The following is a 72,089-nucleotide window of genomic DNA, read 5'->3' as shown; positions in this document are numbered from 1 at the left end:
ATTAGACCAAATGATTGTTAGCCGAAATGAGTTTAGACCAAGTGATAGTAGACCAAATGCAGTTAGACCAAATGGAACATGGACGAAATGAAAGTAGACCAAGTGGTTATTAGACCATTTGCCTTTAGACCATTTGGCTATTAGACCAAATGGGAATAGACGTAATGATAGTGGACAAAGTGGCTATTGGACCAATTGGCAAAAAAATACCATTAGACCAAATGGCTATTAGACCAAATGATAATAGACGAAATGGCTATTAGACGAAATGTTGATTGGACGAAATGGTAATTGGGCCATGTGGATAGTGGACCAACTGATGGTAGACGAAATGATATTAGACCATGTGGGTAGAGGACAAAATGGCAGTGGACGAAATGGCAATAAACCCTGCCGAGTACGGCATGTTCTGCGGATAACTTCGACTTTGGATCGCGCGCCCAGCTGATAATGTAAACAAACGTAGACGTAGACTCTTCACTAGTCGCTTTTTGGCTACTTTTCCGGAAAATGCCTTCGCCAGGGTGTAAAACGGAAACGCGCATGCCGGTAATGTGTGAGACGATCCTGGGAAGAGGTCAGGTAATTCACATTTTTACGTTTCCTAATTTAGGTAAATTCTGATTACGTGTAACTTCAAAATTGAAGGCATGCTGATAACCAAACTATGTTACAGTACGGTACATTTTCGTATATTATTCCTAGCCTTGCCCGGGGCCTTGCCCTGGATAATTGAATTCTGACTTTCAGTCCGACCTGTCTCACTCTCAGTCCCACTGCTTCAAAATGGTGTTTTTATGTATTGATAAGGTGTCCAAACTTTTCAAAACATTTCAAAAACTATTCATCAGGCTTAAATCCGTTCACGAACTATTCACATTTTGGGGCTTACCTTTAGAATCCAATGTCATGAATCGATTACAAAAATCTCTAGATTTTAAAACGAGAAAAACAATGGATACGACGTACTTTTTCAGAACTTTATACTTAATAAGTCTTTGAGACAGAAGTGGATACATGGATACTAAGATACGTACGTGGATACACATGGATACGTGGATACTACTGGGATACGTAGGATACATGGATACGTGGATACGAGGATACATGGATACGCGGATACGGCCGGGCATCTGGGATGTTTGTGGAAAAAAGGGGGAAAGGAAGGGAGAGTCCAGGGTGACCAGATTTCACAAAATGAAATACGGGACAATTGACAAACGAAGATCAACAAAGATGCAGAAAAAAAGGGGAAAATCGGGAATTGGAATAAAAATTTGTTACATTAATTGGCATACCATCCATAGTCCTACCTGTAGTGTAGATTCTCCACAGGCAGGATGGTAACAGACTAGCAATGAAGTGGGTAGGTGGAGCGTAGTGTAGCGATAGAGAAGTGGAGTGCAGTGGAGCCTGCACGAACTTCGCCCGATGGCCCGGGAGGTAGGGTAACCCAGGGAGCTCCGGCCCGCTTCGCGGGGCGGAGCTCCCTGGGTTAGGTCTACTAGCATGACTAGGGTTCAATTTGGCCACTGCCACTGGCCATGCTGGCATGGCACCGATCGGTGTAGCCTTTGATTTTTGGCTTGCATCCGGGCTTGCATTTAAACGTAGACAGAGAATTATATTACACAATCTTATTAAAAAGCACAAGAACTACGACGTGATGCTTTATTATCAAAGCAGGTAATTTTAATTCAAAGTAATTCTTACCAAAGATCGCATGCATGCACGCGCACAAGCACTAGCCACAGAGCTAAGTTCGAGAGATCGAGAGATCGAGAAGTCGGAGATCGAGACGGAGAGAGGTGGGGCCGATTGCACGAGAGGGTCTTTCCAAGGACCGTCTTTCGTGTCGCCCATCTTCTATGATGCGCTGTATGCGGGATTTCCGGGGATTTTCTGAAATGTATGATAAACAAATAAAATTTGTTAGCTAGCATTCAAATCAATACATACAATTTCATGATAAATCACATCATTTTGTAAGCAAGTTTACTTTAACAGATGAATAAAATATGTTTGCAGGTAATCTATTTAAAATGTGTTTCACATTGCGCATCATAATAATTGGGCGACATGAAAGACGGTTCTTCCAAAGACCCTTTCGTGTAATCGGCCCCATAATAAAACTCGATCAATCGACAGCAAAAAAAATATTGCGTAATTGAACGCCCTCTGCGACTGATTCATTTCTCATCCATTTTCAATGCAAAATTTAAATTTACCCCCCCCCCCCAAAAAAAAAAAGAATAGCGAGCAAAAAAAAACATAATGAAAACATCAATATATTATGATATTTGCCAATGGTTATGAAAACATGTTTGAATGACAAAAGGGATGGTTACAGTTATGATGGCATTTGAGATCCCGGTTTGAGATGCGCTGTTCGAATTCAAACGATTCCCCCCCTGTCAGGCTGTTGTTTTATTTGTTTGAATTTGCTTGGAAAGTTATTACAATAGGGCCTATAACTGGATTGGGCTCAATTACTTTCTTCAATTACAGTTATGTAATTGAGGAAATGTTCAATCACAATTAGGCCCTCCTTTTTTTAGTTACAACTACCAATTACTTTTACAATTACAATTACTTTCTAGAAATTTCATATTATGAAACCAATTTTTGTTCTGTACATAATTATGTACCACCTATTTCAACATAATTCTAAGTTACGGAGAAACTGACAAGATGAAGGTTTCGGCTAAATAGGGATTCAGTCTTTTAATTTCTTTTATACTGAAGAAGTTGACATGAAAAAGGCATGAATAGTGTTTTTTTTTCAATTACAAATATACTTACCCTTTCAAAAGTTCAATTACAATTACTAAAAAATGCAATTAATTACGTAATGATATCGATCAATTACCTTGTAATTAAGCCCAACCCTGCAATACAGTATAATACCCCCCCCCTGAAAAAAAATAGACGAATGTAGAAAGAAAGAGTCATTTGAGGGTGGTGAGGGCGGCCTCGGGGACGGCTGACTCGACAAGTCCTCTCCAAACGAAATTTCTCTGCCCTCTCACACAGTGGGGCCGCCGCGGCGCCCCCCCCCCCCATAGTCTGCAGGCCGGGGCACAGATCATATCGATTGAAATCTTGATAAACGGTTTTCAGACCAGGACAAATACAACTTACTGCAGGGGCGGATCCAGCCTTCGCCAATAGGGGGGCCCGGAATTTTTTTTTTCAGCCATATTTTTCCCACTCGAATATGATATTTGCCGGGATTTTGGTTTCTAATAGTCACTTCTTAGCTTTATTCTTATGAATAAACATATATAGTACCATAATCCTTATTTATATAATGCGAGCGCGAAGCGCGAGCCATTTTTTTTTTTTTTGGGGGGGAATCTTATGTACTTTTCCTAAAGTTTTGAACATTCTGGGCAATGTTTGTTATCCTGAAAAAGATGTGTATGCAAGTGAATAATTATTACGAACGTGAAGCGCGAGCAGAAATGAACTGATGGAAAAGGTACTGTTAAGGACTTGCTTGCAGTTAGCCATGATGAAGACGCTACATATTTTTAAAAAATCAAATATTGCGAGCGCGAAGCGCGAGCTGAAATTTTTTGACATGATTGGTGCAAGCGCGAAGCGTGAGCAAAAAATTTCGAGATTTAGACCTACTGAACGAGACACTCTATTCAAGTTTTGTAAATCATGAAAAGGATGAGAAAGTGGGGATCTTCCTTACATTATTAATGCAAGCGCAGAGCGCGAGCGGAAAATTTTTATATATGTTTTGAGCTGATCGAAAACGTACCTGTTATGGACTGCTTGAACTTAGCCATGAAAGACGTTACATATTTCAACATTCAAATATTGCGAGCGCGAAGCGCGCGAGCTGAAAATTTTTGACATTTCTACCTGAATAATGGAAATTTTTTAGCACTTTTTGTAATCGTGGAAAGGATAAGACAAAAACTTAACATTACTGATGCAAGAGCGAAGCGCGAGCGAAAAAAATTCTGGACACTCTATTCATGTTTTGTAAATCATTTGTCTGCTCGCGCTTTTTGCTCGCATTATTAATGGTCCATTAATAATGCGAGCAAAAAGCGCGAGCAGACAATTTTTTTATATTGTGATCTAAAACTGGATAATTATTTAAATGGAGAACAAGCTGCGTATCTGAATAAACGTGTACTTCAGATTTCGAACTAGACTTTGGGTATTCTAAATACCTTTTTTATCATGAAAATCAATAAGCGAGCGCAAAGCGCGAGCTAAAAATATATGATATTCCGATCTGAAAAGGGGTCACTTTAAGCTCTGTATTTCAAGCACTTTGTGGAAAAATTGTGAGGTGAAAAAAGATCACAGTTAAAACAGAGCTGATATTTTTCATTATTGTTACTTTGAGTTTATGACATAGGACCGGGATATTCTATAAGGACATTATGTCATCATAAGAAAATGATGAATATCTTCCTATTTCTCTTCCTAAGCAAGAAATCTATCAGTATTATGGCCTGAAAACTGGACATTTAAAGCACTTTTGTAATATGCATAAGATGCATGAGTTTAATATCTATCAATGTGAGCGCAAATCGCGAGCAGAAATTTATGATTAATTGTCATCAAATGGTGATTTTAAGTAGTATGTTTTAGAATTAATATTGAGATATACATAACTCACTAATCAAAATGCGAGCGTGCAGCGCTAGCTGATACGTTTTGAAAATCTGACCTAAATAGGGATATTTTGAGAACTTTATGAAATACAGGAAAATAATAGGTACCTGACAAATCAAATTTTGCGAGCGCACAGCGCAAGCAGAAATTGTTAATATTTAGACCATAAAACATAATTTTTTACACTTTTAAAAAATCAATTTGTAAATAAAACAGAATAATGAAAGTTCAATTTCCCAGCTGAAATATGTTTTGTATATTGACTTCAAAATTTGATAGTTTGAGGTCCATATTGCGCAAGATATCACCTAAAAGGCAATGCGAGCGCGAAGCGCGAGCGAAAAATTTATATCCCAACATGAAAGATTTTGTTAAAGATTATTTTCAAAGTCTTCCCCTCATCGTATTTTATTCACTCATCTTCCTCCTCTTATGCTTGTCTTCCTTCTTTTCTCCTCTCTTTTCCCTTCTTTTTCTTTTTTCCTTTCTTTTCCCCTTTTTTTCTTTTTTTTGCTCCGCCAATAGGGGGGGGGCCGGGCCCCTCGGGCCCCCCTGGATCCGCCTATGCTACTGTGAATTCCAATTAATAGGGGTTGACACACGACAAGCGTGTGCTTTTTAGTGGATCCCTCCATTTTCTCAGGTATTGTTTATAATACTTTGTTTTATTTATTGAAAAAAATGTAATACCTACCTCAATTCATATTGTTTGTATAATCATTTTCAATTGTCAATGTAATACAACTATTTTACTTTGTCTTGTTGAAAAAGAAATAAAACAATTTGTAAGTCAATATTGCAGGGCCTATAGTCGAGTGGTATGCACACTGGGCAGAATATTTAGAGCCCCCCCCCCCCCATCACATGATCATGGTCCTTGTTAATGTAAACTTTTTTGCATGAATATCGTTGTATTAATAATATAAGAGGATTTTTATTCTTCTTTTCTCTATTTTTTTTAAAAACATGTGCTTATAATTGCTACATGGAGAAAAATGAAGCTGCCTTTGTTGTACAGTAATTTTTTTTTTCAATTACAAAATTACACTCCGTTTCAAAACTTCAAGTACAATTACTTTCCCTTTCAAAACTTCAATTAGGCCTACAATTAATCAAAAAATATAATTCAATTAATTCATTACTGCCTTCATTAAGGCAGCTTCGTTTTAATTACATTTTTCAATAATTGTAATTGTAATTGAAGTTTTGAAAGGAAAAGTGATTGTAATTGATAAAAAATTACTGTACAATAAACATAATCTATGATTTAATTTCAGGGCCTCTTTTATGTCAAGTGATTCAGTATTAAATATAGTAAAAGGCAGAATCCATGCTCTTTAATTTCCTGCTCTTGGAAATGTAAATCTCTCGAAACACTGGCATTCTAAATAAACTAAAGCATTTTTTTTCCTGATTACATTTTGCAAAATTTATTTCACACTTAATTGTTGCATCACAATACTGGCCGGGGGAAACTGCAATAAAACTTTAATCTACAAAATATTCACAATACAAAAACGAGCAATTATAGGGTGGTCAATCAATTAGGTATTATTCCCATACAATTTTTTTTAATATAAAGTACTTAAAATGTCTGAATTTATTCACTTCATGTTCATGTTGGAATATTCAGCTCTATATGTTTCAAAGGAATAATCCAGTCCACACGTATCAACGTGACTCTTGTCACCTTCCATGTCCCGTACTCGCACTCTCCTCGCTCAGAGAACAATAGCTTTTGAAGGACCCAGGTTTTGGAACAGTCTTATCCCAATGAAGTGGTGTATATCCCCATGGACTTTTTGTGCAGGCGCGTAGTCAGTGGGGGGGGGGCGGTCGCCTCCCCAAACATCCCCAAAAAGAAAAAAAAAGAAGGGGAAAAAGAAAGAAGGAAAGGAAAAGGGAAGGGAGGAAAAGGAACAAAGGTAGCTTTGTGTTTTTTTTCTTTTTATTATTATTTTTTTCTCAAAAGAGAAACTCCTTAACTCTTGTTCTAAATTTATATATATGAATTTTGCTTCCGCGCTGCGCGCGGTTAAATGACAATATTGAAGTTCTCCGTTATTTTCCCCACCCTTTCTCTTACCCTGTTTTTCCACCTCAGCTACATGTGTTTCTTGCCAGTTAAAGTTTAAATGTATACATTATAAGGTTAGGCCGAAGTATATAAAGTTATCTTTTTTTAATTGATCGCGCAACTACTTCTGGTCGGGTACGTCGGCCCCGAGCGGGTAAAATCTTTATATCAATTTCTGCCGTCACCTCCATAAAGTCAACTTCTCCCGCTTTTCAGCATTACTTAAACAACCATAATTCTGGGGCAAACAGGTTCCTAATTTAAAAAGAGGAAGGTATATTAAAATTCGTGTCGTATTAAATAAAAAAAGTACAATATTTTTTTTATCAAATTCTATAAAACTTCATGTCATTTCCCTGCACATTCATCTCCTGTCCTGTTTTGCGCCCTCAGTTTGAAAATTTGAATGACACTTAAGTTTCTTTATAATTCATAGTGAAGCGCTTCAGGATAAGTAAACGAAATTAGGCATCCTTTTTTTAATATATAATTTCAATAAATCACAGTAGTTTCAACTTTTTGCGCACTATTTTCCTTGTAATGAAGTTCAATAATCTTAGAAAATCAATTGAATTAGAGCCGATGGAGGTATCAGAGATCGATGGGGGTATTAGAGATATCTGAATTTGATGAAACGTCCGCCCTTTGAAATTTCACAGTTTCATTGCTCTGCGCGGGAAGAATGTCTTCCTCCCGGCACATACTCTCCTCTGTTTTGCGAGATATGCACTGTTGCTAAATTGTTTGTAATCAAATCTGATCTTTCCAAGGGAAGTATTCAATAAATCTGGGAGAAGACCCTTTTCTCGGGACCCTTTTCATGGCAAAAATTGATAAAACACTTTAGCTTCCGCGCTTCACGCGGGGTTATTATTATTTTAATTTCCTCCATTGTATTCCTTTTTTGTGCTTTCACAATCACTTTTAAAAACAAAGTTCATGAAAACAAGATTCAAAATCACAATGTATAGTCAACTGAATTGGAGCTGATAGAGACAAGAGAGACGGCTCCTTTTCATTTCGCGCGGGAGGGGGAAAACCCCCTCCCTGCACCCACCCCTTAATGGGCGACTGTCAGGGCCTATGTCTTTATTGTTCCTGGTGCTCGCATTGTCTGTGTAACTAGATATAATAGATCAAATATTTATTTTTTTTCGGAACACTATAGTTTTCAAATATATTTGAGAGACCTGACGTTGTCAAATCAAGTCAAGATACACCAAATATATTTCCTCGCACGTCGACTTTTTATTGTTTTATCTAGTGACATATGCTTCTTTTTCATGACTACTTAGTGATAGCCCCATTTTAAGGTCTTAACGGGGGTCTTAATATAAAACATTTCTTGTCCGTTCTTACGTTCGCATAAGTGGATTGGTGAGATATGTCTGCTCTTCATGAATTCCTAAAATCAGTCCTTAAAATGTCCCTTTTTCTGATCTGAATATCAAAAATTTTCAGCTCGCGCTTTGCACTCGCATCATTTGGTTAGTGAAATACGTATGGTCTTAGTGAATCCCTAAAGCCTTAAGCTGCCCCTCTTCAGGTCTGAATTTCCTAGATTGTCAGCTCGCGCTTCGCGCTCGCTATATTTGATTAGTGAGATCCATATGTTATAATCATGATTATAATGAATACAAGTGCTTCATGTGTTTAGATGCAATTCTAACAAAATCAGCAAGCACTTGGCACTCGCATTAGATGACTAATGTGAGACATATATACTCTTAATTAATTCCTAAAATATAGTCCTTAAAATGTCCCAGTTTGGGGTAAATGTAAACAAAAAATCGGCCGGCGCTTCGGGCTCGTATTGTTTGTTTAGCGAGACAGGTACGTATCATGATAACAAAAATTTGCTCATATAATGTCCCTTTTTAGGTCTAAATATCAACAAGTTTTCAGCTCGCGTTTCGCGCTCACATTATTTGATAAGTGAGATACATATCCGTTTAATAACACTGTCCTTAAAATATTTTTATTAGGTCAGTATACCTGGCAACTGAGCGCGCTTCGCGTGCTCCCTAAGTGACTCAAAATTTTTATTTTATTTGGATTTTTTTTTTATTTGAACATCTATCTTGTTCGTGAAGACGAATAGTAAATATCAAGTTTTCTAGACGGAAAATATTTTTTTTCAGCTCGCGCTTCGCGCTCGACTCAATTACTTAGTTAGATACATATTCTGTTCATGGTTACAAATTAGTGCTAAAAGTTTCCAGTTCAAAAGACGAAAAAACAAAAATGTTCAGCTTGCGCTTCGCGTTCGCATCAATTGTTCAGTAAGGCACAGTGGCGGATCCAGGGGGAGGGGACATCCGGCCGGTACCACCCCAACTTTGAGAGCCATAATAAAAAAAATAATGTAAATATGCCGTTTTTACCTAAGTGTGACCCCCCCTTTAAAAGTGAGGACTTTTTTTTCCGGGGGGGGGGGCTTGTCAAATTATCATCGAGGTAATGTGCCCACCCCCCCCCCCCTTGGAAATCCCGAATCCGCCCATGGTTATATAAATATCATCTTCATGATTACGAAAAGTAAACTTTTTTATTTATTTACTTATTTATTTCTTCTCGAATATTTATACAGAGTGGCCTGATCAGCATTACGAAAAACATAGTAACAAGACATTATTTATATAAGATACAGAACAAAGGAACAAGTACAAAGTAAAAATACGAAAATGTGTTAAGAGTTACAGATATGGCAAGATACATGATATGAATATGCAAAATATTAACATTAAAGCTGGTCTACCTCAGGGCTCTGTGATTATATATAAAAAGCATTTAAAAAGATAATGGATCGTTAAAACATAAGGCAAACATAAGGCAATTATTACACAGTGCTAATAAATTTAATTTTGGAATTAAAAAAACAAGCACAAGACATATCGCATCATTTGGTAATTGTGTCACTAATATACATCAAGATAAAAAGAGAAAAACAAAACAAAAACGAAACAAACAAACAAAACACAACACAACACGTTTTAATGTCTAAATGATAAGTGGGAATAAAAGAAAGACAAGAAATGAGCAGCAATCGATATCTAATTTACTATAGGAACGGCACGGACAATAGAATAGTGGATGATAAGTGTATTGTATATGATTAAAATGAACGATATGATTTGTATATATGTGTTTAAGTTGGTATTTAAAGGTGAACAGATCTTGAAAATCTTATATGGTCAGTCAGTTGGTTCCAAGTGAAAGAGCCTAGAAACAGGAAAGATTTTTGGTAAAAGGTCGTAAGACATTTTGGCAATCTCAAGAGCAATTTGTCAGAACTACGTGTGGTTCTAGTAGAGACATCATCAACAAATGAAAGTCTATCGTATGAAATGGCGGGCGATAATTTGTTGGCACACGTATACATAAGAACACATGAGGCTCTATGGAGAACTTTGTTTAGAGAGGGCCAATTTAGGTCTTTAAACACGATTTTAGAACGTATCATCCATGTGTGATTTGCTATAAGATACGCTGCCCTTTTATGTAACCTGTTAAGCGTGTCATAATTTCCTTCTGATCTCCCAAACCAAACATTAGAACAATAAAGGATATGGGGAATGACATATACCCAATAAAGTTTGGAAAGTCGAGAATGATTAAAACAATGTTTTTTTCCTGCGAATAATTCCAAGCTTACGTTTGATAAGGTTTGAAATTGAATTGGTATGTTGCTTAAAGTTAAGGCAATTATCGATTGTTACGTCCAAACACTTCACTTCATTTTTACATTCTAGAGTACAGCCATGTATATTTATTGATATTTGTTGATTGTGAGTAGTACTTAGTTTTTGTTTTGACCCTAATAGCATTACTTTTGTTTTATTATAGTTTAAGATCAGTTCGTTATTTCTTATCCATAAAAAAAGTCTCGTATAGTGCCTGGGTTAGATTGGTTTCAACCTCTGCTTTAGTCTTACCAGATACTGAAATAGTAGTGTCATCTGCGTACATATACACTGAGGCACTAGTAACATGATTCGGTAATAATGATAATATAATAATATAGGGTATTTATATTGCGCACATATCCACTTTGTTATAGGTGCTCAAGGCGCTGCTATATTACCCGGCTAAGCCAGGCGTTCATAGCGCACACAGCTTTTAAGGAATTACTTCCTACCGGTACCCATTTACCTCACCTGGGTTAAATGCAGCTTATTGTGGATCAGTTTCTTGCTGAATGAAATTACGCCATGGCTGGGATTCGAACCCACGATCCTCTGTTTCAAAGTCCGAAGACTAATCCACTGGGCCACAACGCTCCGTAAGTCGTTGATAATTAGTGAAAACAGAACCGGGGCAAGAATTGAGCCCTGAGGGACACCTACATTAATTTCTTTTGTAGAAGACTTTTGATTAGCAATAGAAACGAATTGTCTGCGATTTTTTAAGTACGACTCAAACCATTTTAAACACGATCGAGAGCAGCCACATGATTTAAGTTTATTGAGGAGAAGCGAATGGTCTACAGTGTCGAAAGCACGACGTAAGTCAATGAATGCAGCACCCTTCAGTCTCCCACCATCTACCTGCTTCGACCAATCATCAACCATACAAAGTAGTGCTTTCTCGCATGAATGATTAGGCCTGAAGCCAAACTGATTTGGAGACAGTATTTCTTGTTGAAGAAGATGTTTAAGAAGGCTTGAACTTACAGCTCTTTCAATGATCTTGGAGAGCACAGGTAAAATATAGCTATCGGTCTATAATTCTGAACAAATGCTTTATCACCTGATTTGGGAATTGGTTGGATTCTAGCAGTTTTCCATTCGGTTGGAAACAGTCCTTCATTTAATGATAGGTTCAAGATATAAACAAGCGTAGACAGAATGATAGGGACTGTAATTAAAAGTTTTAAGTTTTACAGACAAGTTATCATATGTCCAGTAGCTTTCTTGCACGAGATATTATCTATAGTTTTTACCAAAGTCGTGAGTAATCAATGGTGCATTGTATTCTATACCGGGTGGGGGGGGGGCACTTACATTGACGAGTGGAGACCATGCATGCGCGACCAAAAAAAAAACACGTAAAAAGGATGTCTTTTTCACGATAGGGCACGTTACGTACGTTTATAAGGGTGTCAAAAACAAAAAAATAATGAAAAAAGGGTATCTATTTCACTAGGAAAATTACGTGTTTAAGGTCGAATTTGCGGGGATGATAAACAAAATTAAAATGTTTTATAAAGGATGTCCTTTTTGCCCCAACACTTCGTGTTTAGAGTCCGATTTGCGCGAGGTGTAGAAGGTGGGGTCGTACTAAACCAAATAAGGTAAAGCCGACGACCGAAGGACCCGTAACAATAAAACATTCCTGTACTTGTTTAGGGGTTCATTTCAGGGAATATTTGCCAAGAGTATCGTTTTGTTTCCAATACTTGTTAAGGGTAGTGTTTCACACGCCAATACTTGTTAAGGGGTGCATTTTCAGAATATGGAAATTACGTGTTTAGGGTGCTTTTCGAGACCCCATGGTCGCGCATGGTATCCACCCGTGAATGGAAGTGCCCCCCCCCCCCCGGGATTCTACGTTTTCGTCTACAGAGTTACAAACATCAGTGCGAACATCATATTAAGATGTCGAAGGAAATGGAGAGATTTCATTTGCACTATTAATTTCACCCACAAGTTCTACGATGGAGTTGGTAAAATAATCAAATAGCAATCCGCCACCTCCTTATAGGCTCGGAGATATCATTTCCGTTCTCTGCTACCAAGGCAAAGTGTTTTTCACTTTGTCTTGGTCCCTTAGTGATGGTTTTCATAACATTCCAGAGAGCATTCGGGGCCGAGTGATTATCATTGATAATCCATGTAGTTGGTTTTTGCTCTTTTGAGTTCATATCTAACTTGTTTTTTCAAAGATTTATACTCATTCCAGTGAACCGGTGAGAAAGTTTTTCTAGCCTGTACAGTGATCGCGCTTATTCATTAACACTATGATGTCCCCGGTTACCCAGGGGCATGGGTTTTTTCTTAGACGCTTTCTTCTGTACGGTATATGTTTATTCACACATGACATTACTTATGTATACCAAAATTTCCATGCTTCATTAGTGTTATCGAAGTTAAATATTTTATCAAGATTTTGTTCCGTTAGGTCACTATGAAATTCTTCGGTATTCAGATGCTTGAAATCTCTCCATTCGATAATACTTTCTAGTTTTCTAGTAGGAAAATAGAAATATTTAGCTTGCGCTTCGCACTCGCATCAATATTTGATTTTATTTGACTCTATTTCGCATAATTATGAACACAATACGAAAACAATATCACAACAGAAGAATTATCAAGACTGGCATCATTCCATCATATTGTTTAGTTAGATACCAATTCTGTTCATGATTACAAAAAATGCCATAGGCGGATCTAGGGGGCTTAGGGCCCCCCCCCCCCCTATTGGCGGAGCAAAAAAAGAAGAAAAAAGGGGAAAGTATAAGGAGAAAAAAAAGAGAAGGGAAAAGAGAGGAGAAAAAGAAAAGGAAAATAGGAGGAGGAAAACGAGTGAAAAAACAAGACGTGGGAGAATTTTTTTTCATTTACTATATGAAATTTTCGTTCGCGCTTCGCGCTTGTCTTGAAGTCAATCATTGTACGATTGCTATGACGTCACTACGACTAGATATTAAATTCGCTTTTATTCTGAGAAGGAAGATAGCATAGTCACAGATTAGAACATAGGTATTTGTGCGGTGACCTATAGAACATTACACAGTAAGATATTCCATGTTTCAATATTAGCATCAAATTCTACTACGTTGCCTGACGGGGAGGAGTGGAGCGCCATTTTTTTTTCGAAAAGTACCAGGGGCGACAAAATCACCCCCCCCCCCCGTGCAATAACCTGAATACGCGTTTGCATGTGGGCTGCATTTATTACTTGAAAATGCAATGCGTGCCAAGCCAGGGTAATTATCGCTTCGAGCGCGATATAAATTGTAGTATGATTATTACAATCACTGGGCATCATTATTTGTTTCTTTATTTGGCTTCCCTGTGATTGTTAGACAATATCTTGCCGGTTTCGAGACAGAATGTAATTATAGATTTTCTCGTTATTATGATTACAGATTAGCTTTTGTGGGTGTAGCCCATACAGGGATTAAGAGTATAAAAGAAGCAGTCGCATATTGAGCCAACACTTTTGAGGGGGTAGATCGAACATTGCAAGTATTGTAACATTTCTGCAAGGTCAGAGGTTAATGAAATTTCATTAGGTATTAAAATTTGACAAAATATTCGGAAAATAATTACACATTCCCCCTTGTGAGTTTTTTTGTTAAATATTTTCTCATAATTTTCATTTGTTTTGTTGGGTTGTGGAACATAATTAGGGGTATACCTACCCCCACCCCTCCCCACGCCATTTATACGTAAATGCGTAGAAGAAATAAATAGTTACATCATACAAAAAAACAAGATCTGAATTAAAATTCTTGTGAGAGGGAGCGAGAGAGGGATCGTTTCCACTGGTTACAGGAGATAATCGCGATAATTAAAAAAGGTGCAACGCGATTTAAACCCGGATTTTAAATCATTCGATGTAAAGGTATAAAAGGAGAGAAAACGGATTATGAAGCACACACAACAAATTCCTATTGGAGCTTGTCATAACCCGAGCATTCTACATTATGGGAGTGTGGTATCTCCTAAGGTTTGAGGGCCTGTGCCCGATATTCGTCGGATTTTTTCTTGTAACTTCTGCATATCCAATGCACTCGGTTAATGATTCCATATGTCTGCAGACATGTAACTGTGTGAAAAAGAGAGTGGACACAGTCTTCTGTGATGCTCTGTATCTTTCGGCTATACCCGCAGTCGATCGTTTTCCACCGATGGTAAAGACTCTCTTTCTCTCTCAAAACTTGCTCACCATCATCGAAAATGACGCCTTTTATCTGCTGACGCTTCTTACTTCTCTGCGACTAGGTGACAATTTCATTTCAACCATAGAGCCTCGAGCATTTTCTGGACTTGTTAATCTTTTATTGCTCCAGTTAACCGAAAATTCATTAGTTGATCTTTTTGCGTTACCATCCGTTCCGTCTCTCAGAATTGACTTTAATTTCATTCAACATGCCAATGGTTATTATCAACCTATTTCGGCCGAGTTCAACAGCCCAAGTGATTTTCGAATCATCTCATTGTCAAATAATTTTTTGTTCGGTCTATCAAACTTGACTCTGCCAGTAAGCAGAATTGTAGCATGTGAATCCAATCTCCAAATTTTCGATATTCATGAAATCAAGTTTCCTCATCGCGTCAATTCTATCGATGTTCGCAGAAACAATATCAGATTGCTTCCTGATCTTACTAACCTATCTCGCCTCAAGATTATTTGCTTACTAGAAAACCCAATCCACGTGATACAGTCTTTGCAGTGGCCCAAGAGCATAAGGACACTACAAATACATTCAGATCGGGCAAACTGGACAATTCCCTTCGATAATACTTCCAGTCAAATAACCCAACTGACTCTCAGTGGTGCAGGAATTAGTTCTGTAAATGATGTACTTTGCTGGGACGTGAATTTCTTCGAGATTTTAGATATTACAAAGTCATCGGTTGGCGATGTTATCGATTTCCCCCAAATTCCAAACCTAGATGAACTCCGCATAACACATTCAAAACTAAGAGACATCACTATACTTAACCCTTGTTTATTTCCAACGCTAAAGGTTGTAGACTTTCGGTTCAATCAGATCACCAAATTCACCATCCTCAACGGGATAAATGATCGGTGTGTGATTGCTAGCGCATCTATAAGGAAGCTGAATCTTGAAAACAATCAGATAAATGATACAGACTTTTTGAAAAACCTTACAACTCTCTTTGAATTGTACCTATCCTATAATAACATTTGGACCGTCGATTGGACATCTTTGACTACAAATACGGAACTGTATATATTTCGAATATCTGATAACTATATCTACAGTATTCAGAACTTAATCAATTTGGATAAACTTACTACTCTAGACCTTTCTCAAAATAGAATAATGTTTATCGAGCCGGGTACATTTGATGGTTGCTCTGATTTGAATACACTCAAACTGAGTCACAATAAACTCACCGAGTTTCCCGAATTAACCAAATTTTCGAAACCCTCATTCACTCTAGATTTGCGATATAATGATATTGAAAGGGTTACGCTGGTGGGCGTAGATTTGGATGCGACCTTGTCTATTGATCTAGGCTGGAATAAAATTAGATATTTCGAGGGATCAGCTCATGAAGACCGGGCCCGTGGAATTTTTTTACGGAACAATCTGTTAGAGTCTCTTCAGGAGGTGAATGTGAGCTTGATTGAAACTATATATATTCTGGACCTTGGTCACAATCTGCTAACAAACCTGAATCACCCAGACTTTATCGCAAAGAAGTTTATTAGGTATTCTGTGGATCACAATCGATTGTATCACATACCACTACCCGCGAGAACAAAAATATTCAACTGTTCACATAACAGCATCAATCATCTGCATGAAGACAGGAACTGCGCAACTGGTGACGTAGATTGCAAGACGGTGTGTGAGTTGACGGTACTGGACGCTGGGTGGAACAAGATAACCGCCCTCCAAGAAAATGCCTTTCGAAATTGCAGTAGATTAAACGAGGTTTTTCTACAAGGAAACCCCTTACAGTCGGTCTCCTCAGATTTTCTAAGAAGTCTCCATTCATTTTCACTGTCACATTCGTTGTTAAGAAGTGCCGATATTGAAATTGAAAGGTATGACCTTGTAACCGGGACTATCGAAATGAACAATGTGACGCTGTTCCGGCAGCAGCCCAATGTGTCCTTTAACTTTTCGTTACCATTTCTAACAAAATCCTTACTTCTTTGTTGCAATGAAATGTCCATGCTACCTTCAATCAATGCCCCTTTGATCGAACACCTTGACTTAAGTCGTAACGAAATTCACTCGATTTCTAGAAACACTTTTGAAAAATTGTCTCGAGTTAGCTCAATCGATCTTCAAGACAATTTAATTGAGAGCATCCCAGAGCATGCGTTTACATCATGTTCAAGACTAAGTGAAATAAATCTTGAGCATAATCGGATTGAGTTCATATCAAGATCAGCATTTCCCAATAGTGGTAAAAGCTTGGCAATTCGTCTAGGTTGGAATCGCTTGATGACCATTCAACCATCTAGCTTTCCCCTACTCTCCAGTACGATCTACCTTGACGCAAACCCTTGGCACTGCGACTGCAAACTAAAGAACCTCCAGAGATGGCTCCATCAATCTGGTGTCCATGCAGTGAACTGTGCGACTCCTCGCTACAGAAACCAAAATCTGTTGCATCTTCAATTGGACTCTTGTCCAAACCCTACTCCCGGCGTGGTAGCTCTCGAACCTTCTCCTTCTTTTGCGAGTCGTGGATTCTTGATAAAAGAAACAGAATATTTCGCTTTCGTTTCTTTTCATTTTATTGTATTGTACTCATGGAATCTTTAGGTAAACTTATTGGAATTCTTTACCGAACTCATATGATGTACTCAGAGGCGTCGATCCTGGGGGGGCAGGGGGGCGATCGCCCCACCAATGAAAATATTGGGGGGGCAAACATCATTTTGCCCCCCAATAATTCCGGATATGCATTAAAAAAAACAAGATTGTAATGTTCAGCAAGCGAGATGGTGATACACAACTCGTTCTTTATTTAAAATCGTGCTCAAAATGTCCGCTTTTCAGATTGAAATATACAAATTTTCAGCTCGCGCTTCGCGCTCGCATCATTTCTGTAGCAAAAACCCATACTTTTCATGATTAAATAGGTGAATGTAAATGTCCCACTTTCAGTTCTAAGCCTCAAAAGACCTCCTGCTTCGATTTGCAATCATCTTTTCTTGGATATATATCTTGTTGTTCATCAAAAACGTCCACTAAACTGTTATTTTTTCAGATCGAAATATCAAAATTTTTCAGCTCGCGCTTCGCGCTCGCATCTATTGTTCTTTTAAATACAAATCTTATCATTGGTACCAAAAATGCTTAGAATATCAAGTTTTCAGATCAGAATATAAGGAAATTTCAGCTCACTCTCGGCACTCGTACTATCTGTGTAGTGAGATATGTATCCTCCTCATGAGTTACTACAAACAGTCCTAAACAGGCACGCTTTTCCTGTCAGTATACTAAAAAAAAAATCAGCTCGCGCTTCGCGCTCGCATTAATTTCTTTGTGAGATACGTGTATGGGTCTCATGAGTCATATATATATATATATTTATATACAGTATATATATATGTATATATATATATATATATATATATATATATATATATATATATATATATATATATATATATGCGTGTGTGGTGTGGGTGGGTGTTTTGTACGATCGAGCGCCTTTGGAACATTAATGATTTTGCCCCCCCAATCTGAAAAATGGATCGACGCCCCTGGATGTACTCGTTCTTTCATCGTTGATGTCCATTCTTTCAATAATTAGAAATTTGTAAATCAAACATATTTGTTAGTGGTGTACTGGAGAGGGGGCTTGGGGTTTGCTAGCCCCCACCACTATGAATTTCAACTATGGTGGATTTGTAATTTAATATTGATGATACCACTTGGTTTTTATTTTAGGCCCTATTTGAAAATGTATTATGTAAATTTAGACACAGTTTTTTAAGTTTGTCGTCTGTCTGAAATAGTGTTTAATTTACATATAGTTGCAAACCATCAATAATGCAAAGCTCAAGGGCGCCGGAAGCGGGGGGGGGGGGCAAAAAAAAGGGGGGCAAAACGATATTCCCCCCCCCCCACAATGTGCCCCCCTAAAAGTAGAAAAATGATAAATTATTTAAGGACAAAAGTAAACGATGAAGGCACTTTTCTGCCTAAAAACTGTCATTTTCATTGTCAATAATGAACAAATTTCGCCCCTGACGGGGCAATTACATATCATAGTAAGCCTTGCGTCTTTTGACGAACATGTCCCCCTCTGAAACATACCTTTGATAAGCCCCTTTTCCATCTTATTACAGTGTGATAACTTTAACCTTTTAATGAATACATTTCAGACTAAAACCGAATGGCAAATTGTAAGTTGTTCACCAATGCATGCTGGCTGTGTCGGCTAACAAACGCGCGGTCGGACAGAAACGCTCAGACCGGACCCGGTGGGTGTTTCATGAAAGTTTTCAGTACTGACTAAATTGTCAGTGCTGACAACTTCAGTGAAATTCTTGGTTTTGATTGGCTGAAAGGCACTGGCCTCTGACTGTTACTATGGTAACTGTCGGAGAAAGACAGCTTGTCAGTGCTGACAACTTTCATGAAACGATCCCCCGATATCAATAACGCGCGTGAACGCTAGTTACTCGAGCAACATAACTAGATGATGTTTGAGGGCTTGCATGGTGGTGTGTAGCGGATGTGGTTTACGGTATACACCAAGTGGAGTCTAAATGGATAGAGGAAGAAGTAAAATTGATAGGCGAGAAATTGGAAGATTGAGAGTAGGTACTAGAGTAATATTTCTTGAAAATGTGTGTAGTTCTGAAAATGACTGTAAAACAGAAAAGGTTAAAGGGTTAAAGAGGCTTGAGTAGTTGGATTATTGGATAAATGAGAAGATGCTAGCTTGATTCGGCGAATGGAGTGCAGAGCAGGAGTACTCATCTATCAACTACTCAAGCCTCTTCAACCTTTTCTGGTTTACTGTCTTTTTCAGGACTACGCTCATTTAAACAAAAAAAATTACTCGACTATCAACTGTCCACTTCCTCACCTATCAATTTCACTTCTTCCTCTATCCACTTTTTCGGAAACTCTACATGGTGTACCGTCAACCCCATCCGCTATTGGAATGTAATTGTTTTCTTCTAAATAATGTTACATTATGAACTGCAGTAGTTTGTTAATCAGTTCATGATTATTTACAAATGAATATTCCTGGAATTTGATATTCATGATTTCCTAGTTATGGTCACATTTCCCCCAGAAAATATGCAAATAAAAAAGAAGATTTTGAAGGAGTCATCCAAAAGTGCTTCCCAGCCATACGAAACAAGCAAAAGGAAACACATAAATCGAGTAATGTTTTAAACTTTAATGATTTTCAGAAAAGTTTTAAATTGTTAGACAATTAAGCTTGTCATATATCTTTTTCCTCCAGTATCTCCAATGCTGATGTCAGAAATGATTTGTATAGATTAGGGATTTAAGTGCTTATCGACGTCTGCCATGCACGTCAGAACAGTATGACATTTTGAATTTGAAAAGCATTCATTAGAATTTCTTTTGTTTCTGTTGTTACGCTTCTTCTGCTTAATACACTCCTTGTTCTGACAGGAATTACTTGAAACGTATGATGATTGTGCTCTCTCGCATCGTCCGTGTATGTAAATGTACATAAATAAATGTTTCTGAAAGGATATTGCATGAAAAATGTAATTTCTGGTATTTTGAGTCAATATAAGCGTAATACGTAATTTAATTGATCAGACATGAAAACCACTTTCCCAAGCGATCGTTTTGCATATAAATGAGTATAGTCTTTCGTAGTGAATTCTATGTTTAATTCTCAAGAAATTTATTTTTGAATGCTCTTACACTCTAAAAAATGAAGTGCTAATTCAGCTCTTAAAGAGCGTGTATAGTGACTGCACTTCGGAGTGCTGATTTGTCTAGTTCAAATTTGAACTAGACAAATCAGCACTCCGAAGTGCAGTCACTATACACGCTCTTTAAGAGCTGAATTAGCACTTCATTTTTTAGAGTGTAGAAACGCAACTTTTATTCTCCATTTTTCCACAAAGTCCTTACCGTGGGGGTCCCACATCCTCTCCCGCTCGATCGCTTCGGTATCTCACGCTGTCAAAAATATTGTGCCCCCTTCGGGATTTTGCCCCCTTGAAAATGAAAGTGTTCCGGCGGGGCTGTGGCAAAGCTCCTTAAATTTTGGAGTCTGAAGACGAATCCAGGGATGGCCGAAGCCAATTTGAAAAAAATTGGAAAAGAAGAGAAAATAAAGGAAAATTAGGGAAAAACAAGTAGATGGAAAAAACGGAGGAGGAACATCAAAAGGTCGGACGTGTTTTAAAAGTGCTCTGATATTTTGTGCAATTTTACCTTGTTTCCTGACATTTTGTGAAAACGATTTATATGGTTGTATCAGAAACTGGATAGTGAATATCAACGATATACTCATTTTTCAATTGGATAATTTATATGGATCTTTTCGAACGTTTTTCGCTTGCAATTTCGATCATTTTTTGGAGAGGAAATTGTCCAGGGGCGTCGATTCATTTTTTAGATGGGAGAGCAAAATCATGAGTCATAAATCACAAAACAAACAAACTCACAAATATAATATATATATATATAGATATATATATATATATATATATATATATATATATATATATATATATATATATATATATATATATATATATGTATATATACACATATATAAAGCTTAGAAGTGACTATTAGGACCACCCTTCAAAGAAAAAAAAATAACCTCGAGCGGCCGATCGGGAAAAATGTGGCTGAAAAAAAATCCGGCTCCCCCCCCCTATTGGCGAAGCACGGGGGGCCACTTATATTGACGAATGGATGCCATGCGCGACCAAAAACACATGTAAAAAGGATGTCTTTTTTCCAGATAGGTCACGTTACGTACGTGACGTGATAAGGGTGTCAAAAACACAAAAATATTGAAAAAAGGGCATCGCTCGGAAAAATATACGTGTTTAGGGTCAAATATGCGGGGATGATGAAACAAAATCAAAATGTTTTTATAAAGGATGTCCCTTTTACCCCAACACTACGTGTTTAGAGTCCGATTTGCGCGAGATGTGGAAGGTGTGGCCGTACTAAACCAAAATAATGGTGTCTAATGGCCACCGCACACCTTACGACTGTTCGCGATCCGATTTTGGAACAAATCGCATTTTGCTCATTTTCTGAAAATGTGAATGGAACATATCATTTTATATGAGGTTGAAATTCATTGAAAGAATGCTAACATAACCATTTTGAATGATTGCAATTAAGCCTTTATTTTGGAGTAAAAAAAGGCCAAATTGTTTCAAATCGTACGACTATACTATGACGTCATGTATTACATGTGCTTTTAAGAAGGATGATAGCATAGTCACAGATTTGGCCATCGGTATTCGTACGATGATTTCGAACAATACACAAGTCCCGGTCCAATTAAGTCTAAATATTAGCATCAAATATTCCACGGCATTTTATTCCAAAATTGAGTCGCAGACAGTGCGGTACGTCGCCTTTAAGGTAAAACAGACGACCGACGGACGCGTGGCATAACAATAAAATATGTCTGTATTTGTTAAGGGTTCATTTCAGGGAATACTAGCTTGCTAAGAAAACTCTTACGACGTAAGAGTATCGTTTTGTTTCCAATACTTGTTAAGGGGTGCATTTTCAGAATATGGAAAATACATCGCTGTACTTGTTAGGGGCTCAGTTCTGGGAATACTTGCCAATATAGTATTTGTTTCCAATACTTGTTAAGGACAGGGTTTCACACGCCAGTACTCAAAGGCGTGCATTTTCAGAATATGGAAAATACGTGTTTAGGGTGCTTTTCAAGACCCCTTGGTCGCGCATGGTATCCACTCGTCAATATATGGAATTCCCCCCCCCCCCCCCCCGGGTGGCGAAGGCTGGATCCGTCCCTGTATATCTTCTTTTTTCTCTTCCTAAGCGCGAGATGAAAATTGTCGATATTCCATTCTGAAAACTAAAGGGAAAATTTGATTTTTAAATCTAATCATAAACCTAATGTGAGAGCGCAAAATCTGTTAATATTATGACCTGAAAACTGGACATTTAAAGCACTTTTCTATCTATGATGAGTTGATATATTTTCAACAATTAATGCGAGCGCAAGTCGCGAGCCGATAATTTAATATTCAGACCATTTAAAAAAGAAAGTTTTACAGAGCACTTTTCAAAAATCAATTTGTAAATCAAACAAAATAATGAAAATGCGATTTCCGAGCTGAAAGATGTTTTCTGTGTTGACTTAATATTTTGATATTTCAAGCTCTATATATTGATCGTATACCACCCTCCCTTTTCTTTTTTCTTCTTTCTTTACCTTTTTTTTGCTCCACCAATAGGGGGGCCCGGGCCCCTCCCCCTGGATCCGCCTAAGTTGTAGCATAAATTCAGCTAAAAAAAGCATCTCATAGTAGAACATTCGTGGTGTTATACACAGCTCACTCAAGTCTCAAGCTAGATTAAAGCACGGTTATTATTTTTCAGATTTTAAAGTATTTTTTTATCTAATGATCATTTTTATGCCATAAAATTATTTTCAGGATCTCATACACACCTTTTTTTTTTACAAAGTACTAGTATGTTCAGTCGATTCTATGCCCAAAATAACCTTAGTCAACATAAAAACTATATAAACACGGAATATAAATTTTGGCGCACTTCAAAGTTTCAACTTATTCTTTCTGATCGATCAGGGGCCGATTGCACGAAAGGGTCTTTGCAAGGACCGTCTTTCGTGTCGCCCATCTTTTATGATGCGCCATGTGAAACGCATTTTAAATAAATCATCTGCAAACGTATTTCATTCTTCCATTAAAATAAACAAAATATTTGTTTTCAAAATGATGTGATATATCATGAAATTGTATAAAATTTGATTTAAAAGCAAGCTAACGAATCTTATTCTTTATCATAAATTTCAGAAACACGCCGCTTATAGCGTATCATATATATACCGTAGGTGCATGCCGGTAATGTGTGAGACGATCCTGGGGAGAGGTCAGGTAATTCACATTTTTACGTTTCCTAATTTAGGTAAATTCTGATTACGTGTAACTTCAAAATTGAAGGCATGCTGATAACCAAACTATGTTACATTTTCGTATATTATTCCTAGCCTTGCTCGGGGCCTTGCCCTGGATAATTGAATTCTGACTTTCAGTCCGCGTCCGACCTGTCTCAGTCCCACTGCTTCAAAATGGTGTTTTTATGTATTGATAAGGTGTCCAAACTTTTCAAAACATTTCAAAAACTATTCATCAGGCTTAAATCCGTTCACAAACTAATCACATTTTAAATGATTTTATACAAAACCAATCTACCGAACCAGGTCTTTATAAAAAATAAATAAAGAAGGCTACAGTACACCTAGACCAAAAGCTTCGGTCTCTGTTTTGTTGGTTGTTCACACTCCTAGTACCAATGAGGTCCAAACATTACCACTCCTAGTACCAATGAGGTCCAAACATTACATGTATGGACCTCATAGGCGACATCAGTGGAATTGCGGGGTTAGAAATCTTTGAGTACAGGATATTTCGATATTATTTCACAAGTACGCGCTCTATTTCTTTTTTTGGCCAATATTATAATTAAGGATCTTAAATACATTGCTAGCAACAAAAATAAAATGAAAGATATTAAGGGAAACTTACATTTTGACGACTTTTTCCTAATTTTCTTGGCAGTTGCTCTTCACTTCTGACTCGCGATCGAAGCTGTTATGCAGATCACGTGATACGCTTTCTCGTCAGGTGATCGGTTGGTTATTCTTTTCGCCATACGTTGATAATGATATATTTCATAACGCTAGCATTCATCGCAAATTCAGGTGAAAGCGATTGGAGTTAACAGCGCAAGCTTTAAATTTTTCAAAAAATAAAGTTTAATTTATTGCATAAGTTTCGCGCCGGACATGAAGGATCATTTGGTCCCATATTGGCATAATGCATAACAACGGGGGGGGGGGGGGGGGCGGGGGGGGGGGGGGGGGGGGGTGTCCCTACCACTTCAACGACTATAGCCAGAAATTATGATTTTTTTTCTCTCCTAGCTTAATATTGGCATAATGCATAACAACGGGGGGGCGGGGGGGGGGGGTGTCCCTACCACTTCAACGACTATAGCCAGAAATTATGATTTTTTTTTCTCTCCTAGCTTAATTTTTTAACCAAAATCCCCCCCCCAGGTGAAAGCGATTTGAGTTAACAGCGCAAGCTTTAAATTTTTCAAAAAATAAAGTTTAATTTATTGCATAAGTTTCGCGCCGGACATGAAGGATCATTTGGTCCCATATTGGCATAATGCATAACAACGGGGGGGTGTGTCCCTACCACTTCAACGACTATAGCCAGAAATTATGATTTTTTTTCTCTCCTAGCTTAATATTGGCATAATGCATAACAACGGGGGGGGGGGTGTCCCTACCACTTCAACGACTATAGCCAGAAATTATGATTTTTTTTCTCTCCTAGCTTAATTTTTTAACCAAAATCCCCCCCCCCAAAAAAAAGGGAACTAGTGTTAAAGAGAAAGAGAATTATGATAGAGGAACACAAAATACTTTATTTTTTCAGCTTTTATTCGACTTATAATCCCATAATCAAATATTAAATGGGGCTTCCACAGTTTTTTAAGCCCGGGGGCCACTTACATGAGTGGATACCATATGCGCGACCAAAAAAAAAAATCTTTTTCACTATAGGGCATGTTACGTACGTAACGTGATAAGGGTGTCAAAAACACAAAAATAATGAAAAAGGGGTATATCTATTTCGCTAGGAAAATTACGTGTTTAGGGTCGAATTTGAGGGGATGATAAAACAAGATTAAAATGTTTTATAAAGGATGTCCTTGTTTTCCCCAACACTTCGTGTTTAGAGTCCAATTTGCGCAAGGTGTAGAAGCTAGGTGGGGTCGTACTAAGCCAATTAAAGGTAAAAAAAGCCGAAGACCGAAGGACCCGTAACAATAAACATTCCTGTACTTGTGCATTTCAGGGAATATTTAAAGAGTATCGTTTTGTTTCCAATTCTTGTCAAGGGTACGGTACACGTCAATACTTGTTAAGGGGTGCATTTTCAGAATCAGGAAATTACGTGTTTAGGGTGCTTTTTGAGACCCCATGATCGCGCATGGTATCCACTCGTGAATGGAAGTGGCCCCCGGCTTTTAAAGTCAATTCATAAAAATATTCCTCCTCGGGATTTGAGCTTTCTTTCATGAAATATCAATCTTTTTCGTGATTACCAAAAATACTTAAAATGTCATTTTTTTATCTTTGTATAAAGCTTTAGCTCATGCGTTGCGCCTGCAATATTTTAATGTTGAGATACAACTTTATGCTTTTAATGAATTCCTAAAAACACTAAATTCTCAGATCATTTGTCGCAATCGAACGATTGGAAATGAATGATTAATAAGTTTCATGAATAATGTTTAAAATGCGTCTCTCTATCAGTTTTGAATATTTAAAAAAAAATGTCAGCTCGTGCTTTTTGCTCGCAATATTTTGATTAGTAAGAAGTTCTTGTATATGCGAGTTTGATAGATAAATAAATAGAGAGAGAGGGGGAGGGTCCCTCAGCTACTTGTCCTCGCTTATTCCATTTTTTTTTTATTATGCTCGTACGTGTTGTGAGGTTTTCAAAGTCTTCTTTTTCTCACCCTTTTTATTGTGTCGGAGCTTCCCTCTATTTCTTTGCTACGATGTATAGCCCTTCTTACTTGTTTCAATTCTTTTATGTTCTCATTTCACTGAAAACATAATTATTAAACTGACGTAGAAGACTTTACAACAAAATTTTGATATTGTTTTTTCTTGTTTGTTTGGCTTTCTTTTTTCTTCTCCTCATTTCTTGTTTTTCTTCTTAGTTTCCCTTTCCTTATTTTCTCTTATTTCATTTCATGAGGCATCCGCCAACTTATACAACAACAAACATATTAGAGGCCGATATCCAGTGAGGGGGCGTGGTGGTATGCCCCTCTAAAAAAGGAGGAAAATAGGAAGGAAAAAAAGAAGGGAAGGGGAAAAAATAAGAAAAAAAGAAAGACGATGATGGCAATGATGATGATGATGAAAATTATCTTGGTGAAGATGATAGTGGTGGTGATGGTGGTGGTGATGATGATGATGATGATAATGATGGTGGTAGTGGTGATGAAGATGAGAATGAAGTTGGTGACGATGCTATGATGATGATGACGAGATGTAATTTTGTTATTTTGTCTTTAAAAAAATAATAGTGCACAGGCGAAATCATTTAAAGTTTATTATGAAAATAGCAGAAAAAAATAATTTGAAAAATTGTACCATTGCATATCCAGTGGAAAATCCATCCCCCACCAAAAAAGAAAAAAAAGTGAGATTTTGTTTTGTTATTTGTGACGGCGTAGGTCTATGCGAGCAGCTATGGGATGGGAAAAAAAGTAAATGAAATGTCAAGAAATACATAATGACTTTTATTGTACATTTAGTATATCAGTAGATAACTTCATACTCTTTCCAAAAAAGAAAAAAGTGGGTATATTATGGACCATTAAAAATGGGCAGTTGCTCTGTATATTATATTACATAGAATATATAGAGCAACTGCTCGTCTGTAGCGGTAAGTTATTCACTGATCTACATAATTCATGCGGCGCACGGCGCGTGCGCAATGTTTAATAATTATTGCTGTGAACACAATGAATGTCATCAAAAACATAATCTCACAGATCAAATAATGCCAGCTCGACGCACAAAATCAGAAAAAAAAAAATATTTTCTGCCCTGATAATTTGGTAACCCTAACCTAACCCAATTTCTAAGTATTTTAAACATAAACAGGATAACTACAGACAATGATTTAAATTAACTTTATATTCTTTTGCGAAAATGAATATGAAGGACAGCTTTTTGATAAAGAACACAGTTTTAGAGTGTTAGAGCGCGATTTATACCTACAACCGCTAAATCCTGTCACTGTCGGTATGAAGCAGTGATTCCATCAGCTTACGGTAATAATTTTTGCAACACGGGCGCCAGTCCGAGAAACAGACAGGCATTTGCCCAAACGGACAACATCTCAACCTCTGCTCATTTCTTTTTGCACGGGCACATAAATCTCGACGTAACCCATCACATTTCTCCCTATTTTCTCCTCCCTTTTATTTTCCATTAATTTTTCTTTCTTTCACTTTTTTCTGTCCTCTTTTCCCTTCTATTTTTGTTCCCGTCTCACCGCTTTTCCTCATCCCCCAGCCTCCGACGTCCGTGCAGATTCGCAAACAATATCAAGAGTATGTCTACTTGCAAGGGCGGAAATCTCTCCCCAAAGGTAGGGGGACCAGGGGCTGGAAAATTTGACAAACAAACAAACAAAAAAAAGAAGGTTTATCACCCCCTAAAGAAGGTCATCTTAACCAAAAGAAATTTGACAAGCAAACAAGCAAAAAAAGGGGGGCATCCCAAAAGTAAGATCGTCTCTTCCAAATGTTTTATTTCGATTTTGAATGAAATGACCAAACTAGTAGGGGGATATTTCATAATGTGCCCCCTACTATTTTGGGTGAGGGGTACATGTCCCCCGGCCCTGGGATTTGCGCCCATGTGGGTGGGGGTGTTGCGCCTCCCTATCGGGATCATATCACAGCGAGTATACACTCTTCCATATGGAAGAGTGTTTACTTGCTGTGATTTCGATCTCACACATATGAAAAAAATGGAACAGCTAAGCCTTGATCACAGGCCAAAATGCCTAACGATTTCTCCGCGGCATTAACAACTCTCGTAAGGGGCGCTCCATTTATAAATAAAGTTGCATGAACAGCTGTCTATGGCGACAGAATCGTAGGCAGAATTGTTGCCAGAAGCGTGGGAATTCGGCAGAAAATTCAAAAAAAGAACCTGTGAGTACCGATTTAAGAGTAATTATATATTCATTAACATTTATTGAATCATAAGAATAAAGATTTTTAATACGGAAAGAAAGCTTAGTTCTAAGCTAGGGCTGCCCAAATGCGCGTGAGTGGAGTCCCAGTTTCTTAACACGGGTAAGTATTGCGGTGTCGCCTAGAGTGAACATTACATGTATGCACTCATTCAATGAACAAGGTTATAATATAACCTTGTTCTCAGTTATATCTCCATGTGTGACAAAATAAGGGTGGCAATGTTTGGCTTATTTTCTCTTTTTCTTTGGGGCAAATGCTTGATTTTTTTACACTGACTGCTTCCATTAGACCTGTTAATTCATACTGCTTGGCTCTTATTTAAATTTGATTCTTTATATCATTTATTCTTTATTAAAAATAGAGATAAAAAAATGAAAATTTTCTTGCCATATTACTTTCCACCAATAGAGGGCATACGCAAAAATGGGCCCAAAATTCAAGTTTTTGAGCGCTCTGGTGAATACAAAAATTATTCCCACATTACTAATGATAACTAAATAGCAACTATATGGAAATTAGTAATTTTGGTCACAAAAGTGATATTTTAATGATTTTTCATTCATATTCTTGTCTCTTCTTTCTCTTTTTAGCCTTTTTTTGCTTGTTAAAACCTTTTTTTTGGGGGGGGGGGCTCGCCAAATTTTGCGTGGGTCAAAATTATCTTCATTTTTTTAGTGACAATCTTTTTTTTCATTTGTCCAGTTCTACGCGAGACAAAATAACCTTCGATCATTATAGTTAAAAACTTTTTTTAATTTTTTATTTATTTATTTTTTTTTTTTTGGGGGGGGGGTTGCCAAATATCACGTGGACAAAAAGACTTTCCCTTTTCTAGTTATTTTTTTGGGGGGGAGGGGGCTTGCCGAATATCACGCGAACGTTTTTCAGCTTTTACTGTTTTATTCGACTTATAATCAAATATTAAATGGGGCTTACCACAGTTTTTTTAAAGTCAATTCATAAAAATATTCCTCCTCGGGATTTGAGCTTTCTTTCATAAAATATCAATCTTTTTCATGATTACCAAAAATACTTAAAATGTCCAATTTTTTATCGGTGTAGGCCTATAAAGCTTTAGCTCATGCGTTGCGCCTGCCATATTTTAATGTTCATCAACTTTATGCTTTTAATGAATTCCTAAAAACACTAAATTCTCAGATCATCAATTTTGTCGCAATCGAATAATTCGATTGCATCTCTCTATCAGTTTTGAATATTTATAAAAAATATCAGCTCGTGCTTTTTGCTCGTAATATTTTGATTAGTAAATTCTTCTCTTATATAATCGAGTCGGATAGATAGATAGATAACTAGAGAGAGAGAGTTGGGGGGCCGGGGGTCCCTCAGCTACTTGTCCTCGCTTATTCCCAATTTGTTATTATGCTCATGTTGTGAGAGCTTTGTGTTTTCATATTTTTTCTTTTTCAACCTTTTTATTGTCTCGGAGCTTCCCTCTATTTCTTTACACTATGATGTAGTCCTTTTTACCTCATTGTTTCAATCATTGGCGGCGGAAGCCCCAAATTTTAGAAGGGGACAACCCAAAAAATTTTGACAAGCAAAAAAAAAAAAATGTCATCAACAACAAATTTAGGGGGGGACCGTCCCCCCCTCCTCAAATTTAGGGGGGGATCCCGTCCCCCCCCCCCGCTTCCGCCGCCTATGGTTTCAATTCTTTTTTTGTTCTCATTTCAATGAAAACATCATTATTAAACTGACGTAGAAGACTTTATTACGAAATTTTGACATTGTTTTGTCTCATTGTTTGGCTTTCTTTTTTTCTTCTTACTTTTTCCCTTTCCTTATTTTCTCTTTTATTTCATTTTATGAGGTATCCGCCAATTTATACAACACCAAGCATATAGAGGCGGATAATCAGTGAGGGAGCGTGACGGTGTGCCGCTCTAAAAAAAAGGAGGAATATTGGAAGAAAAAAAAGAAGAAGGGATGGGGAAAAAATAAAGGAAAAAAAAGAAAGATGATGATGGCAATGATGATGATGAAAATTATCTTGGTGATGATGATGGTTGTGGTGACGGTTGTGGTGATGATGGTGATGATAATGATAGTGGTGATGATGACGAGATGTAATTTTGTTATTTTGTCTTTGAAAAAATTAAGTAGTGCAAAGTTGAATTCATTTAAAGTTTATTATGAAAATAGCAGAAAAAAAATAAAAAATTGGTATGCGTTCGAGGAAAATCCATCCCCCACCAATTTTTTTTAAAGGTAAGATTTTTTTTTGTAACGGCGTAGGCCTTTGCAAGCAGCTATTATTATGGTAAAAAAGTAAATGAAATGTCAAGAAATACATGATAATGATTTTTATGGTACATTTAGTATATCAATAGATAACTTCATACTTGTTATCAAAAAGAAAAAAAGTGGGTCGTTACGGACCATTAAAAATGGGAAATTTGGGCATTTTATATTTAGGATAGAGCAACTGCTCGTTATAGACGTCACAATAAATCAAGCATTCTAAATTCTATCAACTCCATTTTTTGTCAAATAACACCTTCATCGATATTTTGAAATGATTTTTCTCATATTTTCATCATCTTTTTATCAGGGTGAAATTCCCCTTTAATTTACAAAACAGATTCGCAAACAATATCAAGAGTAGTGGGAGGCAAGGGCGGAAATCTAAGGTAGGGGACCAGGGGCTGGAAAACAGGCAAAAAAACAAAAACAAACTAAAAAAAAAAAAAGAAGGTTTATCACCCCCAAAAGAAGGTCGTCTCGTCCAAAATACATGTTTTACTTCGATTTAAATGATGTAGGCCTATTTCTTTCCATCATATATAAAAGAACAAAAATAGTAGGGGGACATTTGATAATGTGCCCCCTACTATTTTGGGTTAGGGGGAAGTGTCCCCCTGGGATTTGCGCCCATGTGGGTGGGGGTGTTGCACCTCCTTTCGGAATCATTATGGAACAGTGTGAATAGTCGCTGTGATTTCGATCTCATACCTATAAAAAAAAAAATAGAACAGAAGAACGCCTTGACCACAGGCCAAAATGCCTAACAATTTTTCCGCGGCATTAGCGACTCTCGTAAGGGGCGCTCCATTTATAAATAAAGTTGCATGTGTAGCTGTCTATGGCGACAGAATTTATCGCAGAATTGCAGCCAGAAGCGTGGGAAATTTCCAGAAAATTCAAGAAAAGATCCGGTGAGTACCGATTTAACAGTACTAATGTACTAATTAGTAACATTTATTGAATTATAAGAATATTCAATTTTTCGTGAAACAAAGCTTAGTTCTAAGCTAGGGCGGCCCAAATGCGCGTGAGTGGAGTCCCAGTTTCTTAACACGGGTAAGTATTGCGGTGTCGCCTAGAGTGATTGTTCAGCTGAACTTCGTTGGCTTCACTCACCAAATACAGAGACCGAAGTTCTAGCGCGATCTGTACAGGGGACTCAATGGCCATATGTTTATGTACTTAAGATTGGATAAAACGGGGAAGTGAATTTGCGCGACAGCCGAGGTAAGTCACTGTTTTTGTTCCTTTTAACTTCATTTTTCTCCGTTTTTTGGCAATTGATGCCAAGAGGGAATATAAATTTGCACTCTGGTCACTATAATTTTCGAAATTTTTATTCATTAAAGACAAAAATTGAAAAGCCCCGACGGGGGGATTTTGCATTGCAAGTCCCCTAATGGTGGCTGCACGATAGCGAGCCGTCTGTGTACGAGGAGAAATAAAAAAAAAATGTTAAAAAACTCCTCGAAACAGACGGCTGCCAGCTGTCTACAGTACACCATGTTAGACATGTTATTGTTAGACTTAAAATTTTAAAATTAAAAGATATGGAAGGAAGGGCGTTTTAACGCACTCATTCAGTGAACAAGGGATATAAGTTATTTATAACCTTGTTCTCAGTTACATCCCTATGTGTGGCAAAATAATGGTGGCAATGTTTGGCTTAATTTCTCATTTTATATGGGACAAATGCTTTATTTTCTTACTTAAAAATAGAGATTGAAAAATGAAAATTTTCTTGCCATATTACTTTCCAACAATAGAGGGCGTACACAAAAATATGCCCAAAATTCAAGTTTTTGAGCGCTCTGGTGAATACAAAAATTATTCTCAAGTTACTAATGAAAAATAAATTGCAGCTGTATGGAAATTGGTTATTTTGGTCACAAAAGTGATATTTTAATGATTTTTCAAAGTGTGTGTTATGTACAGCATTGGCATACCATAGTCCTACCTGTAGATTCCCCACAGGCAGGATGGTTGCAGTGAACAAGTGGGTGAACGAAAAAATGAAAAAGGGAAAGAAAAGAGATCAATTAATTAAGAGGAAAGAAAGACAAAATGAAGGGGAAAATGGGGTAAAACTATGAAGAAAAAATAAAAGAAGGACGAAAGAAAGAAAAAAGGTTTTTGTCATTCTTTGAATTGAATATAAAGAAAGAAAAAGTAAGGAAGACAAAGGGAAGATGAATTAATCTGAAAGAAAAAAAATAAAGGAGAGAAAGGAAAAAAGAAAAGAAAAAGGGAGGAATGCAGAAAGAATGAAGGAAATAAAAAATATTTCCTTCATTCTTTGAAAGAGGAAGGGTGGAACTGGAAGAAAGCACTCTGGTCTACACCGCTATTCAAACGTGTGTTAAAAAAGGCGATGCCATACGGATATGTTTTGGCCGTAAATTTCCAGCCCATTCCTGTATTATTACGGCCTTAAAGGACAAGTCCACCCCAACAAAAACTTTATTTGAATAAAAAGAGAAAAATTCAACAAGCATAAGACTGAAAATTTCATCAAATTCGGATGTAAAATAAGAAAGTTATGGCATTTTAAAGTTTCGCTTATTTTCAACAAAATAGTTGTATGAACGAGCCAGTTACGTCCAAATGAGAGAGTTGATGACATCACTCACTCACTATTTCTTTTGTATTTTAATATATGAAGTATGAAATATTTTTATTTTCTCATCATTGTCATGTGAAATGAAGTTTCATTCCTCCCTGAACACGTGGAATTGTACATTTGTGGGTAAAGTCCCTTAAAGTGCATTACATTTGTGGGTGCAAAAGGGGGAACCTGCACATAAAATCACAATCCTATGGTCATATTTTTACGTTTATGTTTGGAAAAAGGTAGGGGCTGAAGTCCCCCCCCCCAACTTCCGCAGCCATACCCAAAAATGTTTTATCCTTGTCACATTGCATCGGGAAACTGTCCCCATCCCCTTGTTGAACGAGCACGATTTTATGTTGTGAGGGGATGGTATCACGAGTATGATATACTGTTGGAGCTATCCCCACTGCGTGCCAAACGAACTGTGTATCCCATAGCATGGGGATTGTATCACGAGTATACTGTTGAAACTGTCCCCACTGCGTAAAAAGTGAACTGTGTATCCCATAGCGTGGGGACTGCATCACGATTACGGTATGCTATACTGTTGAAACTGTCCCCACCGCCGTGAAAATCAAACTTGATTTCCCATTGAGTGGGGACTGTATCACGAGTATATAATAGGGAGAGAACCCTAGTGTTTATATACAGTGTGTTTCATTTGTGTGTGTGTTATCATTTTGCTACAGAGCTGTGCGAGAGTTGGGGACTGTGTTCTGGAGAAAGGAAGTGTTTTTCATGCGTTCTGGTAGGTGTGATTCTAATAATCCCCACTTTTGGATTTGGGGACTATATCACGATTATGCCACAATTTCAACTGTAGAAAGTTGATAAATGCATGCAAAATTGGGAGAAAAATTGCGCTACTTTGAAAATTATTGGTTGCCCGACTCGGGCCACCAGAACTTAACATTTTTTTTCAATAATGGTTCCCTGAGGTGAATTTCTGGTGGCGCTAATGTCGAGCCTTGGTCAAAAAAATTATGGAAAAACAAAGAAAATACACAAATTGGGCAAGCATTTTTTGTCTCACCTGCATAGCAGAGTGAGACTATAGGCGCCGCTTTTCCGACGGCGGCGGCGGCATCAACATCAAATCTTAACCTGAGGTTAAGTTTTTGAAATGACATCATAACTTAGAAAGTATATGGACCTAGTTCATGAAACTTGGCCATAAGGTTAATCAAGTATTACTGAACATCCTATTAGAGTTTCATGTCACATGACCAAGGTCAAAGGTCATTTAGGGTCAATGAACTTAGACCATGTTGGGGGAATCAACATCAAAATCTTAACCTGAGGTTAAGTTTTTGAAATGTCATCATAACTTAGAAAATATATGGACCTAGTTCATTAAACTTGGACATAAGGTTAATCAAGTATCACCAAACATCCTGCATGAGTTTCACGTCACATGACCAAGGTCAAAGGTCATTTAGGGTCAATGAACTTTGGCCGATTTGGGGGTATTTGTTGAATTACCATCATAACTTTGAAAGTATGTTTGTCTAGTTCATAAAACTTGGACATAAGAGTAATCAAGTATCACTGAACATCCTGTGCGCATTTAGGTCACATGACCAAGGTCAAAGGTCAATGAACTTTGGCCATAATGGGGGTATCTGTTGAATTACCATCATAACTTTGCAAGTTTATTGATCTGACTTTTGAAACTTGGACATAAGAGTAATCAAGTATCACTGAATATCCTGTGCAAGTTTCAGGTCACATGATCAAGGTCAAAGGTCATGTGAGGTCAGTGAACTTTGGCCACATTGTTTTTTTTTTTTTGAATTACCATCCTATCTCTGTAAGTGTATTGGTCTAGTTCATAAAACGTGGAAATAAGAATAACCAAGTATCACTGAACATCTTGTGCGAGTTATAGTAGTTTTCAAAGTCAGCACTGCTGCTATGTTGAATCGCGTGATGCAGGTGAGACGGCCAGAGACATTCCACTTGTTTCTATTGGGCAAGCAATTTTTTTATCCTCTCTTGCCCGACAGGGCAAGTGATTGTCACGATAAAGGTTTTACCATCTCTTGCCCGACAGGGCAAGTGATGATAAAAAAATTGTAGAGGCCTGTATTAATTATATTTTTTTCAACATTCTGAAATATGGGACAAATAGGCATCCCGGAAAGGGTTTGTCTGGACGCCGGGACAAAGGAGCAAAATACGGAACGATCCTGGGAAATACAGGACATCTGGTCACCCTGGATGATGCTGTCACTTTTGTCAGATTTCAAAGATATTGAATGGAATAACCATGCGTGACGGTGAAGTATAGTAATAGTATTAAGATTTCTAATTTCACACAGGTGGTTTTCTTCACTCGTTTTGCTGCTTCTGTGAAAAAAAAAGGAGATTGATCGGTTGAGAGGGAGACTGAGTCATGCATGGCTCATGAGTATAAATCAAAGAACAAGAAAATTAAGAAAAAATGACAAATTTTGAAAGTCACAAGTCAAGAGCAGCTCAAGATTCTAATTTTTTGTATTGTGTAAGTACATTAAATTGTTTCTGGTGACTTTTGTGGTGCTTCTGCTCTTTTAATACCCATCATTTAACTAGCCGAGAGGAATCAGTAATGATATTTTTAAATGATTTTGATATTGTCATTACATCATGGAGCCTAGACTCGCATATGAAACTGTGCCTAGCGAACTTTCTACGCAAGAAGGAAATTCCCTTCATATCTTAACATTGCAACGACCGATCGCATTTTAAACTAAAATTTTATTAGATTACATACCTTTATACACCTGGTGCATATAAAGGTATGACCATAATTACCATAAATGATACTCATGAGAATGATTCACTTTTTCCATAAAAATAAACAAGAGAACCAAATCAATAAATTATCTTCAGTTCCTTTTCATTTTGGCCTCAACTTGGACAAAGCTTCCCGCCTTCAATCTTCCACATGTTGCTCCAATGATGTGCTGTTGAAGTCATCCATATCTGCAGGTAAGGTGCTGTACACTTTTGACTTCAGGTGCCCACAGACGAAGACAGGCAGACACATTGCAGGGCCATGGCAGCAATGCACCATGGAGCTCCTGCTTATAAATTCACCCCCCCCCCCAAAAAAAAAAAGTAGGCAACAGTTTTGCAGAAGTGCATCAAGAGAAATTGACAACATGTGGAAGATTGAAGGTGGGAAGCTTTGTCCAAGTTGTGTCCAAAATGCAAAGGAACTTTTCAGTGAAGATAATTTATTGATTTACTGGTTCTCTTGTTTATCTTTCTCGATTAATAAACATACCCATTTTATGCTTATTGTTTGTGTGAATGCTTTTGTTTCTGTTTCAGCAGGTAATCACCTGACTTGGCACAATAGGGGTTTTGACACTTTTTCAAAGAATGGCTGTTGTGCACTCAACCATAACAACAACAGAAGCAAATTTTACCAAGTGACAAAGGAATATTTACTCAATCCATACATGCTAGAAATTCTCTCTGAATCCCACATTTTCTTTACAAAAGACTTAATTTACAAAGTGTAAAATTTTTCTGACTCTCACTGTATTTTCTTTATTTAAGATGTCAAAGAGGGGAGGAATTTCATTTAGGGAAAAAATGTATAAAATGTTGACTGTTATCTATTTCTTTTTAATTGTAACTTAAAGAATGGAGACCAGTTCCAGTGCCCCTCAGCTGAGGTCATTTTCTCTCCGTGATGGGGTTATTTTGGTGATCCTGTCTCTAATGGCAACCTATCTCTTGAGAGTGCAGCATAGCTTTGAACTTGTTCCCTCTTGGCGGTACGAGGTCAGCACTGGTTTCTACGAGGAGAGCCTGAATACCCGTACCCTGAAAAAATTGTAAGTTCAGTGTAGCTTTCCAATTGTTCAGCATGCATGTGCACTGGTAAACACCATTCCTACAAATAATAGTGACTGTGAAGACCATGTCAAGAACCAAGAGAAACAGGAGTACTTTTTTAAGATGAGTGTCAGAAAGAACAAAAGAACAAGAAAAAATTATGTTTGTAGGAAGAGTGAGAAAAAGGTAAAAAGAAAATTAAGAAATCAAATTAATTTTGAAGGATGAGTGATAGAAAGAACTAGAGAAATGGAAAAAGGAGAAGATTAAGAAGAAATCAAATTACATTTGTAGGACGAGCGAAAGAAAGAACTAGAGAAAAAAAGGAGAAAATATAGAAGAAATCAAATTACTTCTGTATGACGAGTGACAAAGAACTAGAGAAAAAGGAGAAAATAAAGAAGAAATCAAACTATGTTTGCAGGGCGAGTAACAGAAAGAAATAGATAAAAAGGGGAAGGAGAAGAAAATAAAATACATCGTAAAAAGGATAAGAAGAAAATGAAGAAGAAAACAAATTGCTTTTGTAGGACAAGTAAAAGAAACAACTATAGAAAAGGAAAAATCAAATTACCTTTGTAGGACAAGTGACAGAAAGAACAAGAAAAAAAAGGGAAAAAAGAAAATGAAGAAGAAACCAAATTACTTTTTAAGGATGAATAAGAAAGAACTAGAAAAAAAGGGAGAAAATAAAGAAGAAATTAATTACCTTTGTAAAAATAGTAACAGAAAGAAGTAGATAAAAAGGAGAAGATGCAGAAAAATATCAAATTGCTTTTGTAATTGAACGATTAGAAACCTAAGTTGTCTGATGAGATAAAGATGAAAATTCTTCTGCATATACAGTGTATCCATTTTACCTTGGTGTTCTATCATCACTTTATAGCAGGAAGAAAGAATACATTATTAATGAAGGATGAATATATGATATTCTCTGTTTATTTTAAAATAATTTCTTTTATCCAGCAACTTGGAGTTGACTTTAAAGGTCAAGTCCACACCAGAAAACTGTTGATTTGAGTAAATATAGAAAAATCAAACTATCAAAATGCTGAAAATTTCATCAAAATCTGATGTAAAATAAGAAAGTTATGACATTTTTAAGTTCCACTTATTTTTCATAAAACAGTGATATGCACAACTCAGTTGCATGCAAATGAGACAGCCGATGATGTCCCTCACTCCCTATTTTTTTCGTTTTTTATTGTTTGAATTATACAATATTTCATTTTTTCCAGATTCAACAATAAGGACCAACTTGACTGAGCCATATAGTATTAAACAATTTTAATTCCACACGTTTAGGGCTGAATAAATATTGTTTCACTTGAAAAGAAATAGTGAGTGGATGACATCATCAGTCTCCTCATTTGCATACCAACCAGGATGTGCATATCACTGTTTTGTGAAATTAAGCGAAATTTGAAATATCGTAACTTTCTTATATTACATCTGATTTTGATGAGATTTTCAGTGTTATGTTTGTTGGATTTTTCTCTTTTTATTCAAATCAACTTTTTGTTGGGGTGGACTTGTCCTTTAAGTCCCTGTCACATGAATCGGTGCAAGCCTTGCGTGTGACTTGTGCAGAAATGCACACAAGTCTAATTTGCATGCAGAAAAGTTTTGAACATGCTCAAAACTCTGTTGCGGGTGAGATGCGGGCAATCACCCGCACGGCTTGCATGGAGCTAAATGACAGGGCCTTAACATTTTTTATAAAGGGAGCTTTAATTTTGTAATCTTATTGTTTGTTTTACCAGGCCTGTTCCGTTAGTAGCTGATATTGAGAGTGATGGGAAAAATGGTAAGGCCATAAAATTTCTGTCTTTTATGATTATGAAAACAGCTTACTATATCTGGATATTTAAAATGCAAGTTGGGGTAATGTGTTTTTCTAAATTTGGATTACCAATGGACGTCTTTGTATATTGTACAATTTTTATGGTAACAAGTAATGACATGCAATTTCAAGGGAATTCCTCTTCCTTATCCTCATTTATTATTCCTTTTTCATTAACATCTGGGATATGCAGATAATTATAATGCCACCGACTCACTGTACAATTTTGCAAAGGAAGCATTATTTTGTAATCTTTATTGTTTTGTTTTTCAAGGCATATTCCTTTAGTAGCTGTTATTCAGAGTAGTTGGAGAAATGGTAATGCTTTTGAATGACTGTCCTTTATTCTAATTAATATAATGAAAACAGGCCGAAAAAAGGATTTCCTTCTATAATGGTTATTAGTAGGTATATGAAGACCATGTAAACAGCTGACTGTCAGGATATTGAAAGTGCAAATTGGGATAATGTGTTTTACAAAATCGGATTACCAGTAGATTAGTTTGTAAATTGGACAATTTTTTATGGGACAAGTAATGACATGTTATTTTGTACTTAGTAATTTCAAAGGGATTCATGTGTAGCTTATCCTTGATTAATTATATCTTTGTGATAATAACATCTGCAATATGCCTACAATTATAATGTCACTGACTCACTGTAACCTATACATCTTGTTTTCCCTTTCGTTATATATTTTTTTAATGTCATTTCTTAGCTAGAAAATATTTTTTTCTGTTCATCCTCTATGTAGTTTAGTTCCATTTGGTTTGATAACTTCCAAACAAGATTAGGTAAAACTACAAAACCTAACCATATCTCTTGAAGCTGTTGCATTAAGTCAAAAAGATAATCAAGTAGCTCTGTTGACAGAAATAGTATATAGTGAATACTTTTCCATTGAGAATAATAAACTGAATGTCATTCCGATGTGATCACCAAAATCAATTATTGTATCAGATCTAAATAATTCTTTTAAATCTTGCTAATAACAAAATTCCTTTCCAGTCCACTTACTTCCCCCACCACTAGTAGTTCTCTACCTTTTACTATATTGTTACGTGGGATATTTTATTGCAAGATTTTTCAACATTTTCTTGACATTTCTGACAATTTATCTCAATTCAGAACACCCTGGATGAATTCTATCTGTGTTTTTGTTTTACCAGAGATCTTACTGGCAACGAAAGATTCTTCGCTGCTTCTTCTCAAGACCTCTAAACCTTCACCAGGGTCCAAGGCTCTACCTTATCTCAACACTCTTGATGAATTCTCTCTGCTCTCAAATGAAGCAGATATAGCTGGAGACAAGAAACAAGCAGTTGCTATGGCGACAGGGTACTTGGAGCCTCTGACTTCAGATCATCAAGTTCGGAAGCAGGTAATACTTGAAACTGTGGCTTCCTTGATTCATTACAGATTGAGATTGGAGCCATTGGAAATGTTCCTTAAAGGACAAGTCCACCCCAGCAAAAAGTGTATTTTAATAAAAAGAGAAAAATCCAACAAGGACAGTGCTGAAAATTTCATCAAATTCGGATGTAAAATAAGAATGTTATGACATTTAAAGGTTTCACCACAATTTCACAAAACAGTTATATGCACACCCTGGTCAGTATGCAAACGAGGAGACTGATGATGTCATCCGCCCACTTTATTTGTAGTATTTTATTGAATGAAATATTTTAATTTTCTCCTCATTGTCAAGTGAAACAATGATTGATTCCTCCCTGAACATGTGGAACTAGCATTGTTTGATACTGTGATTCAGGCAAGATGGTCCTTTGACCTTAAATCTGTAAAGGCCACCGCACACCTTACGACCCGACCGGTCGCCGACTGGCTTGCGACTGGGTGAGGGGAGATGTGACGTCACAGTTTTTGTCAGCTTGAGCGTCAGAGACAAGTCGCAAGGAAAAATCAGAAGGATTTGACATGTCGAATCCTTATGACTGGATCGCAAGCTCAATCCAACCTCCAGCCAATCAGACAGCAGAGTTGCTTAACGCGAATTATGATAAACAACGTGCATACGCAGTAGTAAGCGCAATTTCTCAGATGCTTTGCCAAAAAGCAAAAACGCATGCGTGAGTCGCAGATCGGATCGCAAGGTGTGCGGTGTCGAGGCTTATGACTGCCTTGCGACTCATCTCCCCTTACTCAGTCGCAGGCCAGTCGGCGACCGGTAGGGTCGTAATGTGTGCGGTGGCCTTAAAATATGAAATACTGTATGATTCAAGCAATACAAAACAAAAGAAATAGTGAGTGAGGGACATCATTGACTGTCTAATTTGCATGTCACCGAATTGTGCATATCACTGTTTTGTGAAAAATAAGCGAAATTTTAAAATGCCATTACTCTCTACATAGGATTTTTATGATATTTTCAGCATTTATCTAGTTTGAGTTTTCTCTATTTATTAAAATCAACATTTTTCTGGGGTGGACTTGACCTTTAACCCCATCCTTTCAACCAACATTGTTATTTCTAGCACCATTCCTCATTCAGATATTGTTCATGACAAAAGCGATGCCTGTAATTCCTAGAATGTGTTTAAATGAATCAATGTACAGGTCTCTGTGAATTATATGTTAGTACACTGGAAATACATGTTGTAATTCTGGGCTGGGAAAGCCAAATAGCCTAAAAGTCTGAAATAGATGCCCCAAAATGAATATTGGTTAATTGTTATGATCAATATCTGCAGGTCATTGTTGTTCTGTGTGCTGATTGGACCGTGGTGTGCCTTGATAATGATTTCAAATTACTTTGGTCAATAAAGCTTCCAAATACAACCTGGAGTCATCAGTATGTCATCAGGTGAGTCACCTTAACCCATGTTCCCATGTTTTCCTCTTCTTTTTGTTTAAGTTTGGCAGTCAGGTTGCTTAAAAGGCAAAAGATGCCCTTAAAATTCAATTGGCCCGCATTTTCTGGACAATAATTCTGTCAAATGATTGCCTGATTTATTATTTGATTTTAAGAAAATATGTGTATGATGTTAATGAGCATGGTTACTATGTACGGCTTCCAGTTCATTATCAGGAATTTTAGTAAATTATGAATACTTTCAGCACCTTGACACAATAATGAATTCAGTTACCTGGTCATTAGGTCACTGTTCTACTCCTGATCTCCTACTCCATGTGTAGCAAAGCAACCCTTGTTTTCTTCTGCCACCCCATTGTAAGATGGTTGCCGGAGGCATTATTTCGGGTGTCTGTCCTTCCGTTCTTGCAATAACTGAAAAAAACACTTGACGGATCAAAATTGAAATATGGTCAAAGTATGAGAGTGGCAATGGTCTGATTGATTTTGGGGTATCCGTCGTAAAGATATTTTTCTACGATGATTGCTAAGCTTTGTGTAATGGGCCCCAGATGTTGTTTTGGGTCAAATATAGAGGTCACGGCTTATTGCCACGGCTCCTTTCTTGTCCAATAGATAAATCAGAATTAAGCTTGGTTGACGAATGCGTGTAGGAGTGAGAATATAATACTTTAAAAGATGTTGAAATGTTATAAATATGGATGTCCGGAGATGTAGATTTTGACTGCTTGCATTCAGAATGAAGTATATAATTGTTATCCAGTGCATCCCACAAAAAAGGAAACCCATTTTCGTAGATAGATTTCACAATTATGAAATATGTTTTTACTATTAATTTGACTTTTGTAGTAAGAATGGAATCTCATTTTTAATTTGAGACCAACAGCATAGCAAATTGTTCTCGCATGGCAGATTACGAATAATTAATATTGAAGCATATCAGAAACGATTTGCGCAGAAATTCACAAGTGAATCTGAATCCAGTGATTAGTGAAAGAAACTTAACAAAGAATACAAAAGAAATGCTAATGAGCCAATCGTCGAATAAGCAGGCTTGTATCACAAACCAACCTTGTACAATTTTTCTGTGCAAACTGATTTTGACATTAAAATATCAAACGCGTTTGCTCACCAATGCCTGAACTGTTCATCTCACATTAGGTATCAAAATATAGAGGAATAATTTAATTGTTTGATGATGTAAATGAAATATCCCAAATCATTTGTCTTTGAAGAAAACAAAGACATGGGAATCCCGTTTCCTTTTTTTTCTGGGATGCATTGTATAACTGTCTTCCATTTTCTAACTTGTTTTTCTTCATGTTATTTGTTGTCATAGCGAGGCGGCCATCTTGATTCTTCCCCATAGCCTGCAAGCTAACGATGGTGGACTAGTGATCATTGGTGGAAGGCTTGCAGATAAACTTGCACATGCAACACTCAAGTGAGAATTTATATCCAGTCTTATATTCAACAAGTGCCTTACGAATTAATGAATAAATGAACATATCATACCAAGATAAACATTATACATGCTGTAATGCTGTAAAGAAGAGGATAGAGGGTATTTGAATTCCAGTTCATCGTGGCTTAGCCATGAACCAGAATAGCCTGGTGGTTAAGTCGCTTCCCGGAAAGTTGTAGATGGCAGGTTCGAATCCCACTGGTTCCAATTTATTTTTACTTCATTTTTCATTACAAATCGAGCATAGCGATCTTAAACAAATAAGAGTGATACTGAAAATTTGTCAAATTGTAATGTATGACTTACACAATAATTAAAATGTAATGTGATGCAATCCATGTAGATGGCTGTCGAGATTACATTCAGTTGTGAAAAAAAAAAGATTCAGTCATGGAGATAATGTCATATACAGGATGCATGCCAATTTCATGATGATTGTTTGTTAAAAGACCAATATCTCACCCTCGTTCCCCCCACCTCTAGTCTTAAGGCCACCGCACACCTTACGACTCTTCGTGATCTAATTTTGGAACAGATCGCAATTTGCTCATTTTCTGAAATTGTGAATGGAACATATCATTTTATTTGAGGATAAAATTAATTGAAAGAATACTAATATAACCAGTTGGAAAGATTGCAAACCTTTATTTTGGAGTAAAGGCCAAATTAGTTTAAAATCGTAGCCAATCGTACGGCGGCTATGACGTCATTACGACCAGATATTAGATTCGCTTTTATTCTGAGAAGGATGATAGCATAGTCACAGATTTGAACATAGATATTTGTACGGTGATTTAGAACATTACACAGTAAGATGTTCCATGTGTCAATATTAGCATCAAATTTTAGTAGGTTTATTCCAAAATCAGGTCACAGACCCATCGTAAGGTGTACAGTCGCCTTTAGGCTTTAAAATTAGTTAGTACTTATTAAGCAGATATTCCTTATTCGTCATTCAATACAGACACAGTCATGATGGTCACGAATTCAATGGTGCTAACAAGGTAAGTTACTGCATTTTATGAAATTTGTTAAGAAAGAGATTACCTTTACTGACACGGGTGCTACTTAAAAATAAATATTTTATTGTCTATTCTGTTCAAGTTAGCATATATCAATTGCGTTGGTATTCATGATGAATCATAGAATACAGTCAAAATTCTATATTTAAATATAATTTGATATATGCATTTATGAGGCTTTATCTGCTGGAAGTTTGTGCTTGCATAGTACATTGTAAATGTTTGTAGTTAAATTTGCTTATTTGTAATCTGCCTCCCCTAAACCAACAATAAAGTCGACCCAAATCAATATTGAGATTTTTATTGGGCTTGAAAATTCATTTCCTAAGCTTCAAAATGAAATATGATACGTCAAAATTAACCAACAATAACATTTACAGGTACTTGATTGGATGTAGAAGAAATTCAGCAAGAGCTTAAAAAAAAGGAGAAAACAAGGTTTGAAGTTTAGGATTCACTCAAGCATAAGATGTTCATACTGTGTAATCTCAGTGAAACTTCCAAGCAGTCCAAAAAAGTAGTGTCCAAGAAACTCTTGTATCTTTTCTTTTATTAAACTTCACGACTTCAAATTTTTACAGTATGAAGAAGAATTGTTCTATCAGATAAGCTATTTTTCATTTTTTTGTTTTTGGAGACTTAATTACTATTTTGGCTATTTACAGAGAAGCTCACCTGGCAAATTATTGGTGGTTTTGGGGTGGTAGGTTACATTTGATACTGGTATATTACACAATTTTAATACACTGACATCGTGTGCAGTAGGTAGCTCCCTGTGCATAGAGCCTATAGGAAAGATACAGTAGATTAGAAGAAGTAACCTATGAATTTTCATTAAAAATTATTTATCTTTCAAGGAGAGCGATTCAAACCATGATGTAGGCCATTTCTCGACCTTTGCTCTATCCGGTCGCCATGGTGATGTAAGATGGCATCATCTTCCGGGTGATTTTGGAGAGGAAACAAACACAGAAGAGGTATTGATGATAATCAGGGAAATGATGGTGACAGTGATAATGCTGATGATGCTGATGTTGATGATGATGATGATGGTGGTGGTGATGATGATGATGGTGATGATGATGATGATAACTTGGTGATGATAACTTGATGATGATAACTTAGTGATGATAACTTGATATCTTGGTCACTGATGATGATAATTTGATGATGACGGGGGTGATGCCTATGCATTTGTGGTGTTGATGGTTATTATTATGAGATGATAATGGTGGTGGTGCTGCTGATAATATGGATGATGATGATGGTGATAATTATGATGATAACTTGATGATGATAACTTGATGATATCTTGGTCACTGATGATGATGATGATGATGATGATGATGATAACTTGATAATTTGATGATGATAACTTGATGATATCTTGGTCACTGATGATGATAATTTGATGATGATAACTTGATGATGACGGGGGTGATGCCTATGCATTTGTGGTGTTGATGGTTATTATAATGAGATGATAATGGTGGTGGTGCTGCTGATAATTATGGATGGTGATGATGATGATGATGATAATATTAATAGGCATTTGTATAGTGCCATCTATCTAGAAAAAAACTGTTCCAAGGCGCAATGTTGTTATTATTACCCCGGCTTTAGCTCGAGCTGCCTTTCAGTGCTCGTGCATTCAAGGAATTAATCCTGCCGATGATGATGATGATAACTTGATGAGAATTTGATGATGATGATTTTGGTGGTAATGATTATGATTATAATTACGAGATAATGTAATGGTGTTGGTAGTGCTTATGGTGATTTTGATGATTGTGGTGAATGGTGGTGATAGAGGTGATTTTGGTTGTGATGATGATGATTATGGGAATGAGGTGGTAGTGGTGGTACCGATTATGATGATCAACATTATGGTGATGAAGGTCTTGTTTATGTTCATGAATAAATGCTTTTAGGGTATCATTTTTTTTCATGGGAAAATCTTGTTACATATAGAGTAACGAAGCGATGACGTCAGTTGCCATGGTGTCATGGTGGCCTGGTTCTAAACAAATGAAAGTGTGTGTTTCTTATAGGAGAAAATGGCTGTTATCGGAATTTGATCGCTTGCAACCATTTCCCAATTTCATGCAACATGTAAGAGTCACATCAATAACTAAGCAAGGGATTTCCCCCTATCTTATTCCAGGAGCTGTTCCAAGGATTCCATTTTAAGCTGAATTTGAAGAGAGGTTGGGGTCATCAGGGTGAGCTTGGATGGAACCAGTACAACCAGGCTCTCATCAAGCAAATGGTGAATAAAACGTCTCAATGTTCTACTAAATGATTAATCAAACATAGGGTGTGTTTATGCTTCCATTGCGAGGACAGAATCAGCGATTTCAAACGTCGATTCAAAACGCCGATCGTAAACGTGGTTCTGGGAGTGCTGTTTATGCTTCACTTTTCAGAGCAAATCATGATCTCCAGCTGGCTTCGCATCGTGGTAAAGCGAGGTCAAATTGGGCGCGCCTTTTTTCGTAAGTTTTTTTTTTCCGATTGTTGCTATTACGTAGAGATAACATGGAGCAATACGACTGTATTTGCCCGCGGATTTTCATCTCACCGGAAGCATGTACCATCGCGGTTGTTTAAACACGTTTATGCTTCCCCAGAAAGCCTGATTCTGGTCAAACGACGTTTACAAACGCACCTTTTTGTGAGTTTACGATCGGCGTTTTGAAACAGCGTTTAAATGAAAGTAAGCATGGACGCAACCGTGTTTTGGACTAATCACGTTTGGAAACGCTGATTCTGGCCTGAAAAGTGGAAGCATAAACACGGCCATAGTCATACAGGGTTCCCAGCCCATCAGGGAAAATTAATTTACTTTTTTCCAGTCAGGGAAACATCAAGGAATTTGATGAAATATACTTCAAATCAGGGAAAAATGCATTAAGTGAGGTAAAAATCAGGGGATTTCGATCGGCCCAAAAGTCGAAAGCACAGTAATCAGTAAGACTCTGTTATAGTTTGCTGCATATCAAAACAACATCCATTGAATGACTGGTTATGGTGGTACTAATTAGTTTTAGATTACTGTTCTCACTATTCACTGCAACAACTTAGAAAACATGTGAAACTGGGAATGGATTTAAATAATTATCAGGGAATTTTTAAAACTTCATCAGGGAAAAATCAGGGAATTTTGTTTTCTTGAAAAGCTGGAATCTTGTCATATATCGAGACAATCCCATATTGCTCTATGAGAAAAATTATTCAGTAGCATCTATTTATGGTGAACTGTTAACTGGAGAGGTCAATTGCATAGTGCAATGGTATTGTAGTCTTAACATGTCCAATGGCTAAAGTAAAACAACAATATTTGTTATGGTAATACTTATTTACGTTCTCAATTCATCTCTATTTCCTTTGATTTTTTGCCCCCCCCCACCTTCCTCAGCATTCCTACTTTTTAATGTGCAATATTTTTGTAAGAGATTATGTACTTGATTTATGTCATGGGAGCGGCATGTTTGGGGGCACATGCCTGCGGGCAACGATGCTGAATTTCACTTTTGCACCCCCCCCCCCCGACCCACTTGCCACTCCCATATTTCTTTGCATGTTTGGGTGAAATTGTAATTGTTTTCTGATGTATTGTATTTGCTCTGTTTATAATTGGTCAAATAAATAATAATAATAATAATTTGAATTTGGCACTTCACCTTTAGTATCAAACAATTTTTAAGTTTACAATATGATGCAGTAGTGCTATAATTTAAGATTTAGATTTTCAGAATTGCCTCTGAATTCACAATAACAGTACTTATTCAATTCTAACAATAATTCATCATATTCGATTAGAGAAATTACTACAACTCAACAACCAACCTGCGGATAGCCGCTGATCCACGAATACCGGGGGAAGAACAACAAAGAAGAAGAAGAAGAAGAATGATTAAAAAAAAAAAAAATTTTATGGATGATATTTTAAAACCCCAAAATGTCCATCATGAAACATGATTTTTTTTTTCTATTAATGCACAACTCCGACTTAGGTACTTACCATAGTCATAATACTCCCTTATGAGGTTCCTCTATGACAAAGTTTATTGAATAGTGCACGGATGCATCAATGATAAATGTTATGCTGATACCAGCAATTAACTTTAAATTAGCCCTCTTAAATACCAGTATCAAATAATAGAAAATTTTTATTTGAATAAGCCTTGGGTGCCTACTTTATATCCACACTTACCGGTATTACCATTATCGACATTTCAACTTTTGTTTTTAGCCTTTCCGCTGGCAGTCTAGCGTGGACACTAAGATTGACATTGCAGCCTTCCGCAAGGATGGGGTCAGAAAGAGTGTGGAAAAGGACGAACATATTCTGTCAGTTTCATCTTGTAAGTGCATTGCATATTTGGAAGTAATTTGGAGCATAAGATAAGAGTTCAACTCTCAAATACAAGTTCAACTTTCCACTTGTCTGTACCATTTGAGCCATCTTTATTGATTTTTGTTTTGTGTATGTGTATATAGTGAGGGGAAATTTGTACGTATGTTATTTACTTTATTGCTCAACTTCAAAGTTTCTTCCTTTTTTAGCAATGATGTGTTGAAAACAAATCCTGACAAAGTTTTTCTAATGGAAAATGTGTGATGAAAAAGTGGCAATTCATGATCGAAATATTTGTTACTTTCAAGAACTCATATATAGTAATAAAATAAGTAATGAAAAGTTGAAAGTAACACTAACACTTTTATCTAATTCATTCCATCCCTCGCCATTCTGTTTCTCTAATTTTACTGTAAACAAAAAAAAAATCTGTCCTGAATCTTGACGGTGATGCGTAAAGTTCAATAAGATGTGAATGATTTGGTGTTCTTTCCATTTATCATTTATGCATCTGTTGTTAGTCTTGACATCAAGCTTTGAAGAGCACATTGCTGGCCATCATTTTGGAGGTCTTCCGCCACACTCGGCATCAGAACACATCAAGAATCCCAACGCTGTTATAATCCATTCTCAACAGGTAGGTTTAAAAATTAGATTCTTGTTGCATGCTCTTCCCATATATTAGCAATCATGAAGCTACGTGGGTCTTAAAGGAGCATCCAGCCTTGGTCATAATATATTGTGTTGAAAAATGAGAAAAAATAAATAAAAAAGAATGGCAAAAGTTTAAAAGAAATCAGACAAGCAATAAAAAAGTTATGGTTGTTTTGAAATCGAGATCCTTAAGACTATGCAGATTTCAAATTGGCTACTGGGTAAAAAAATTCACAACTTATTGTTTGCCCGATATTGTTCAACTTTTCACCTATCAACTTGTCTGATTTTCCTTTCTCCTCTAAAAGCAAGTTTTTATTTGGGTTGGATTCCCCTTTGAAATGTTCAGGTAGGCTCAAAATTAGATGTTTCATGCTTTTCTTATCTATGTGGTTATGAACCCTAAAGGTTTGTCCTATATTGCACATTGATTGTGACTTCCCTTCCTAAAATGCACAAGTTGCCTTGCAGGATCTCTTTAATTTAGCCAAAATATGACTGTTTTGTGCAAATAAAAACTTTGAAAATTATCTGAGAAACTCTGTTTTTAGGTACAAATTCAAAGTCATTTAATCTGAAGATAAGAAACAAAGATTTTTTTAGACCATATCTCTTTTGGCTGCTGGAAGAGTTTAACAACTTTCACAGTATGTGCTTTAGTGAACCCGACATTTTATTTCCTCTTTATGCTTCGAATCTACCGCTGAAAGTATTCTAAATGATATCAATTACTTACCCCGGTATGTGTACAGTGGTGCTAAAAAGTTAGTGAACCCCACCAGAAAATTAACAATTTTGAAGTGTTTAAGCTCTGCCATATTATAGATATTTAATTGCGAAGATACTGTAGGTGATAAAATATTACATTTTGCAACTTTGTTGCTCCGGGCTCGCCTGCCATTGTAGTATTGTTGTCTACATTCAACACTCCGCATGAAGGAGTGCATTTTGTGTTGGGTTTCACTAACATTCTAGCACCACTGTATGTAGGTTATTTTTGATCAATCAAGTTATGTATCATTTTAAAGCTTATGATCTACTTTTCCAAACTTTATAGGAGTGTCCAAACTCATTTTGGATGACTTATTGTGTTTTTATTTTTGGACAGTCACCCGAGGCACAATATATGTTATGTGGACTGACACGTATAATTCCAGAAAAAGATGTTAAAGTGATAACAAAAATTTGCAGTGTGGAAAAATCGTAACATGCATTTTTTATTTTAGTGGTATGATGTTTAGAATATCTAGTATAGAATCTTGGACTATATTTCAGGATTTCTCATCATCATTGATATTTTCAATAGCAGCAAAGTGCTTTTGGTTCCCAATCATTTTTTTCCAAGAATTCTTTTGTCAGTGGACTTCAGAATGCATGCACCCTTTGATGATCATGACTGATGTGGACATTTCTCATGCTGTAGATCTGTTTTATAATCTGTTGCCTGATAGAACTTGGCGGTCAGTGTCGGAAACCTATTAAAATAACCAAATTTAGCCACTCATGGCTGAAACATAAACCTGCCAACCAGTACGTTTTTGGCATATTAAGTACGTTTTTGCAACCAAAATATGGCAGTACGTTCTTTCTTTAAAAAATACATTTTTGTAAATAGGTAACTTGGTTTTTTTAAAATCATTTTGTTAAAACCAGGGTCAGATATACACATGTTCCAATTTTTTTTTCATCTGCAAAGAGCAGAGCGCATTTTAGCTTGCATGCAGCTTGAGCGCCGTATTTTTATCATAGAATACAATTTTTCATTCCCAGAGGTTGGCAGGTCTGTAAACAGCATTTGGAAGCACAGACTACTCCAAGAGTAGTGTTAATTCAGTATCAAGCAAAATTGTGAATCGGTCATCTCTTTTCTTTGTACATAGGGCATAGAGGTCTTAGAGCTAAAGACTGGGCGACCTTTGACCCGGCTTGACCTTTCATCCGATGCAACATACGCTGACATTGACAAAGATGGTACGGTTGATCAAGCAAAAGGTTGGTTAATTCATGAAGCAGCATTTAAATTGAGTAAAGCGGAGAGTTGTTTAATATCTTTTTGGTAGCCATTCATAATGTTCTCTTTACTATGTGGAAGATACGTCACAAAACAAAAATAAACCTCATATATCTACGTTCCAAAAGATAAAGCAAAAGAAAAAAAAAGATAAACAAACACACAAATATCGCAGGTGCGCATACTTGTTCATTCTATGTTCGCTGACTCTGATGAACCTAGAAGCTAGCCCTGGCATAGCAGCCATGGTAGATTATTTGTTGCACTCACATCAAAATTACAAAATACTAATCTAAAAAGTGCCTACATGTACATGTACTTTTGATAATTTTTCCAAATTAGGAAAGTATTACCGTAATATGTAGAAGGCAAATATAATATTGCACATACTTTCACATTTGAAAATTCAAAATTGATATGGTTATGAAAGTAGCTTCACCCATTCCTCAATCAAATTACATGAAACTAAGAAATGCTTAGCTTTCAAACTATGTTAATTCCATTAGGTAGGGTGATATTTCTCTAAGTTAAGGTAGCATACATTATGGCCATATACCTTTCACTGTTACATACATATACCGAAGTTCAGTCAAGATGAGTATGGAATGCAAGTGGTTTTACTTGCATACTCATTGACTAGTCAACTTAAGCTTGTGGGAAGTCCATTAAGGCAGGTCTGTTGAGTCTTATAATGTTGACGAGGAAGCATATGTTTAAATACCTTGTAGTCAGGGTGAGAGATAACTGGTGTGACCCCCCTGCACAGAGCCTGAATATTAGGCTGTCCTGCCTGGTACAGAGGCTATGGTCCAATGTCAGCATCATTGCCATCAGTGATCCTTCTTGTACCAGCCATTCTGATTACATCATAGTCATCATCCAGATGAGAATACTTGAAATGGATTGCTGTAGGGTCACACTTGTACTGTCTTGAACTTTGTCCATTCTATGTTTTGATTTCCTTCTGATGACCAGTCTGTGATGTCTGAGCTCTGTACAGCCACAATTCTGTATGGTCTTTGGCTATGCCTGGCCATCTTCATGATGTAGGCAAGTTGGTCTTGGCAAAACTATCTCCTGAACTTCCCATTGCTTATGTTATAACCACAGTATTGTTGTTTTTTTTTACATATTTATTACCTGTGTATACGTTATTATCTCTGCTGTGAATGCATAAATCAAATCCAATGTATAGAATTTACTACAAAAGATTGTTTGATATATTATTTACTGCTATATGATGCAAGTCCCCATTTTTTGTCCCTTTGGACATCTACCATTTTTCTGTCACTCCTAGAAAATGAAAAGAAAACTGTCTTTGCACAGGATAGCTTTCCAAAGTTTCCAGGAGATCTCTTCAGAGATCATATTTTTGTTAAAAAGAATAAATCATCTGCACATACTTGATATGTATAGAATTGATTAGAAAATATTTTGATATATTATTTACTGCTATATAATGCAAGTCCCCATTTTTGTCCCACTCGACAACCACCATTTTTCTGTCACTCCTGGAAAAATTGAAAGAAAACTGTCTTTGCACAGGATAGCTTTTCAAAGTTTCCAGATCTCTTCACAGATATTTTTTTTAAGAATGATTCATCTGCACATACTTGATATATGTATATATTTAGCATTTGTATGTAAAGATTAATATATATTTAATTTTCATTTCAGCTTTATTCACTGATGCAGGGAGCAAAGACAATTGCCAGGCTGTTGTAAAGACTGGACATCCTCCCCACTCTATGCTGTACAATGGATCCATTTGCTATCCATCCTCCCTCTGGGCAGCATTATCATACCCATGTAAGACTAATTTTATACACTTTGTCTTTTTATATACTGTATTGTTTAGGTTTTTTAGGTTTTTTTAAGGCATGTAATGAACTTGATATATTTGAAATTCAGATTTGTGATCATCTTAGCATTCTTACATATAACATGGTATTTAATTAATTGAATTATATATCCACTTAACAAGCCTGTAAAGTAGTTAAAATTGGTGTTCCATTGTTATATTTCCTTTTATTTTATGTGTTTGCTCTTCTGTTTAGATCTATATGAAAAAAAACCTGTTCCCACTGTTGTGTGATCCATTCCAAACACCACAATTGGCCTTTTGCAGCTTGGATGGGATATAGTCATGATTTGTCATTTTCAGGTGACACGATCGGGTATTCTGTTCTGACACGATGGAATACATTCAAATGGGATTGTCCCAATTGAGTCTGTGATTAGGTACTGTTCTGACATTATTATTACCAGGATCCCCGATGTGGGACTATCTAGTACGTTGGATACGTTTGAATATGACCGTCACGAACCAATGTATTCTGTTGCGATATGATGCGTTTATCATGGTTGGGATTGAAAGTGGTCACAATTTATGTAGGGTTGGAGGTCCTCGCAGTGGTGGTAGTGGTAGTGACCATGCCCCCTGAGTGTCCTGGCTGTGGGTCAATAGCTGGTGGTAATTGGCAGGTCATCAGGAATTGTCACTTTGGATGTAATACGTTGTATCAGCAGTCCTGACTTCCCCAGACTTTGGGTTGAAGTCCCACTGGGAGGTGAGGCTGCCACTGGGCCTGATGGAAGTGGAAGAAGTTCTGTTGGTCTTCACTTGATGGTCCTTTTTGTTCCAGCCACTCCGATTATATCATATTCATCATCTAGGTGACAATACTTGAAACAGGTTGATGAAGGGTCACTCTTGTCCTGTAATGGGCTGGTCATCAGGAATATGTCACGTTGGACATGTCAGCAGCCCTGACTACCCCAGACTTTGGGTTGAAGTCTCACTGGGCGATGAGTCCACTGGGAGGGTTCAGGCTGCCGCTGGGCCAGCTGGAAGTGGGAGAAGTTTTGTCGGTCTTTGCTTGATGCCTGGGGGATCACTCTCCACATGGACTGCTACCCACCCGAAATAGCATAACCCATAAAAAAAGCCATCGTAAGTGGCGTGAACAGAGAAACCCCTAATTTGATCCCCTAAGTGGCGTTAACATCAAAATCAATTAATTTGATACCATACTGATGACTGATGATGAATTGATGGTAAATGCAACAGGCATAAATTCCACTTTTTGAAGTTATTAAAAGTAAGGCCAACATGATTACTCTCAAGGACACCTCTCTTAGACACTTTGAATGCAAGTGAAAAATGTTGCTTGCCTTGACTGACTGATGCATCACTTATCATTTGTTTTACCAATTTTATCAAAACTTAAAAAAATCGGAATCCATACCAGTTAATGTGTTAAAAATTCATACATTTAATAAACCTGTATCTTCTTTTTAGAAATATTTTCTTGACAATAAAATACAAATCAATATATGAATAAAAAAAAACAGCATTACCAACATAGTACATTTCCCCTATACATGTACAGGTACTCTTCATTGAAGTAAACCTGTATCTTCTTGGTCAGTCCTGCACTCAAACAGGCTGAATGATGAAGAGGATTAATGTCGGAGAGTATACAGTTAAAACTGAGAATTCACAGCACAGCTTAGCACTTATAGGAAATCTGCTTGCGCGATCTACCAGATCTACTTATGACGGCATCAACCCATCTACCATCATCTAGTGCGCTCTGTAATTCATAACTCTGTAACTCTCTATAAATGCTGGAACCTGATAAAGACCCTAATGAAGATGGTCTGCTCAGTGATCTATCTGGTATAAACCGTGCACGTTTATTTACACAAAATTTGATAAGGTTGAAATCTTCAAGAGTGTATACTGACCTGTTAATGCATTGTATGTCAGTTCCACAGGTGCAATAACAAGTATTGAGTTTGAAAGTGGTTAAATTCTTATCATCAATGATGTACTTGTTCTCTCCAAATTTAGTGTGTCTATAGCGACGTTTATAGAAATAGATGGGTCAAATGCAAGCTTTATGGTGTGACGTCTGGAATCATTGACTTGATTGATGTCGTTTCAAGACAATTGGCAATTTTTAGACAAGTGCCTTTGTTTATTTTGTCTTAAAATGAATGATTATTTTTTATACTTTTAGGGGGCACATGGGGGAAAATTGTTTACCCCCCATGAAAAGAAAAATTCAGGGAGTGCCCCCCCCCCCTCTGTAATTCATAACTCTGTATAAATGCTGGAACCTGATGAAGACCCTAACAATGATGGTCTGCTAAGTGATCTATCTGGTATAAACTGCACGTTTATTTACACAAGACTTGATAAGGTTGAAATCTTCATCCAACAGTGTATACTGACATGTTACTGCATTGTATGTCAGTTCCACAGGTGCAATAACAAGTATTGAGTTTGAAAGTGGTTAAATTCTTATCAATGATGTACTTGTTCTCTCCAAATTCTGTGTGTCTATAGCGACGTGTATAGTAATAGATAATCTTCATGGTGTGACGTCTGGAATCATCGACTTGATTGATGTTGTTCCAAGAAAATTGACAATTTTTAGACAAGTGCCTTTGTTCATTTTTGTATTAAAATGAATGATTATTTTTTATACTTTTAGTGGGCACATGGGGGAAAACTTGTTTTACCCCTCCCCCCAAAAAAAATTGGGGAGTGCCCCCTCCTGATCTGTAACATAGTTTTCTAGAGATCATCCTATCCTCACAATGCTGTCTCGAAGCATGGCAGTGTGGCTGTGGGATTGATGGTGTTTGAGCCTCGCTGATGTTAGAGGCAACTTCCGAAGTTTAATTATAGAGTGGGTGCAATTTCTTTGTCACTGGCGCTTGCGGTTGCTGCTGAAAAGGTGCCTGCATTTCAGGGATCCGCCATCTTGATGTGGGGGATCAGAAAGGAGAACTTCTCTCTGGCCTACTTCTCTGTGTTATTCATGTCAGTAGTGACATCTCCCCTTGACCCACTCTTCTTGACGCTCTTCTTCAGCCTACCCAATGACTGTTTTTGCGCTTATGTTGAAGTATGCCATAGGAGTGCTCAGTTTGACAGCCTTTGCAACCCAGAGATCTTCTTTCCTTGAAACATTCTTGAATATCTCAAAGGTGTTTGCTATAGAGTACCTCATTACTCATGAGGAATGTAATGATTTCTTCCTTTTTATCTTCGGAGAAGGCAGTTCCCAACTTCTTTTGTTTGGTTTTCTGAGTGGTTGTGGTCTTTTCTTTTCTAGTGTTGGCTCTGATTGGACAGGGTCAGAGGGTGGAGTAGTCTTTCCCATTCCCTTTTTGCTTCTGGTACACTTAGGCATCTCTCAGATGCTTCAAATTTCCAAGATAGCTGCTTAGCACATAATCTTATTTTAACATTTCTAAAAGGTGTAAAAAGTGTTTTTCACATGTTTTTTTTTTCATTATTTTTTATATTATTAATACAACATGATACTACTCCTGTAACATGTATAGTCTAACTATCTTTTTGAATGTTATGTAGAAATAAAAATGTCCACTTTTGATATTTAAAAATAAACATTTTAACATTTCCAAGAAAGCAAAAAAACATTACATGTTTTTAAGATACACTTTTAACATTTTACAAATACCGTAGTTTTACTCACTAACTTTGATGTTTAAGTGACAGCTAAGTTGATTACTGTAATAGCAAAACAATCGAACAGTGAGGGTGCACTCTCTTGAAGTGTAGGTCATTGAATGAGACATATTCAATCTTGTCTTGGATAAAAATCGCAATAGTTTGTGAACATCCATGATAAGTCGTAGTCATGTGCAGAAGTCTATGAAAAGTGTGGGAATTTGTATTTGCTCACATCTGATCATTACGAATCGTATCTCCATGTGAATCATTATAGTCAGGGATATGATCAGTGGTAGTCACCAGATAGACACAGTTCATGACAGATTGTTTCAGAAAGCAGTACATCTAAACAAGGTGTGGTGTTTATCTTGTCTGAGGATAATCACGATCAACTGTCACATACCCTTGCAATCCTATAAAGCTTTGATGCATTTATCACAATTGACTTGTTGATCATAGAAGAGTTTTTAACCGTCAAAAACAATTTCTATGATCAGTAGTTTCTTCGCTTGCCACTACTGACCTCAAGACCTGATACGATCACCACAATTACTCCATGATTAAGACCATGATTCTCAATAATGGCACAAATCATGACAAAAAATAATAATTTGCATGTGCGTGTAATTTTTGTCTGATTTTTACTTTAGAGGGTCAGAATCAAACCCACCACCACCCGACCACAAATTTAACATAACATGTCAAACTGTTCATTCATTACTCAGTTCAATTCAATTCATTTATTTCAACCATCATCATTTAGTTTACAATTGCATGGATACATAAAATAAGTGATCATCCAATATATTATATATCAGATGCAAACAAAATAGTAATAACATAAATGATGGTGTGGTGACCCTAGAGAAAGCATAGCTTACAAAAAAGGGGCCACCAAGTTAAAATACACACTGAAAATACACAATAAATGATGATTTTTACATTAATCATATATATCTTTCTTGTAAATTTGTTCTTTCCAGTGGCATATGCTCTTGGGAAATCAGAAATAAAGGAAAATCAAGAACTTAGTTTACGACCTTTGGTTGTCAAAAGGTAAGATATCATTCCCTGTAGTAACAAATTTTTATCAAAAGCTTTAAATTGTTCTACTTTCTCTTTCTTACATTTATCTTTAATTCATGTATGTTACCTATTCCTTCTCCCCACTCATATTTCCCCACCCTCTTCCTCCTTTCTCTTTCTCCCTCTTCAACATTTTCTCACATTTGCATTTTAACCCACTCCATCCTCTAAATCATTTGGTGTCTAACAATAAAATGCTTTTCCTCCCTTTGATTATGATATTTTGAGATGAATTTGGGGTGATGTTGTCAATAATCCTATTATGGCTATTCAAGTAAGGGTTTCATTCAAATATGGCATGTGTTTTACTGCTCCTCCCCAATTAATACAAATGTATGAGCTAATGACATTGTTAAATACTTAACTTAAAGTAATTTCGACCAAGACCTGGGCCTAGGAACACAAAGGTTTTTGATGGATAGAAAATATAGAAGAACACTTCTGATTGGTTACTGGTCTGAGACCTTTCTGAATTTATCTTTCTGGTTCTTATCACAATTGTAATGCTCTCAAATGTCTTGAGCAGTTTTTTCAGTGAAGTAAGAATTGAGAAAATGGGGGTTTGGAGGTACAAAAAGAGGTGGCACAATATTTGCTCCTGTGCTAATTGCTCCAGTCTTAATATCTCAGAGGACATAGGGTTAGACTTAGAAGTGTAATAATGCAAAGATAAAGATTAGGGTTTATTTAGTGTTGGAGGTTAGGCTTTATGTTTGGCTTAACGTGCATACTTTCTTGGAGCAATTGTTACTGAAGCAAATGTCATGGAACCCAAAAAGGTTGACTATTTTATTGAATTGCCCATCCATTACTTTACACAAATGTGTAAATGGGTACAAGAAACAAGAAATTTCTTAATATTTTGATTCACTTTTTAGTGTATTTTGTGATTTGCATAGATATTCAATGAAATTAATTATTGTCATTGCTTTTGTTTACAGTATTGCTAAGCGTCGTGGTGTGATCAGTCACCTCCTTGGCCTGTCTATGTCCAAGGCTGGAATGGATACCATCTTCACGGTCAGTACGGGTCAGGTGACTAGCTATGGACCTCAAGGACAGTTCAACTGGCAGGTAAGTAATGCCCTTTGTTATGTACTCCTAATTAATCTCGCCCTTACAGTAATTAGTAATTAAGGCACATAAATAAGCACACGTCTGATACCATTGGTATATGATTCCAAAGCAAGTTTATTCCGCATTGCGCCTGCGCAGCTACAATTGTGAGTCATGGTATGACATCATGAATGACATCATTATCAATATATAACATCTCTCCCCCATTAGATTAAACATACCTTTTAAACATCCCAATTTAATTTTCAACTCAATAACTGTACCAGTAAATATTCAACTGGTTATGAAACTATATACTGAAATGTAACAATTTCTTTCAGTTCCCAGATTCAAATTTTACCTTTAAGAAACTTTTGATAATTATCAAACACTATTAAATGATATACGTCAGTCAGGAACTGAAGTTAAAATCAAAACTAATAAATTCAATGATACTTTTTGTTTCACTGAACTAGACAATTAAATCAGGAATTTTGACAAGGTCCAAAAATATGTGAGTTTATAATCCAAGACAAGATTTTATTAAAATTATTGTTGCGTCGAAAATTACGAAAATCCATAATAGCTTGGTTTTCTACGCTCTCGTCTAGGATAATGCTTTATACCGTCATCGTGATCGACTTCAGGATTGTCTTCACGATCCGCGCGAATGTCTATCTGATCTTCATTGACATCGCGATCATCATTGTCGTTATCACGGATGATAACGTCATCTTCGTGTGTCGGGCCGGTGTCGTCGTTCGAGGTCGATGAAGTCGAGATTCGACTTCGCAATTGGTCAACATGACGTTTCCATGTCAGCGTCGAGTTATTGGTATTGACATTTACGACATAGGATACCGGACCGTTACGTTCGACTACTTTTCCGGGTAGCCATTGGTTGCCTCGCCCGTAATTTCTCACAAGGACTTCTTCTCCTATCTTAAATTCGCGAAGTTTGCGAGAAGTGTGAGCGGTCTGTGAGAATTGCTTCTTTTCAACGGTTGCGTTCACATCAGGCAGAACAGAAGATATGCGAGTACGCAACTTTCGGTTCATGAGCAATTCTGCCGGTGACTGGTTTGTGGTAGCTTGTGGAGTTGTACGGTAACTCAACAAGAACCTTGCTAATCTCGTCTGAAGGGGTCCACTCATTTTTCTGAGTGCTCCTTTCACAGTTTGCACTGCTCTTTCCGCGAGACCATTAGTAGCTGGGTGATATGGTGCACCTCGAATGTGATTGATTGCGTTCATTTTCATGAACATAGCGAATTCCTCACTCGTGAAACAGGGCCCATTATCCGAAACCAGCGTTTGAGGAAGACCTTGTGCCGAAAAGACTTCCCTCAATTTGTCTATTGTCGCTTCGCTTGTCGATTTATTCGTAATGTGAACATCTATCCATTTTGAATACGCATCTACTATTACTAGTAACATTTTCCCTTCCACTGGACCTGCGTAATCGACATGAATTCGCGACCATGGTTTACTTGGATATTCCCACTGATGTGGTGGAGCTTTCGACGGTTGTCGCTGGTGTGATTGACATTTTTCGCAAGATTTAACTTTACGCTCCAAATCTTTGTCAATCTGTGGCCACCATACGCAACTTCTCGCCATTGCTTTCATACGCACTATCCCCGGATGTGCATCGTGCAATTCTTCCATCATTGCTTCTCGACATTTCAGGGGAAGCACCGCGCGAGCTCCCCACAATATTACTCCCTCATGAACACTCAATTCATCTTTTCTATTCAAATACGGACCGAATGCCTTATCTTGTAATTCATCCATTGTAGGCCATCCTTGTAAGATGAAGTTACGGACCCGCGACAAGATCGGATCTTTGTCGGTAAGAGAACGGGCGCGCGAAGGCGTTATCGGTGTCCTATCTAATGTATCCATGAGAAGTATGATATCCCCCGGGATCGGAGGATCCGGAATGGTTGATTCTAGCGGTAATCTACTAAGTGCATCAGCATTTGAATTTTTCTCTCCCGCTTTATACTTTATTTCATATTCGTATGCCGCAAGTGTAATCGCCCACCGTTGGACGCGCGGAGAAGCCATCTGTGGAATGGCTTTCTTCTCGCCAAAAAGACCAAGTAACGGCTTATGATCCGTTATTATTTCGAATTTACGGCCATACAGATATTGGTGAAACCGTTTCACACCAAATACAATCGCGAGACCTTCCTTGTCTAACTGCGAATATCTGCGTTCTGCAACATTCAATGTTCGCGACGCGAACCCGATGGGTTTTTCGGTCCCATCCGAAAATCTATGTGCGAGTACGGCTCCGACACCGTACGGACTAGCGTCGCAAGCTAGTATGAGTTGCTCTTCCGGATTGTAGTGAGCTAACACTCTAGTTGAATTAAGCAACTGTTTGGCTCTTCCGAATGCCTGTTTCTGCTCTTTACCCCACCGCCATCTTGCGTCTTTCCTCAACAACCGATGAAGAGGTTCTAGATTTGATGCAAGGTCGGGTAGAAATTTACCATAGTAATTCAGCAAGCCCAGGAACGACCGGAGTTCCTTTACGCTCTTCGGTTCGGGCGCATTTGTAATGGCTTGCACCTTGTCCCCCGTGGGACGAAGACCCTTTTCAGTGATTGTGTGTCCGAGGTAATCAACCTCTTCCTTGAGAAACACACATTTCTCTTTCTTCAGTCTTAGTCCAGCTTTCAGAAGAACATCCAGGACTGCTCTCAGGTTCTTCATGTGGGCATCTGTTGACTCTCCTGTGATGAGAAGATCATCTAGGTAGACGGCCACACCTGGTATACCAGCCAGCAATGACTCCATCGTCCGCTGAAACACAGAAGGCGCAGTTGAAACTCCAAAAGGCAGTCTCTTATATCTGAATAACCCTCGATGTGTGTTGATAGTGACGAACTCCCTGGATTTCTCAGACAGGACTAGTTGTTGATAGGCATGAGAAAGATCCAGTTTTGTGAATTTCTTTCCATTTGCAAGCCTTGCAAATAGCTCTTCAACTCTCGGGATCGGATAGGTATCCGATCGAGCTGCTGTGTTTATTGTGGTTTTATAATCCCCACAAATGCGAATGGATCCATCTCCCTTGACAACTGGGACCACTGGAGCTGCCCAGTTTGAATATTGAACTGGTTCAATTATGTCATCTGCTAGAAGGCGATCCAGCTCTTGATCCAGACGACTTCGAAGCGAAAATGGAACTGGACGGGCCTTCAAAAACTTAGGTGATGCATCGGGGTCAATATCCAGATCTACTTCTACACCTTTCAACTTTCCAAGTTCTTGTGTGAACAGTCCCGCGTAGTCTGAACACAATCTGTCTACTGCGTCATTGACCCTGACCAAGTTTATCTCCCTCCAGTCCAACTTTATTTCGTGCAGCCAATCTCGTCCCATGAGATTCGGCCCTCTGCCTCTCGCAACTATCAAAGGCAAGCGTTCCTCTGTGCTGCCCTTGGATACGGCGACTTCACATTCTCCGATGATGTCTACCAAGTGCTCGGTGTATGTACGAAGCCGCGTTATTGGTTCGCTCAGCTTAGGCCTCTCTCTGTCACTCCACTGAGAGAGCCACGTTTCCTCATTTATGAGCGTTACTGCTGAGCCCGTGTCCACTTGGAAGTTTATAGGTTTCCCTTTCACTATTAGCTGAGTCATAATCGGAGGCGGTTTGGAAGCTTTCGTCGAGTGTGAATACAGCCCGTAGCTTTCGTTTTCATCCTCCTCTCTTGTTTCGATTTGCAGAGTGCGAGATTTATTGGAGGCGGTCCGTTTCCCTTGCTGCTGGAAAACTTTTCTCTGGTCCTTCCTCTCTCCTTTCGCTCTGCATACCACGGCGAAATGTCCCTTTTTCCCGCAGTGGAAACACTCTCCGTCTTTTGCTGGACAAGCCTCTCCTTGATGCTGTCCCTTTCCGCAGCGACCGCATGAGGAATGTTTCTTGGAAACAGGGCGTTGTGACGACTTACGATGACGAACACCATGAGCGATTTTGTTCACCATCTCGCCTTTGTTCTGATCTCTGAGATCGGCTGTATTTTTATCAGCTAATTCCATAGCTAATGCAATATCTTTAGCTTTTTCAAATGTTAGAGTTGGTTCAGCCAATAATCTCCTTTGTATTCTATCATCTGCCACTCCGCACACAATCCTATCTCTCAACATCTCCTCTAAAATAGTATCAAACTTACATTCATTAGCCAATCGTCGCAGTTCAGCAATGTAAGTTGACAGCGATTCATCTGGTCTCCTCGACCTGCTGTTAAACTTGAATCGTTGGACGATCACCGATGGCTTTGGATCTCGATGATCAGTCATTAATTTCACAAGTTCCTTGAACTCAACTTCACCTGGTTTCCTTGGTGCCGCCAAACTTGACATTAACTTGTAGGTTGAGGCTCCACAAACACTTAGTAAAATGGATCTTTTCCTCCCCTCATCAATGATGCTATTGGCGTCGAAGTAGTGTCCCATACGCTCAATGTACTCGGACCAACTCCCTTCGTCTTCCCGAAATTCACCAATTGTTCCAAAAGTAGCCATCCTCAGGTACTCGAACTTTACCAAAGTGAAGAACAAACACAAAAGTTGATTCTCGTCGCCAGATTTGTTGTTATGTACTCCTAATTAATCTACAGTAATTAGTAATTAAGGCACATAAATAAGCACACGTCTGATACCATTGGTATATGATTCCAAAGCAAGTTTATTCCGCATTGCGCCTGCGCAGCTACAATTGTGAGTCATGGTATGACATCATGAATGACATCATTATCAATATATAACACCCTTCATGTTGGTTAGTCATCTTTGGAAGCAATTCAAATCCTGATTCATTTAAAATTTATTTCACTAATCCAAAAAGAATATAAAATTGGTGCAACAAGTATGAAATGGGGAGAGTTTCAAGGACCAACTTTGCAGATGTGTTATGTGACAACAAATTTTTATCTGAAAATAAGTGTAGTCGGACACGTGTGCTTATCAGCCCATAAAATCTGAGGATAGCTGTCAGATCTGACAGACAGCATGTCAGATGACAAATATTTATTTATTGCTCATTATTTTGATAGACATAAGAGTTAAAATTAGTGTAAAATTAGAATTTTATTGCCGTTCACTTTATGCAGCGGGAAGTATAAATTGATGTACCATATATCTAAGATAGATCCTTTGATGGCAGTCGATTGTGAATACATTTCTTACAACACGTTATTGGTTGATAGGTCAAAACTTGTTGACTTCCTAAGAGTCATCCCTATCTAACACAAGAGCTAAATTAGGGACAGTCGCGTCTTTCTAGACCACTGGGGGCCGTAACACATAGCTTAGCAATCACTGTAGAACTTTTTTTAAAGTTTGATTGCATTGACTTTAATGCTTTAATCGTACAATCGTGAAAATCAAGTGTACGCTTAATCATTAACGTTTGTGTTACGAAGCCCTGGTGTCTATGGTGACTCCATATACAAACTTTCTCCCGGTAACACTATCATAAGATGCAAGCATGTAAATAGGCCTTCTGCCATTTTGATCTTTATTTTAATTTATCTCGATTCGGGAGAAAACTAATTCTAAATCATACGTATAAATAAAAATAAAGAGCAATGCAATATACTGATTGTTATGCCATCTTTTTATTCCTTCAATAATATCAGGTATCAACATCTGCTGAATGGAGTGAGCGGTACATTGTAAAGAAGTTCAAGGGTCATGTATATCAAGATCTCCAAGATATGTACCATGGAGCCTTTTTACCCAGTATACAGCCGCTCTCTATCCAGGAGTTTGGACAACAGGTGAGAAATGGATTTACAGATAATGGGAATAGACCTTACGCATTGCTCCACCATCTTGGAGGCTGTAGCCATTGCCTTGCCTGCATTCGTGATCTGCAGCTGGTGAATCTCTAACAACTCCATTTATGTGTATTCATATATCCTCTGAGGGAGGGCGCTATGAGAGTATGACGTCATATCAGTAAGGTTTATAATGGGAAGAAATGAGTATGAGGGAAAGACAAAGAGAATAAAGAAAAAGATTAATATACTTTTGAGGGAAAGAGAACAGAGAAGTAGAAGTTGAAAAAAGAGAGGAGGAAGAAACAAATGGAGAGGAGGATTAATTGAAGAATGAAAGAGGAGGAGGAGAGCAGAAGATGTGGATATATAGGAGGAAAAAGAGGAGAAGAGAAGAAGGAAGGTGGATATTAAAAAAAAAAGAGTGAAGAGGGGAAATTAGGAAGAAGAAGACGCAGACAGGGGAGGGTGGAGGAAAAAAGTTTAAGAGTAAGAAGATAAGACAAAGTTGAAAAGTGTAAGGAGAAAAAGAAAAGGGGGAAGTTAGGCTTTGAAGTTAAAATTAAAAGAACAGAAAAATCAAAGGTTTTTCAAGGAGAGGAGTTAATAACCTAATGTTGTCGAGGGGGTCTTTCAAGACATTGGTCATTATAGCATAGTGAGTACATGTACATTGAGCCGTCATCCTCCATTTACTGATCAATCAAAATTCATTCATTTCACTTCTATACCTCAAAGTACTGTATCTGAAATAGCCCATTTCCTCAAAGTAATATCAGCAATGTTTTCTGATTTATTATTTTTTTCAGTCAGCAGCGGTGATCGCAGGTTGGGATAACGTTGTTCTCCTATCTTTAGAAACGGGCAATGTCCTAGCGGAGCATTCGTTACCATGCCAACCGACTGCTCCTGTGGTCATTGGTGATTTTAATGATGATGGATTGAACGATGTCGTAGTCCAGTGCTCTCATAGGTCAGTGATGTTTCATGATTTTTGATAGAAATCTTCTCTAAAGATAATGAGAATGATGAGGAATAGTAATAATAGAATTAAATTTGCACAAATCAATGTAGGGACTACAAGGAAATTTGACAACATCTTAGAATGCAGTAGACTATGAGGACGGTTTGCTTTCAGTAGACCCTCAAATCATGGTTACTTAGGCCAAATTATATTATGACACTTACAATATGCGTGGTATGAGCAGGATAATCTGATTTTGTACATCGCGGAATGCAAATAAGCACATGAATCTCTAACTTCTTATCGACTAATTCTTAGTCGATAAGAAATCGAACTCAGTCTTTCAAAATGTGTATTTCTTGATGAGTCACAACCTTTAACACTTATGATTTAAATACTCAATTCAGATTTTTCTCCTGATGAAGTGTGATTACCAACTTTCTAAATTTGAAAAAAATTAGAAAATCAACAGAGTCAATACATTGTGATTGTTGGAAGTCCATCATCATCGTTTGCATAAATATAATTTTACCATAAAAGAACTAGAGTTTAAAAATTTTTAAAAAATAATAAAATTAGCACAATCCTGCCAATTGCTGTCTGTCACAGAGGAAAATCTGATTTACATTACTATGAGCTTTCCTCAGTAAAAACCTTATGCAATTTAATGGGTTTTTTTTCTTCTTTATTGTAATACAGTGTATAGGTATTGAAGAAAAATAGAATCCTATTAATTATGACTTACGCTGTCTTCTTTTGTTTTCAATTTCAGTTACCTTGGTTTCTCCATCCAACGATACTCTGGTTACTGGGTGACGGCATTCATTGGTCTAGCTGTGGTTGTCATAGTAACAACCCTCGCAGCCACATGTACCCCCAAGGAGCTAACTATAGAGGGGGCTCTTTATGGAGATGAACATGAGAGCTGACAGGACAGACTTTGTATCAAGAACCGAAGATGATATATTTCACTAGTTAGCTGTGCTAGCAACTATTTATTTCTAAAGTTTCCTGCCTTTTGCAATACTTTTGATAATGAACAGTATTTTGTATTTATATATTTATTGTAATGAATCAGTGGTTATTAGTACTATTGCAATATTCAGTATTGATGCGGTGAAGAAAATACACATTTGTTATTATTTCTATAAAAATAAATTTGTATTACTCAAGAAATTTTCAAATCAATTGAATTCCACAAAAATTTTGATTAGTCAAATATCTGGAAAAATGAAATATAAGGGATGAAAATGTAAAACCCTGCCAAAACTTTTAGAAGAGAAGTCTTGCAAGCTGTACTTGAGATTGATAATGAATATGGAAATAAAATATTTTGTAAAATGAAATAGTCTCTTGTTTTGTTCTCTTATGATTTTTTTGTATCATTTGTTTGAAAGTACAATTCTTATGGGGCATTGCAAGAAACTTGCAATTTAATTGCAAGTCTATTTCAGTCCCTTAATCAATCATATGTCTTATAATTGTAAATACGTGATTGATTTCTGAACTGATTCTTACCACGTGGGAGTATAATCTGATTTTCTACAGCTAAGATTGATTATAAAATTGCAACAGAATATTTGCGATTGATTGCAAATATTTCCTTGCAGCACCCCCTTAGATTATTTCCTTAATTCAAGATAATACAAACCTCATCGTTCAGCCCTCTCTCCCTATTTCATCCTCATATCTATTCTGTTTTTTCCCTCTTTTAGGGCAGTCTGTCTCTCATAGCACTTGTTTTCCATTTCCCTTGTTCCTTTTTCTTCGGTTAAAGTTTAAGTAAATTTTGCAGTAGGCTTATGAATTGAAAAATTATTTGGTGCAAAATTATTATTTCCATTACTAGTTGTATCCATTTACAGAAATCAAAATGTGTTACAAAAAGGGCATTTGAAAAACGGCAAGAACGCTGATATTTCAAAGAGGTATAAGTAAAGCTTTTGAATTTTATTATTTTTTTAGTGAGTTGTGTCTTGCTCATGAATTCAAATAGTGCTTTTAAAAGCCTAGTTTTCAGCTCAGTATTCATTAGTATTCTGTGTGCACATTTGTTCATCTGCATTTACACATTTATGAAAAAATGAAAAAATTATGATTTCATGTAATAACATAAGAAAAAGGAAAGTTGGGATGTGACATCATCAGCCCAACTAATGAATATTCATAAAGACATGCCTAGAACTGTTTCATCGGAATAATACAAATCTTTAAACTTCAATAACTTTGTTATTTGTTTTCCAATTTTCATGAAATTTTTCTCTGTGAATTTTACTCTTATTTATTAAGCTATAAATATTTTCAGCACGGAGCATCGATCCCTTTAGTGACGACAAAAAGTGCTTCATTGTGGTTGGGTGTAATTCTTTTAAAAAAAAACACATGCTTGGTGCTCGCATTAGATGACTTTGATGAGATAAATGCTCTTAATTGATTCCTGTCGATATATACACAAATTTCAGTTCGCTTTGTTTGTATAGTGAGGCAGATAGATATGATGACCAAAATTTGCTTATATCGTCCCTTTTTTAGGGCGTGATTATGAACAAATAAAATAAAATATATATACAAAAGAATTATTTGATTAGTTGAGCTGTATATCCTTTTGATGGCACAGTCCTTTAAATGTCTTTATAAGTCAGTATTACTATCGGAGCGCGGTTTTTGTGCCCAAGTGCCTCAATTTTTTTTTTGCTGATGCCCCCACCCCCATGCCATGACCCACTGTATGCCACTGAACTCGGTGTATCCAAAAAATCTACAATACACGCAGTCGTGGTTTTGTTGCATGAAAATTACTATTATGGTATTTTTGCCATCCAATGGTATCTTCCCTGAAATCCTTGATTCTGATTGGCTAATTAGCATTGTTGCCATGGTAGTTACCATTGGATGGAAAAAATTACTATAATGGTGACTTTTATAAAACGGGGTCTGTGGTAGAGTAAATCCTTGTTGGATGATTTGTTTCTGTCTGACAGAACAGTATGTCATCCTGGTCATGATAGATACATTTTATAAATCTTAAATCGCATCGTCTAATTCTATATCAGTCAAAGCATGTAACGCAATAACCAAATCAGGTTGTTCATGGTAATGAAACAATCGATAATGAAAAAAATGCATTTTTACCCCCTCTTTTGCTTCTATATCGCTCTCTTTTTCCTCCACTAATTTCCCCTTTACCTTCCCATCCTTGCTCTCCTCCTTCCCTTCCTTTCCTTACCTTCTCTCATTCCTTTTTTTCGCTTATATTCTCTCTTTCAATGTTTATCTCCCTTCCGTCTTTTTTCTTCTCTTTTCTTCCTTTCCTTCATTTCTCCCTTCCCCCTTCTCCTTTTCTCCCCCTTCAGTTTTTTTTTTATCCCTTCTCCATTAATTCCTTCTCTTTATTCTTAAATTTCTTCTCGCGCTTCCCACTCGAATGTTTTTGACGTGTCAAAAAAATTATCGGGTAGATATAGCAAGAGCGCCGCCGATCGGGTAGACCGACCTCAGACTGACCGTTGCCGACCGAACCCAATCAGGCAAAAATGGCCTGATGGGTTTGATCAAGTTGATCTGATAGTGTGAACCTAGCATGAGACAGTTTTCATGCAATACCCATACCATACTTGCTTTATTTACAAATTGAAGCAGTCAACATACCCTTTGATGATTAGATAGGAAATGTCAGATATATTTATTTTCTATACTGGTAGGAAACAATAGTCCCCCTACTTTAATTATTTTACAGAGTTTTTAAAGTGTTAACTGTTATTTAACACGCGTGTCTATTGGGAATTATTGCAAATGTGAAACCAACAGGAATGTCCCGATGTTTCTCCTGCCGTGCCAAACAAAGGAGAATTTTGAGCCTGATAACGACCTCGATAACGATTCCGAGAATCGTGAGTCAGTTATCAACAATTACAAATTAATAGTTCAAGTTCGATTATACACGTCATGTAGAATGGTACATGTCTAAGGCAAAATATAAATTCCTGCGAATATTGTCTGTGGGGGGGGGGTCATCGCTACCATCAGGGAGAGTCGTCCTCCATAAGCATCCGAAACGAGGATTCGAGGGCAGGCCCTTTGGGCAGGCGGCTAAGACACTCTTAGATGTTCCAGATTTGCATACCCCCCCAAAAAAAAAAAAAAACAATAATATTATTATCAGATAACTTTGATGTCCAATAAGCATTTTTTTTATTTCAGGAAAATTCTTTGTTTCGTGATATGTTAGTACAGGAATTGTGTTGTCCAAAAGCTGAAAGGGATTAATCTACCCGTTAATATGGAGGGCTAATTACGAGCGAAGAGAGCTAGTTAAATATTCATACAACAAAATTATTTTGTTAGTGATAGATACTGACAACACATAAATAAAACCATATTTCAACCTTTGCCCTCTCATTTTCTTTAATTTTCCCATTTTTTTGGTCGAGGAACCCTTTTTAGGGGGTGGCCCCAACACCCTACCATCATACTGTACGCCAGTGATATATGCTTATCTTATCTTTCTGTGAATATATGCCAGCTGTTAATTTTCAAAGGTCAAGTTTCCTTTTAGATTTGCTGAAAAGTTAGATAATCGTAATTAAAATGATGCTACAATGATAATAAACACAAACAGGGGTCGATAATTATTTTATAAAACGATTGACTGAAAAGCTCAATCAATTTTTGAGAGATTATAGGATCAAATAATGCAATTCCAGGATGAGCACAATCGAAGACAAGTTCAGATGAACCTTTGGTTATCGAAGAAGATATATTTGAAAAATAATTATTGTATAACTTTTGAGTGTTCATTTCCAATATTTTGGGGGTTGGGGCAAAAATTAAGAATATTACTCTGTGCGCGCGCCTCTCAAATTAATTCAAATAATTTCATTGCATTTTCACAGAATTACCCACTGGCGTACAGATCGGGGGCTCGGGAATTTGCCCCGCAAAACATTCTACGATCAGGAAAAACAAAGGAAAAAAGGAGTGTAAAAGGAAGAGGGAAGGCAAAAGGGGTAAGATAATTTTCCGAGTATTCATGTGTCAAAAATATATCACCAAGGTAAATATTGCGCGCCAGCGTGGATTGGTCATAAATTACTAAGTTATAAACAAAAAAATAACGATAATTTTGTTAAATATAAAAATACATTCATTGGGCCGTAAGCTACGCACAAATGAAATAGTGATATATTTGAAATTAGTACGAATAATAATCAAATCCAATAATCCTTTTTGAATATAAGATACATTTTGGTGAACCAACCAGATTTTTCACCAAAATCTGAAATGAAGGTTTATTTACATTGGCTACTTTCCGTGGACATGATGGAACAATCGATCAGCTGCTTTGTTTAACGCCCGGCCCCTGTAGATTCCCACTTTTATTTATTTATTTGTTTGTTTGTTTGTTTATTTATTACGTATTATTTAAACATGGTAACCCCAACAGTAGTCAAATACTGTTGTACTTGAGGGCCCTGTATAACGCAAAACACAACAAAATACAAGCATATATACAATACAAATGGAAAATACAAATCCTAAACACACAGATGGAAATTTCAGGTATAAATCAAAGAACAAAAAAATTGTGTATGAAATTGAGAACAATAATTTAACCCAGAGCTGCAAGTAGAAAGCGATGAGGGAAAGAAAGATGGAAGGTAAGGATGAGTTGAGGTAAAATGAACACAGTGAGCTTTAGCGGAAGAGAAGGCACATCGCCATACTTTTACACTATAATGTATATATAACAATATCTATCAATTGATGAACATACTAGATTTAGATTTTATTGACTCTATCGAACCACTATGAGAGGAAAATTCCTTTACAGTACAGAATGAATACCTGACATAGAAAACAAAAGGTTAAATACTGTAGATGTGATTTGTACAGGTACATGTACATATTTACATCTGTTCAGAAAATATTAAGTAGAAGTTCAAAGTAATGGATATCTTTACTTAGAACAGCATCTACAAGTTTAAAATATCACACGTCTGTCTACCACCATGACCACTACTGGGTACTAAGACTACATGCTTGTAGGAATGTGATTATTTTCTTTTTTTTCTAGTCTTTGCAGAAACTAGTGAAAGTTGCTTGATACCAGATCTACTATAAATTACTTTTCCATGTGAAATGTGCTAGGGCTAAAATACTTACAACAAACCGACGATCTAAATTATAACTCTCTTCCTTATAGATAAAGGGACAGACAAAGATTCAAATACCCGGGCAAGAAGATGTGTACTTAAATTATGTTTTATAAGATTATGCGAATCCATGTTATTTGATAAACCGTTCTCATCTCAAAAACATGACTGGTCAATAGAACTAAAGTCATTAAAAAGTCTGTCT

The 72,089-nt window shown here is 37.0% G+C and overlaps 1 protein-coding gene and 1 long non-coding RNA gene across 4 annotated transcripts in view; both read left to right on the top strand.

Annotated features, from left to right (window-relative positions):
- The window catches only part of LOC121407814, an 11,343-nt gene extending 11,292 nt beyond the window's left edge, over nt 1–51 (top strand). The window contains exon 3 of the long non-coding RNA XR_005968955.1: nt 1–51. This exon is cut by the window's left edge and continues 92 nt beyond it. This is a non-coding gene — a long non-coding RNA (uncharacterized LOC121407814).
- Nucleotides 52–23,434: 23,383 nt separating this feature from the next.
- LOC121407812 lies at nt 23,435–67,068 on the top strand. Of its 3 annotated transcripts, none has more exons than XM_041599029.1 (18): nt 23,435–23,515; nt 36,957–37,151; nt 38,916–38,959; nt 40,165–40,376; nt 41,704–41,816; nt 43,165–43,269; nt 44,255–44,294; nt 45,170–45,289; nt 46,477–46,581; nt 48,568–48,679; nt 49,194–49,309; nt 51,207–51,318; nt 53,015–53,146; nt 57,812–57,884; nt 58,856–58,988; nt 64,628–64,768; nt 65,578–65,741; nt 66,505–67,068. In XM_041599029.1, exons 2-18 carry the CDS (start codon nt 36,958–36,960, stop codon nt 66,659–66,661), a joined length of 2,073 nt encoding a protein of 690 aa, XP_041454963.1. In that variant the 5' UTR covers nt 23,435–23,515; nt 36,957; the 3' UTR covers nt 66,662–67,068. The 3 variants fall into 3 exon arrangements, with proteins under 3 accessions (XP_041454963.1, XP_041454965.1, XP_041454964.1); XM_041599031.1 differs by having other exon boundaries at nt 23,470–23,510; XM_041599030.1 differs by lacking the exon at nt 23,435–23,515 and adding an exon at nt 34,011–34,069.
- The last annotated feature ends 5,021 nt before the right edge of the window (nt 67,069–72,089 follow it).

This window comes from Lytechinus variegatus, chromosome 2 (genome assembly GCF_018143015.1).
Source record: "Lytechinus variegatus isolate NC3 chromosome 2, Lvar_3.0, whole genome shotgun sequence".
In the NCBI taxonomy this organism is placed as follows: Eukaryota; Metazoa; Echinodermata; class Echinoidea; order Temnopleuroida; family Toxopneustidae; genus Lytechinus; species Lytechinus variegatus.
This window is presented reverse-complemented; position numbering and strand designations above follow the sequence as displayed.

Excerpts from the sequence above, each read along its gene's own strand:
- LOC121407812 (XM_041599029.1), top strand. The coding sequence starts at position 36,958 with ATGGAGACCAGTTCCAGTGCCCCTCAGCTGAGGTCATTTTCTCTCCGT. Across the intron at positions 41,817-43,164 it reads AGTCATCAGTATGTCATCAG|CGAGGCGGCCATCTTGATTC; the intron begins GTGAGTCACCTT and ends TTGTTGTCATAG. Across the intron at positions 46,582-48,567 it reads AGGCTCTCATCAAGCAAATG|CCTTTCCGCTGGCAGTCTAG; the intron begins GTGAATAAAACG and ends TTTTGTTTTTAG.